At 39.1% G+C, this 72,089-nt stretch overlaps 1 protein-coding gene across 1 annotated transcript; it reads right to left on the bottom strand.

Annotated features, from left to right (window-relative positions):
* Window positions 1-19,784: 19,784 nt before the first annotated feature.
* On the bottom strand, window positions 19,785-50,918 carry LOC149063625 (lysosomal acid glucosylceramidase-like). Its single transcript, XM_089255800.1, has 10 exons — window positions 50,682-50,918; window positions 43,817-44,011; window positions 43,567-43,716; window positions 39,696-39,829; window positions 38,683-38,855; window positions 35,891-36,134; window positions 34,954-35,178; window positions 28,476-28,639; window positions 26,039-26,170; window positions 19,785-20,480 (listed from the first exon to the last, which is right to left on the bottom strand). The coding sequence occupies exons 1-10, from the start codon at window positions 50,797-50,799 to the stop codon at window positions 20,378-20,380; spliced, it is 1,638 nt and encodes a 545-aa protein (XP_089111926.1). The 5' UTR covers window positions 50,800-50,918; the 3' UTR covers window positions 19,785-20,377.
* Between the last annotated feature and the right edge of the window lie 21,171 nt (window positions 50,919-72,089).

Below are 72,089 nucleotides of genomic sequence, written 5' to 3'. Positions count from 1 at the left end.
AAAAACCTGTCTGTTATGGGGTGTCTGAAATAAGTGTTTCAATTAAATCAGCAAAACAATTTCACATCAAATCTTACATGTTCTAGATACTCTTAAACTTCTAGCAAGCAAAGCTCATACTTGAGCTTCCCATTATATAGTTTTCCCATGGTATTTTTAATAAAAATTAAGAACATAAACAAAAAAGGTTTTAGTAAAAAATCCATGACTCCATTAAAACTGCTTATTATCTTCTGAATATCACAACTGAAATCTGCATAGGTCATCTATTTATATTTGCTTCATTAAAACTGTAAATTATGAACAACTATGTCTGACTAAAAGTAATGTTTCAAAACTTTTTTGGCTGAACTTAAATTACAATATTGTCTAAACCAGGGGTTGTTAACCTATGGGTTGCCACCTAAATTTGGGTAGTAGAGACTGCTGAGATATGTACGACATATCTCACGGCAGTTGTGCAATCTGGTTAAAAATCCATTTGGTTTTGCATCACTGGCTTCAAGTGTATCTTAATGACTTCGGTGGATGAGACCGGAACCCAGACATTTTTAGGAATCTCTTTAGCCATGATTTCATATATATTTTTGGGGAAGTCTGTATTCAAAAATTCATAACATTATTACAGAATGCTGAAAAATTGAAATTACTGAAAGAAATACATAGTTCCAGAATAAGTAAAAACATTTTCTTAGGAAAAGATAATGCAAGAATGAATGAAAAACTATTGCAAGAATCAAAAAAATAATTACGAAAGCTAAAAATTAATGAGAGAATTCTAGAATAAAAATTCAGAATTTGTGAAAAAAGTAATTCTCTTGGAATTTGAAGAAAGAAAATTGCTTCCTGTTCTATTCAAGGGCCCTGGCTCAAGCTCCCCTTCATCCACCTGTTAAGACATCACTGACTGATTTTAAAAAATGATAAAACCAAAAATTTTTTATTATTTAGGAATATTTAATAGCTATATATATTTTTTTTTAATTCCAAATAGACCCACAGGTCGTGAAGTTGATCCTGTTGTTTATTTTGGATCACAACTGAAAAAAGGTTAACCTCTGATCTAAACCTATCCATTAAAAAAGAACATTTTTGTTACTAGCACATACATATACAGGGTTCCTAGTAATGTCCTTATATATCCAGATATAATTTTGAAATAAGCATTTCTGAATAAGATATGAAATTACACATTAATTATATTTAATATTGCCATTGCTTTTATATAAGATAAAACTTCAACAAAGCGGATATACAAGTATATTTAAATATAATTTAATATAGAAAATAAGATATATTTATACTTCTGTACCATAAATAGTTCACAATAAAGACTGTGTTTATATATCAGGGTGAATACTAGGACTAGCCAACTTAAACACTGTTGATTTTTAGTTAAGTAAATAAAATGAAAAGCTTTGGCATGTGCTTCAATACCCAACTAGCCAATTCTTAATGCCTTTCCAAAAGGAGTTATTTTTGTGAATTTCAGTAATCGATAATGGAAAACATACATTTCGTTCAGTCTTCAAATAATATTTTCTAAAAACTTCAAAAATTTTGCTACGAGTTGTAGTATTCATCTGATGATAGTGACCGTTTTGAAAGGAATGGCTGAAATTTTCTCTAATTGATAGTATACAAGTGTAGAGTGATTCTTACAAATATGACTTAGACTTAAGCAGTTGATAATTTAGTGCTAATTTTTTTGTTTCATATTTAGCATTGCTATTTGAAAACATTGAAGTTCCTATAGTTTTATTTTAAACTTTTTGGTGCAACAAACTTTTTGACTAAAGTGATATAAATCAGAGCTTTATAAATTGGGGAAAAAATCTAGGTGCCAGTCATATTTTAGGGGGCCAAGCATATCTTTTTTCCAGAAAAATAGTCGAAAATAAAGTTTACATTTTTCCTGAACATAGTGATTCTCTTTCATGTTGCGAGATAGCTGTTAATAAATTTTGAAATTTTTCTGTTGTCCTTGTAATGTAATTTAGAATTGCACAGAAAGTTTCAGGCACTAATATAAATTTTTTAATCACCTTGGCGACCTTTTCTTCCTTTTCACTGCACACCAATTCCAGTCATATTGCCATACAGTAAATTGCTACAAATTAAGTCAAAAATCTTTCATTCTATAGAAATTCAGGTTATACTTTCCATACTATTATTGAGCATGTAGGGAATTTTTGGCAAAGACTTATTGATCAAGCTTTATCTATTGGGGTTCGCATCTGGTTTGATGGGGTGGTCTTTCATGGTTAAGTAGGCAGGCATCTTACCATTGCACCCTCTGCCATGGGGACTTGGTACCTGGGATTTGTCAAGCAGTGGTGTACATGAACATCAGCCTATTCCCAACTTAATCCTATAGGTACTTACTAATGGGGCGACCACTCAAGGAGGGGTGCTAAAATGTGAGTTGAAATGGCAAAAAAAAGACCAGAAAATTGTGGTCAGGATGCCAAAAATATATTTAGAAATGGTAGAGATTTATTCTCGAGCTGCCTCTGCCTATTAACTGTGCACAGACCGGTCCATTACCAAATGGACAATTTATTACCATTTTACCTGGAAAGCGGTGGCTGTGTTTTTTTTGTGGAAAATTGTTTTCTGTGGAACTTGAAATCCCCGAAGCAGAATTTTTGCATTGTCATCTCAGCTGACTGGGAACTTTCTGCAGTAAAAATTCCATAATAGTGTTTCTACTTTTCTTAGAATTCTTCCAGATTGTTCTGAGAAGTATGCCAGTTTTCAACATATTCTGCTTTGGGGCTTAAAAGTGTATAAATTTTGGATGTTCAGTTTCCCCAAAGCAGAATGTTTTGCATTGTTCTGCAACAAGCCCTCAACTTACTGAAAATGGTTTCAGACTCTGCCACAAAGCTGGGCTGGAAGAGATCTTGGTAACTGAATAAGTTCGGTGGCAGAGTTCTGCCATTCATTCAGTTTACTGAAAATGTTCTACGGTAAAAATTTCTTTGTAGTCTTTTTCTACGCAGAAGAATTTTTTCTTAAAATTTTTCCTGGGATTAATGTGTGAAATATGCTGCATTATACAGATTCAGGTACTGCCATTTATTTTCTAAAGAAGAAACTGACAAGGAATTTATACTCCTATGCATGTATTTGAATCCCAATAGGTGAGGCACACATTGACTGACTTTTTTTTTCTCCCTCTTATAGCTTTAGCCTGATAGGCCCTCTAAGTTAATGTAATAGTTTTTTTAAATTTTAATAACATGATTATCATGTATTCCCAAGAGTTCTTTACAATCTGTCTAGGGAATTTGTTTGCGTTAGTAAAGCACATCCATGCCCAAACCAAGATTTGAACCCAGACCTGCACAGTCAGAAGATAACTCCCTAATCACTCGACTGCCAGACTGCAAGTTTTGAGGAAAGATCTTGGTGAAACATTCTTTTCATTCCCCCCTCTAATATTTCTTTACTGAATTGTTAGTTTCAAAATAAAAAGACATCTAAATCTGGAGTGTCTGGCACTTTTTACTTGTACTATTCTTCCTTCTCGTACAATATGCAGTCATCATTCATGCTGATAAATTGTTTAAAAAATATAACGTGGGAAAATGAAAGTCCCAATCTCTGCGACTTTTTACTCTCAGCTAATTTGAATATTGGCGCTTGGGTATACTCAATCTTAGATGCCCAAAAAGTTAAATAAGGTGGAAATATTTGAATTACAGACTTCTCCTATTTACCTCTTGGTTATAATCATTGTATAAAAGTGAATGACTGTTTCAATTTTTCTCCATTCTACAAAATGATTATGAGATTGCCAGTCACTTTTCAAATAAATAATCATTTGGTAATCCAGAAATGACTAGAGAAGTCTATACTTAAGTTTTACATGCCTAACACTGATAAGGTATACTCTAAATAACAATACTGCATTAAAATTAATTACTATTACTAACTAATGTTAAAGTAAGTTTCTCAAGTGTTTTGAATGTAGCTCACAAGCTAATCCATTTTATCAAATATCTTCTGTGAGCTACTTCAATCACTTGTAAGTTGAGTGAGGTAGAGCTGTATGACATTTCATATAATGAACTGAACAAAAGTCTTTTTTTTTTCTTCTCTGTAATGTTGAACATGTTTTTATTCCATGGATGGGTCCACTGTATCACTTGATGATAGTAGTTTGCTTCAAATTAATGTAAATCATTTATATATTTTTTTCAAATTGCTTGAATACATAGCTATGTTTTATTTTAACAGAATCATATAAAAAAAATGAAGCCGATACATTTTGAGTTCATATACAAAAATTTAAAGATATAAGCAAGATGTATTTTTGATATTATGATTCTATTTGGTGCTTAGTATATCATTTCATAATTGTTCATTAAAAAAACATTTCCCTCTTATTTCAAGATGTTAATTATGCACAGGACTGAGTTTAAATGGGTAAGTCATGTTCATGATGATCATGGAAGTTTGAAGCAAGTTTCATATGGGTTGTTCAATTGAAACATGGATCTGGTATTAACAGTAATTAGTGACTGCAAGCCAAAACGAGCAGCAGTACTTTGCATTTCATTCGGTGTAACTTAGAGTCTCATATTTTTCTTTTACTTAACTTTTCATACTGATTTTCGACTAGATTGAATTCTTAATCTTGGGAGTGAATGTCTTTGCTTTGTATACATATGTGGCACCTTTCAAGAAACTTGAATCTCATTGGGTAAGAAAGGTTGAGTTATATAGTTTCTATCGACATCCCTAACTGAATTGAAGTGATTATCTGAGGAAAAATGCAGGGATTTGAAGCGGTAATATTCTGAAAGAACTAGGTTGAAAGAATACATTCAGTGCAATGAAATTTCTCAGCCTAAACTGGAGTTTTCCAGTGCAGGCATGAATGTGAGCTGGTCTCTCATTTGAAAAAGACACTCAGCAGAGAGCAGTCAGCAACTTCCACATGATATTTAAATAACAAACATTTCGGCATCTGACATTGCCATGTCAAAATGTGGAAGACGTGGCACCACCACCACTAGAATACGAAACACAACTCTGACAGCATGAATACATTAAGGCTCAGAGGCATCAGAAGGTTTTTAGACCTGTGGATTCTTGACTCAGTCTTTATATAGGAGATTTTGATTTCTGAATTAATTCTGGGGTTGCTCAGACTGGTGCTATAGAATACTGTAGGTGTTTAATAATCACTGTTAGGTTACATATAACTTGGAACATACTTTCAGGCATGTGCAAATTTGTTAAGAATTTCGCTGAGGAATGCACACAATGTGCATGTATGATTGAGTAGTAGCATTACCAAAGGTGTCATGAGTTAAATACCCAATTCATCCTTGTCAGAATCTTGCTTGATACGGATGTACAACAGATGTTGTGACAATAAGATGACCGCAGAATACACTGCTGCTGCAGGAAGTCCCCCACTGACTTTATCGACTGATACATGGAAAAATAAATGTTGAATGCTACCTTCTGGATTCAGTATTACACTGTAGGCTCTGACCTAATTAGCCCTCCCGTGCAGAAAATGAACATGATGCGATAAAAATGATCCATATTAGGCTTTCAATGAAGCTAGTGGCTCACTAGCTTCATTGAAATTTCAAATGTGACTGATGCTATATGAAAGGTTTAAGAGATGCCTAGAATAGAAAAACTTTTTCAAAGCTGGAACAGCTGCTTGAATGTGAAGATAGATTATCTTTACTCTCTCTCTCAAACTCATCAGCATAATCTGTTTCTTACACATAAAATTTATTTCCAAACACCAGACTTAATTTCAATTGAACAACCCTTGTATAATTGTTTGGGACTAAATCAAACTCTCATTACAATATTCTCTAAATTTTCCAGCGAATGAAATTTTATTGAAGACAAAGCATTGCATAGTTTTTTTTTCAGTATGTGTGGGCGATATAGTATATTTGTCATTGCCAGATTGTCTTTTCTCACACACGAATTCAGTTTTTGCATAAAGTATGAATATTGTATGTATGTATCATGATTTTTTCCCCAGTAACTGTATACGTTCCTCTAATGTGTGCCATGATTTAAAAAAATGACACAAGTTCTAGCTGTTGGAAGGAAGTTTGGTGAAATTAAGTTTTTCTGTCATGAATCTGCGTATTTAAAACATGGAATATTGAAACAAGTATGCATATATATATGTCTCTTGGTGTCTACTGTACAGTTTTTTGTGGCTTTTTTATTTCTGAGATGAGGGAACAAATGATGTTCTCAATTTATGGATGCTACAGAACGTATAGAGCATTGAAATTGGGTAGTAAAACATATATAGAAAATATGCACCTCATCATGCATGAAAAGCAAATGCTAAAAGACAATGGGGTAGGCCATTCTGAGTGCAGGGAAAGACAGACTTCAGTTCATGGACATTCATTCGAGAAATTTTTAGAAAGGTTCTGAAATCAAATCAGACAGGGCTTTATCCATATAACTGCAGCAAATATCATCATCTTGTTTATAGTCAGCATTGCAAGGCTTTTATATATGTGTATAAGTTCTACAACACCCAGATTTGACACACTAGGAAAGAAGATATATTTTTTTTTATGGGATGATAAGAGAATTCTTTGTGGTTGCTAATACGCTGTCTTGGTGCAAATCAGATTTAAGATGTTATAAGATAGCAAAACAACACCCACACAAGACTCAAAGCGAGGAATACTTGATGTACAGCCATTGAATTCGTTCTTGTAACTGCTTTACCTGAAGAAGAAAAAAAAACAAACCAGTAATACCCAACTTAAAATGCCACCCTACATTTACTTGCATGTCTCTCGTCCTGATAAAAGGGACTTTTCAAAGTTAGATGCACTTTGAGCAAATCTTGAAAGTATTTGACGTCATGTTCTCAGAATGGAAATATTTCCCAGTGAAAAAATGAATGGATGACAAAGAATAAAAATTTCTGCACATTTACCTCTCTTCTGATTTACAACAGGGAAAATTTCCCTTGACTTCTGTATTTTTTTGTGTTATGTCATCAGTCTTGAAACAAATTATTGACATAAGTCTGAGTATCACTGCACGAGGCACAATTCCACTTTGGTCCATTTTCATCTTGGAAGGATTATATATATATATACACACACACACATAAACAATTTAATATTGGATAACATTAAGGTGTTAGTATATGGGTTAGTTTTTGTCGAAACCACTTTTCTTGGAAGTTTCTGTGCACAATAAGAAGCCTATTTTGTTGGAATATGTTAAAAAAAAATACATAGTCACTTCGCGGCAAAGTGAAACATGCAGAGTTCATATAAACTGCGAATCGAAATGAGCCGATTTAATACGAAAGATACCATGAAGGATTCAATAAGAATGTGCAATATTGTTCAAAGGAAAAAACTTGGCGAAAAACTTCACACTGGCTTTAAATTCAGGGCAACGTTTTATTTACATTGGTGGATGATATCTAGCATAGAAGCTATGTAAGAGATTGCATTATGCAATTCAAAAAATTTTTCTCTTATCAGAAGTAATAATGATAGATGGTGAAAAATTTTGTCTTACTTCGTGAAAATCCTGTATCGTCTTCATCAAACTCTTTCCACAGCTCAAAATTTGGTGTCAATCATATCTCAATGCTATTCTCATTAGTATTATTCAGTATTCAATTTAATATTGAATTATTAAAACTGTGATTTCTAGTCATGCGAAAAGAGATTGATATGTAAATATTATTAAATGTTTGTGTGATTGCATTGCAGAAAGGCAAAAAAATGAAACTAACTCAACTGCCGTTAGCATGGAATTATTATTAGACAGGGGAAAAGTTGTCTTCCACAAGGGAAAAAAATGTATAGAAAAAAAGAGTGCAACGTTTTTGTTTCGTGTTATTTTCTTATGCGTTGTCATAATGGTTTTTGTAGAATTCACATCAAAGAAAACCCAGAATGAATGAAGCACAGAATGAATCTTTTTTTGGAAAATAAAATGAGTTCACAGAGAATGTTTCATATTTTGTTGTATCTTAACACTTTGACATTGGTACACTTATTGGACTGAAGGTCTATACACACACACGTTATGGCTCGCCTCATGTCAGTTCAAAAAAAAGTTTTTTTCCCTTCACTGCTAATAAGTATAGTAGAGGAACAATATGTTTTTAAACTGGGATGGAAGATGAAGACGAGCCATAACAGATGTGTGTGGGAATAGACCTTTAAAATTATATTTTTGTGATATGGAGTTAAATGCAGTACATGAATTTTTGTATTGGGGGGGGGGGGACAATATTTTTGTAAAATTTTGGCTGTTTGTAATGTAACAAAAGAGAAATTTTTTTCGTGGGTTTTTTTATGGACATAAAAAAAAATTGTAACTACACTGCTCGAAACAATTAGGGGAGCAAGCAAAAAAGTGAAGAAAACCGTGCGAGACAGCCACGTATTGGCATACAATGGATAGTACACGCGTATCAATGCGCAAAACAGAAAAAAGACGTAAAAAAATTTGGAATTAAGCTTTAATTCTTTGAAAATATGGAAAAAAGATGATTTAGGGCAACAATTTGATTACATGTAAACGATAAAAAAAAGTACTGTTTAGACATTATTCATGAGTTTTAATAGGGCGTGTGGTCTCCTCGAACAGCTAAGACTGCTGCACACCTGTTTGACATGGATGCGATGAGGTTATCGATCAGACTTTGGGTCGTACTGTTCCACTCCTCAAGAAGTGCAATCTGCAAGTCTCAGACAGTAACAGGCGGCCTTGGTCATGCAACAATGCGTCGTCCGAGCATGTCCCAAACATGATCGATTGGATTCAGGTCAGGAGAGCACGCTGGCCATTCCATACGCTGTATTGTTTCAGCTTCAAGCATGTTCTCCACCAGACGAGCTCTATGCGGTCGGGCATTATCATCCTGGAAAACAAAGGAATCTCCAATGGCTCCAGCATAAGGGATGACATGAGGTCGCAGTATCTCGTCTGCATACCTTCGGGCCGTCAAAGTGCCATTCCGAATGATATGCAGGTCCATACGTCCGCTTATGCTGATTCCAACCCATACCATCCAACCAGCTCGTCTGTATTGTGACCTTTCACGAACGAATGCGGGGTTATTTCGAGTGCCCCTGTCCCTCCATACCAGAACACGTCGGGTGTCACACTCCAGACTGAATCGGGACTCGTCTGTAAACAGCACTTGGCTCCAATCATGTTGCTCCCAATCTCGATGTTCAGCAGCCCATCTTCTTCGGGCCGCATGGTGACGTGGGGTCAACGGAATGCAGACCATTAGCCCTCCATCATGAAGCCGATTACGTACTGTTTGACTGGACACCCTTCGTTTTGTTGCCAAGAGCAACCGTCTTTGCAGCTGCGTAGCATTCTCTGTTCTGTTTCGAATATACCGGTTCGAATATAAGGGCTGTTAACCGTACATACCGGTCATCAGTTGCTGTAGTGGCGCGTGGCCGACCTTGCCCTGGTCGACGTCTAAACATTTCCTGTTTCTTGGAATCGATTCCACAGCCTTGCAACAACACTTCTGGTGACTCCAACAGCGTCTGCGACACTACGTTGCGTTTGCCCGGATTCCAGTCTGCCTATAACACGTCATGCCATGGATTCCGGTAAATCATGTTGTTGAGACATCCTCAAGTCACCTTGTCTCAAAAAAAAAAAAACTGCGCAATAGAATTTCACAGTTACGGCAGTAAAACAGACGTTTCTGCAACATCCCGATTTCTGCCCTTATCTCCTTTTTCTGGTTTTTGACGTCATGAACTTTGATTTGCATATGAAGTTTTCTTCTTCCGTTTCCTGCTAGGCTTTAAATTATGGATCATTCATTTTATGTTACTTATCGGTATACATCTTTGCGTAATTTTGTTAAAACCATGTGCTCCCCTAATTGTTTTGAGCAGTGTATATGGGGGAGGGGGGGGGGCAGAATTTTTTTGTTCAGTTCTTGATGGTGTGCGGGACACCCATAAATATATTTTTTTGTGTGGATTTTTCATTAAATGTAGGACTTGGAAACTACTTTTTTTAGTTTTGTGCATGACCTCCCAAAAATATATTTTTTTAGTGGATTTTTATTTACATATGAAAAAAAATTTTTTTTTTGGTTTTGTGCGGGTCACCCAAAGAAATAAATATACAGGATGGTGACTGTTGACCGTCCAATAATTACACATTTCTTGAGAAAAACTAATATAGAAAAATGTTTGTTTTAAGATCAGACTAATATCGAATGAGTGGTTTTGAATTTTTGTGACGTGTCAAACAACCAATGAATGCAAATTTCTTCCTCAGCAGAGGGTTGCAGGCTTTTTGAAAATGAATTGAAACATTCAAAACCGTTAGAAGCTAAGATCAGTTATTTTGTTTCACAACTGGTGATTTTCCCTCTTCGTATAGAGTGATTTTAACGGTTCCTTTGCCCTACTATATTGGCAAATTTATCAACTGATTTGTAAAGCGTTAGCTTAACGAGATCTATTGGGAAAAATTATTTTCCCAAAATCAACATTTTTTTTGCCAAAATGTTGCAGTTTCTTTAGGGAAAGGGCATACAGTGCATAGTGTTTATACTGCACAATAGTTTTTCTATGCTGTCATTTCAATCAGGCTACATGTTGATCAATAAAGCAGGTCAATATTGTTTGAGTTATTTCAAAAATTCATTGAAACAGTTACGCGTTTTAAAAACTAATAGCCATCTTAACATGCGTTAAGATTGCACTGCATGAATGCAATATGTAAATCTTCAGAAACTTCTAAGTTGGAACTGGAGAAAAAAAAATCATCTCAAAGTTGTTAGTGATACTTAATTTAAACGAGACAAATAAAAAAGGACACAGACATTGATTAAAGCAAAAAATATTAATTTTGGGTATAACGATCACGCAAAAATTAAAAAGTGCACACACACACAAGAGAAGGAAAAAAAATTGCTTTGCTTTTTCTAGATTTATCTTTAGGGTTGCACCATTGTTATCCAGTTTAAAGTTGTACGTCTGGTGCACAATCTGTGAATTTGGAAATGATGTCATCAACTTTTTAAAGCGTTATAACTCAATTATGGGTGAAATAAAAAACTGAAAACACTTTTCCGTATTAATTTTTTTACAAAGAATCGTGTGTAATTATTGGGCAATCAATAGTCACCACCTTGTATAATGGAATCTGTTGGATAACTCTACATTAATTATTCCCCTTGGTTGGCACAAAACTAATTTCAATGGAGGGGAAACTAACTCTACACATGTTTGACTTAACTCCGCTTAAGTTGACTACGATTTTTACAATTGCCCGTGTGTTACCAGTTATAAGGATTTTCTGACATTGTTCATGGGCATTTTGACAATCCTTTGTTTCTTTGTTTGCTATGATGGGTCCCTTTTATGCGTTGAGTGGGGAGGAGGCATGCATGTGAAGAATAAATATTTGAAACCTCTTGGCTGGCTTATCATTTTAGTGGCATTTCCCTGAAAGGTCTTTCATTCTTTTCATGGTCCAAAAAAGTGTGGATATTGTCAACATCCAATAGGGATAAAAATCTCATCTATTGGGAGTTTTGATGTTGTCTGTTGTGGTTAATGCTTTTGGCCAAACTCAGTTTTACGATTTCTTGGAAAAAGAGTAAAAGAAAAAGCTAAAGCCTGAGGTTGGATGCTGAATATGTCATTTGGTTTTCATCGTGAGTATCAACGACCATGAATGTAATGGCTTCATGTGAACTTCATACTTTAACTTTAAAATCAAAGGTTGAAATTTTGAAAAAACTAGAATCAGGTGAAAACTAGGAGTGAGAGAGAGAGAAACTCGACAAAGAATGTGGAGTTACACAGAACACCATTTCAACATTTGTTAAAAATAAGGAAAACATTCTGTCAGCATTTGAATCTTATGAACCAAGCAGAATACGAATAAGAAATCATATTTCAGTGATGTAGAAGAAGCAACTCGTTTGTGGTTCAAATGCACTCAATCCCATTATCAAGACCAATAATTCAAGAGGAAGCAAAAGATTTTGCAAAAAGTCTCAATCAAGATGATTTCACTGAAAGCAGTGGATGGGTGACCTGATTCAAGGAGCACCATGGCATTGTTTTTAGGAAAGTATGTGGAAACAGCGCATCTGCATCTCAAGAAACTTGAAAATTTTAAGAATGAAATTCTCAAACCAATGATAGAGGGGTGTAAAGATGCAGATGTGGTTAATTGTAATGAGACAGGCTTGTTTTTTCGTTTTCGCCTAACCAAACTTGCCTTCAAAACAGAAAAGTGTGAAGGATGTAAAAAACACAAAAGATTGTTTGACAGTTCTTTTGGCAGCAAACTCAGACAGGTCTGAAAAATTGAAACCATTGCTTATCGGAAAATCAAAAATTTGCAGTGCTTTTAAAAATGTTGAAACTCTTCCTGTGGACTATTATGGCAACAAAAAGACATGGATAACATCAGAGATTTTTGAACAATGGCAAAAGCAGCTAGATAGAAAATTTGCAAGTGAGAAAAGTTTTATTTATTTTGCATAACTGCACCGCTCATATCCAAAAATATACTTAATTATTTTTCATGAGGTAAATTTTTTATATGTTTCGATTCTATTATGATACAACCATGAATTAAAATTAATGAGAACTAGCATTTTATTTAATGGAATTGTTCGAATGTGTATAATTACCCCTACATAAAACTGAACAAAAATTTAGAGTGAAACCCACAAACTTTACATCTGCTCAAGTTGACATGTTTGTCGATAATTTTGGGGCATTAAATTACAGAGTCTACTATATATATCTTTATGCTGGAGGTGAAGGGCACCATGCCACAAAAATTAAGTTTTATAGAAGAGTTAAAAGATTTCTTTTAGTATCAGCTTTCCATGGAGCTCACTTGTCTCATTGAGTAAATATCACTGTTATTTAAAGAAAAGGGACCTGGTGTCCTATACCTATAAGTAGTGTAATAAAAGTACTGAAAATTAATAGGGTTTGTGTATAAAACCCTATGTTATGTCTCAATGTTGATGAAAAGTGACATAATGTCCTTCACCTCCGGCATGAAGATATATATATTTAGAGGGCTCAGGTCAATCAGTGCAAGTCAATAAACATTAAAAAATAGATGAAACTACTGTATCTTTTAAAGGATCTTTTTATTCTGTGGTCAGTATAAGTAGTGCTATCTGCTATTACATTATAAAGATAGCGATTCGAATGCTTTGGCGACTGAAAGTTTTAGCAAAGTGTAAAGTTTTTTTTAAAATTGCAAACGTATGCAAATAGAATACACACTTGAAATTGAGTGTACACACAAAAATGGCATCTATGTGGCTCTAAGGGACAACTATCTTTCCAGGGAGCCTACATGGTTGATATCTTCTGTGTTTATACAAGTGAGGGGAAAAAAGTGATCTGTACATATAAAATTGATTGTCTGACTGTCTGTGTGTATGTTCTCTTATACAAATCTACAACTTTAGACAGATTGTTGCCAAATTTTGCATATATAGCAAACAGGACTGAGATTGAATGATATAGGCTACTTTAAAAGTTCATCAGAGCTGGGCCAATGCTCGAAATGGGGAAAAAAGTGTCTGGAAATTGGTTTCCAAGCCCCAACAATTACTTTCAGAATGTTCACTTTGGCTCTCTACTGTGGTTCCCTAGCAATGTGTTTCACACATGCATATGCCTTTACAATGGTTTGTTACTTCTTTAATCCTGCCAGTATTATGTGTAATAGTTTATTTTTTTATAATGGTTTGTCACTTTTTTTCAATCCTCTCAGTAAATGAAGAAAACCCCAGGCAGTGCCGGGTGTTATATAGCTAGTATATATATATATATTTTTTTCTTTTGAATATTTCCATGAAGACATAAAATAATGAGATAAAATTGATTTAAAAAAATGAAACAGACAATTGTAATTTTATAATTAAAAAAAAATTTTGCAAAAAAAAGTTTAAAATTTTATATATTGTAGGTGATTCAGTGTGTAAGATATAATTTTTGTGTTAATGTGTCTAGGTATAAGATTACTCGAAAGATTGGCTATATTCTTGGAGATGATGATTACAAGGAAGAAAATTTATTTCTGCCCCCACGGGGACTCGAACCCCGGTCTCACATTTCCATAGCTTAGTTGGTAGAGCACTAGTCAGACAGATGAGAGACCAGGGTTCGAGTCCCCCATGGAGGCAGAGATGAATTTTCTTCCTTGTAATCATCACCTTCAAAAATATAACCAGTCTTTCGAGGAATCTTGTATTAACAAGTGGAGAAGACATTTCCACATACATGTATGTCTAGGCAATTAACAAGACAATAAAATGAAATAAAACAAACTTGCAACATGGAAGTCATTTTCAGAAAATTTACTTACACTGACAAAACTGACTTGAAATACTACACTGAAAACTCAAATTTAAACCCATCCTTGCATATTGCACATTGTTTGAAATTTAGTTTCTTTCCTTGAACAATAACCGATTGGAACAACCTCCCATCAAACATTATTGATTGCACTACAGTTTCAGATTTTATTTGCAGCATATACCGTCACTTCACCTTTGCCAAATTTCACCACCCCATTCTCCGGAATAAGTCTCAACCAAGCAATATTGAATAAATAAATAGTGCTCTGTATTTGTTACATGTGACAATTTTTTTAGACACAAATGTAATGTGAATATCACCTTAATGTTTTCAAACATTTTCACTCGGCCAAGTATCAGTGTTAATCTGTGTGTGTGTGTGAGAGAGATCAGATTTAATTTATATTTCAACAAGAAACAATCATTGAATAACATGTAACTAAAAACTTTATACAGGGTGATTATAAAAAAACTATCCCAACATATGGGCCCCTAACTATCATACCATTCACAGAAACTGAATGAAATTTTGGCATAAGGTATTTTGAGGTATGCGCTCAAGAATGATATGGAAAACAACAGTGTCACTCTAACAGTTACGGTTACAGTGAGAAAATTTCAAAAATATCAAATGGCAACACCAAGTTTTTTGTATTGGAATGCGATCTCCATACTGAAAAACACTAAATAGCGTTGGAATGGCACCTGTAGCATGAAAATCACCGGCGGTAGATAAGCTAACAGTGAGGACAACCAATAAGGACAGAGAAGCAGCATAAAATAAAGCATTTTATTGTGTTTCACAAATTTTCCACATGACCTTGTGGAGGACTAATCAGGCTGGGATCTCAGCCGAAGAAACGGTGTGACGAATGAAACGAACATTAATGCTCTGGTGCACTTTTTACTTTTTCCTTGCCTAGCTCCGGGGATTTTCGTGCTACAGGTGCCATTCCAACGCTATTTAGTGTTTTTCAGTATGGAGATCGCATTCCAATACAAAAAACTTGGTGTTGCCATTTGATATTTTCGAAATTTTCTCACTGTAACCGTAACTGTTAGAGTGACACTGTTGTTTTCCATATCATTCTTGAGCGCATACCTCAAAATACCTTATGCCAAAATTTCATTCAGTTACTGTGAATGGTATGATAGTTAGGGGCCCATATGTCGGGATAGTTTTTTTGTAATCACCCCGTTTATATACTACCGCATTCAAAAAGTTCTGAGATTTATTTTATTACAGAAAAATGAATACATATAGACCCTATTGTATTCATGTTTTGGTGTTTTCTTCGAAGTAACTATCCTGTGCAATTGAGAAATTTTTGCCATTGTCCATACAAGATGCAGATTGCAAGCTCTTTTTTTGCCAGTGCCTTCGTCATTGCTCGCTGCAGTTTTCAGAACCTGAGAATCAGTCCCCAAAGCTAGTTCTTTATCTGAATGTGCCCGAGTGGCATGGTAGTAAGATGCTCATCTACCATCGTGAAGGGTGTTGTCAGGGTCCCGGGTTCGAACCCAAGGGAGGATATAGATAAGATATTTTCCCTAACGAACTCGAGGCGACCACCGATAGACAGCGCCTTCACTTCCAACCCATCTCACTAATGGCAGTAAATTGCAATATAGCGATATGGCCAGAGTTGGTGTTTGGTGAAGTAGTAGTTCTTTATCTGAGGAGAAAGTCACGTAGGGCAAGATTAAAGGAATAAGCCCGTTGTGGAAGTATCGAAGCATGATGACAGGTAATCTAATACTAGGAGGGACCTGTGAGCTGGTGCATTGTCGTGATGGAGCAAACACGACTTGGCCTTCCAAAGATCTGGTCGTTGACATCTCACCGAATCATGCAGACATTTAAGGTACCAGACTACCTTTCTTGTCACTTTTCTGTAAAATATGGTACTGGATTGAATTTTAATATTTTTTTATATAAAGTGTCCCAAAATGGTGAAAGCAACAATAAATTTTGGACTACCTATACCATTTTCTATGAAAAAGTCATTTTTATGCCAAACTTTAAGCCAAATTCACGTAATATTCGAAACACAATTACAAAAAATCTGTGAATGGAATGTTTTGTCATCTTCACAGTACATTTAGCTGGTAATGGTGCAGGTTACGAACTAAAAGTTGGTGGATAGGATTGCATGATATTCTCATAAGTTGCACTCAAATCTGTTAACGTGTGTGCGAATGTTTTGAAATTTCATTCCACATATTGTCTATAAAACACTGTAATTAGACAAATATATGTGCTAGACCTTAGATTTTGTTTCATAACTTCATCAATGTATAGCAAAATATCGTAGTAAAATTTTGTAATGATACAATGAAACAATTTTTAGAAATAATTTTCCAAATTCAAGTGAAATGTCAAAAATAATGTTCTTCATTAACCGTTTAAAGCCCAAATTATGAACAGTCACTTATTGTTTTGAAATTTGGAATTCGAGGTCCTTTTACAAGCCTACACATAGATAACTCTGAAATTTGGAGAAAAAAAATTTCTTTGTTCTTCATGATGTTCCATAAATGGAACATTGGCACTTGGGGAGAGGTGAAAGTGAAAACTGGTATCGTCTATATTCTGATGGCTATTTCAGGATTACATTTATCATACAAAATTTTATATTTTCTACTACAAATTCATACCTGCTTTTTTTAACACAAAAAAATGTGTGCAGAAAATTCAAAATCTTTTTTTCTAATGTCCATGATAAGAAGGAAAACATCTTTGATGCACCCGTTTGTCACATTGTTAGCATTTATAGTGTTTTTTTGACAAACCGCACACCCTCTGTGTGTGTTGCAGACACAATATAATGGCCATCAGATAAACAGGCTTCTTTTTTCAGATGACAATGTCGACCTCGATGAATGGTTAACCTCTCCTTCATTCATAGAAGGTTCATTGTCATTTCTCGTCGGAATTCCAAATGTGAAATACGATCTGCTTCTCGCAAATCTGAGTGAATTATCCAACATGCTAAAATGGTCATATTCAAGGCATTGATAAATAAGTTCCACCAGTTTTTGCTTCTTAGATGTGGTCTGTAACTACCGAGAAGTTTGTCCATCACATCCACACCACCCATACCTTCATTATATTTTTTTACTGTGTTACGTCGATCTTGCTTTCGTAAGCATATGAGTACCTTTTCACGGATCCCAGCGGTTCATGGGTGTAGCAGTTCGATGCAACAGTTACCACAGCATTGACATTCCAGCTGCATATATATATGGATAGATCAAACTGAAAATCAAATGCTACCCTAGGTTGTTTCGAGAGTTCTTTTTGGGTTTTAAAGAGCAATGACCTGTATGTTGTTCTCGGATTGTCCCAGTGGCACAAATTCCCACATGTGAGAGAGTTCTGAAATCAAATCATATGACGTAAAAAAAGTTATCCAAATACATTTCGTGCTGTGAATTAGCTTGAATAACTCATGGATGACCCTGGATTCCAACTTTAAAAAAGGCTAGAGTTATTTTACCAGAATATATTTCCATAGCGTAGGGGTATCAGTTTTATGAACATAACATCCATATTTTGAATCCGAACCGTATCGGTTTCCCTCTGATGAACATTTTGCAAGAGTGCCCACCAAAACAAGAAACCATAGATTCATCAATGCTCAATCATTCATGCCATATTCCAAACCACCGTAGATTTTCAGAAATTTCTTCATAGATGGGTTTCCAAGTTTGCCATCATTATCAACCAAGTGAAAATACCTCTTATTTTTTCTGAGTCGGTTGCAGGACATGACACTTGGAACAATGGAGGCAGATGTATCCTCTGCTGTGCTGAAGTAAGAGTCCAAAAAATTGCAAGATGTCATTGAATTAAACATCAATTTTCTCTTTCTGCATTGCATAAAGTTGAGTCATACTTGCCAAATGTTCAATGTAGGAGAGAGGTATATATATATAATCTTAAGAAATAATTGTATGGGTGACAGGTGTACTAGATTGGTACATATTTTTCCCAGGAAATCCGGAGCTGATGATTTGATCAGATTCTTGAAAAAACTTTTTTTTATCCCATGAAATATTTTTTTTGAATTGCTCAAAGCCTTCTTGCCTTTAATTTTTCGCATGAGCGTTACACTCAAGTTCTACTCCTGTTTTCTGCCCCAAATCTTTTGAAGAACATGCTTCGAGAGTTTCAAACACTTCATCCTCGTTCTTGCAAAAAATATATATCTACTATTCCACATACATCAGCTGTTGTCACTAGATGATTCTCAACAATATCCTTTTCATCTGTGATGTTCCCAGGTTCATCAGCAGGTAATTGGCAGCTGCTGTGGTGGTCGAGTGGTCATAATGACGGACTCAAATTGCGAGGATCCGGGTTCGAACCCCACTGTCACCATAGTGGTGGTCGGCTGAAGTTGGTTTCCTGTGGTTCCCAACTTCGAGGCGCAAATGCGAGCCGATCTCCCCATTAAAAAGTCTCGCCACAGAGAGCAACAGGCCTACAACGATTAAATATTCAATCATTACACTTCACTCATAGTTGGAAAAACTGGTGGCAGATGGCAGCACTACACATAACAAGCATTACACAGAAACAAACTTCATGTCTGGTTTCACTACACGTACACACACATTCCCGCATGTACCAATTCGTTAGAGGTTCCGCAGGGGAATATGGACGAGGTACATGTGTGGTGTTGTAGTAGTAGTAATACGTAATTGGCATATATCTATGTCTTCTAATTCAGAATCTGAAAGAGTTTCTAAATATCCCACAGCTTTTTCTAATGTGAGATATCTTTTTGACATGATTACACACAGCTGAACATAGCAAGACTATCTAAGATTGCAGATCGTGGTTTGATAAGTCTGCGGTTCGCAAAAACATGCATTTCTAAGAAAGCAAGGATAAAAAAGTAGTCACCCAATATAAACAACACCCCCCCCGCCCCCCCATAGAAAGCACATTCCTCTGTGTCATACTACCCAGAATTCGCCTCCTATAAACATGTCGAATGATGACAACACCCGTGATTCGAATGGGGAAATCGAAGCAGTGCACTGAGTATTGGAAATCACTAGAATCCCGCTCTCCTGAAAGGCCAATGTTCCATAATTGGAACATGCATTTTTGAAAGCATGTAACTTGTTGACATGTAACAGGAAAAAAAAACTAATTGATTTATTTACCTTGATTAATATATTAAGTGGTAGAAACACAAAATAATTTTCAGTTAAAAATTTGCCAAAATTTTAATTTTGAACTAATCGAAATGGGGGGGGGGGGGAAGCCCAAAAATGCCAAATTTTGAAATTCTGTCAAAAACGTTTATATTACCCTGAAGTTTCTGAATTTATTTCAAAAAATATCTTGCTCTTCTTTATATACGATAAAAAACCAGAAATGTGTGAATCAATTTTTATCTGACATTTTTGCAAATAAATATTATGTTCCATGTATGGGACATTGGCCTTTAAACGTTAAGTATGTTTAAAGTTTTTATTCATGTATTAATTGTATGTAAAAACGCAACACTAAAGTGGAAACTTCGATTCTAAGCATCATATGAACAAAATAAGGGCTATTTTAATATAAAAAAAGAATAGGCCTTTTATATATTAAAAAAAAATAAATTGAAATCAATATTTTATTCCAAAATGATGTTTTCAACGTATCGGATGCCTCACAGGTCCCACCTCATGCACAGATTACCTGTCAAAATATATTCCGATGCTTTCAAAACCAACCTATTCCTCCGATCTTGCCCCATGCGACATTTTCCTTTTTAATCGGATAAAGAATTTGCTTAAGGGGCACAGATTCCGAATTTACATCTTTGTATGAACAATGACAAAAATGCACAATTGCAAGGGGTAGTTACTTCGAAATAAACAGGTTCTATCTGTGTTCATTCTTCCGTAATAAAATAAGTCTTAGAACTTTTTGAATCTAACAACATATATTTTAACGAGTATTATAATAAACAAAAATGTTCCAGTATTCCACCACACTTATTTATGCCAAATGTAACTCTGGATCGTATGGGATGGAGAAGTAATGTTCAAATACCCCAATGGTAAATCTTGCAAAGCGAAATGAATATCTTTATTTTCCCTGAAACATAAAAATTGAACATTGAAAAAGACGAAGTGTTTGGTTTTTTTTTGTAGCATGAAAGAAAAAAATATAGCTCATATAATAATGTTTCGTAACTAACAACTTTGTATATCTTCTTGTATTGCTAATTTAAAATGTTCAATGTGTATGGGCTAAATCATAGTTTCCCAACCTTTTGGTTATATAAATACAAGGCCACAACAGGCAAAATGCCCAAAGAGGTTGACTGAGAAAAAAAAGATGCCCATATACCAAATATGGATGTCATATATTTTAATAACTTTGAATTCCATCGCCCCCTCCTTCAGAAATGTTTTCCCTCTCATCGGCCCCCAACTCAAGCATATACATAGGATCTTATGTTATATCAGTAGCTTCTATCACCCCCCCCTAAACAATTCCATCGCCCGCCAGGGGACGATATTACCCACTTTTGGGATATATGTAAATTCAAAAATTATTCTATGCATGCCCATAAGATTTTGACTGCAAAATATCCTGATGCAACCCTGAGTGTGTGTGCAACAGACTCACTCTTTCTCTCACCCAATCACCCACACCACAAGACTCATTGCTTAGACCAGCGGTTCCCAACCGGGGGATAAGCGAAAAGAAAATGGTAATGGCGGCCACCCATCTAAAAAAAAGAGCAAAATAATTAAAAACATTAAAAAGAATTTTTAAAAGTAGGTAGAGGTTTTTACTAATATTGTCAATTTTAATACATTGACTTTTTCCCTATCAATAAAATCTTCTATAACAGAGGGGTTGTGTCCGCTGGAAGGGGTTCAGCCTTCCCTCCTCTCGCCTGCGCCCAACCTATGAATCAGATTCACGCACGATTTGATTGTTGACAAATGCCGAACTCTGCATAAAAACAAAAAAATTAATTTGTGTTGTGTTTAGCCTTTGTTGTGGGTGTGTGTATTGAGGCGTGTGCGTGTTAATCTCACAATTTTCTATGTCAACTTGTCTACCAAGCACCTACTACTCACATGATTTGCGCTATGTTTCAGTTGCTAAAAACTAGATCTGTGCAGAAGCAGACTGAAACACTAAAATGAAATACCATGCACTTGTAAACGTGAAAACATATTTTGAATCTTCCAAAAGTGATTCTGTCAAAGCTACCGAAACCTCTTACTGTATTAGCTATGGTATTGCGAGACGAGGAAAAAATCACACTATTGGTGAAAATATGCTGTCAGATGCATGTTTGCAGAGAAAAGTGCTCTTATAAAGAGTTTAATATCTCTGTCAAATAATACACGGTGTCTTGAAGAATACAGGGCATGTCAGATGATCTGTTGAGAGCACAGTGATAAGCCACATCAAAGGTTGTGAATTTTTTTTTCTACCCAACTCAATGAAAGTACAGACGTTGCGCAATATTCTGTGCTACTTGTAATTGCCAAGTACTTGAAAGACTTAGAATTCAAAGAAAATCTTTTCATTTGTTACCCATTGAAAGGGTCGTATGACTGTTAAAGACTTTTTTAAAGCAATTAATTATTTCCTTGAAAAAAGAATTCAATGGTTAAAATGCATTCGGCTCACTACAGATGGAGGAAGATCCACAAAAGGTTGCTACGCAGGCCGTCGTGCAAGTGTGGCAGAAGTCGCTCACAAAATGAAATGGACTCACTGCTATATTCACGGCCCTGCATCGAAACCGTTGCCTCCGAATTTGCGAAAAGATCTTGATGAAGCGGTCAAGGTTGCTAACTTTGTCAAGGTGAATTCTACCAACTACAGGTTGTTTAAATTGTTGTGTGAAGAATAGGCATGATTCATAATGGTTTGCTTTTGCACACCGAAGTTAGGTAGTTGTCCAGGGGTTAAGTCCTGACGTTGCTGTTCGAACTTCGGCATGAGGTAGCCCTTTTTTTTAAGGAAGTGTTTGAAACACTTCACGATTTCTTGCCACAAGCTGAGCTAAATTTAACAGTCGGCCACTTTGAAGGATTAGAATCCTTGTTTGAAAAATATTTTTCAGAGCCAGAAATGGGTGATCGGTGTCGATTCCAGAAAAGAAGAAATTGCTAGATACCACTTCAGATACCACTCTGAAGATTCTCTTCGATGGTGGAATGGTGAACCTAGACAGTTTTTTGGCTCGTCGCGGTGACGAATACAGTGAACTTTCTAGAAAAGCCATAATGTTTTTGTTGCTGTTTGTTAGCATGGAGCTTGTTGAACGGGCGTTTTCTTCGTTACATAGAAAATAAATATAGAAGCAAATTGAACGCAGCTCCGGACTTGAGTTTGCATTTATCCTCTTTTGAGCTTAATTTTTCAAAACTTTGTAATTCAATACAGTCCCAAACATCACATTAATTTCTTTCACAAGCTTTGTGTTAATTTGTTCGCTTTACTTGAAAAATAAAATAGCTAAGTAATGAAAAAAAATAGGCCATTTAATTTAATTCAACATGTACATTTTTGGAAGTTTTTTGAAAACTGTAATATGGGTGAAACTGATTGGAGGGGGGGGGGGGAGGAGAGTCTGGAGGATTTGGGTTTGGGGGTAGGCGGAAAGGAACCGAGCCAGCTGAGGGTACGCGGACTGAAAAAAGTTTTTTTTATCTTAGACCAATAAAATTAGAATGAATGACCACCTATATTATGTTATCTGAGTGAGGCTTAGGGCCCCATTCAATATTACAACCAATAATCATTTGCATATAGAGGTTCTGGAATAAAAGATCAATTCTTCAAAGCAGCATTGGCTAAATCTGGGTCCAGACTTACTGAATTACACAGTGCCAAAGCCAGAGAGAATGCAGTTTCAAAGAGAGGCTCAAAATAGTGTGAGCGATTCTGATGGCCCACTGTGCAACATCATGGCTAATCATGCATACCAGATCCACTCAGTGTCGGTAGAACAAAATAAATTGGCTCTCATTTGTGCACACTGCAAGGCCAATCAGGACTCAGCTAAGTACTAACATGCTTGAAAAAGCCATCTGGCAACTGAGAGGTTGGCACAAAAGCTTTTAGCTATACAGGTGTGGAGCTGACTTCTTCAGAAGCACTTTGGTTGTCATAATAAAAACATGTTAGTTGGAAATCACTACTCTATCAATATTTTTGATGTAATCCATTTCAGTCCTAAAATATCTTGCACTACTCCAACTGATCTCATTGCCATAAGACACTACTGTTTCAGTATATTAGTTGCTGTGTGGCCATCGTGCTGGACTTTCATTGTGAGAATCCAGGTTCAAACCTTGTTTGCAGCTCAGTGGAGGTTTGTTTTCTGCAGTTTTCCGACTTTGAGGCACAGCTGCAAGCAGGTCCCCCATTTCAAAAAGTTCCCCCGCAGAAAGTAGGCAGACCTTCAACATGATACTTACATAACATGAAAATTCAAGCATTGACCATCCTCACTTGACTGATGGCAGCACCAGCAAGAATACAAAACAAGCACACAACTCTGACAACATAAATACCTTAGGGCCAAGCGAAAACTCTCATAACATGTTCCAACTTCATGAGGAAATTTCCTACAAGTGGAAACATAAGCGGATTGCCATGCTAGGGAATATCCAGGTATCGATTGGGAGAACCTTTTAGCTAGAGATCAATATGAAAAAGACATTCTTAAGTTGGTGGTTGATAATTTTTTGTATCAGCAAGTATCAGAAGCCACTAGGAGTACTGCTATTTTGGATTTAATTCTCACTAGTTCTGAGGATCTTATTGAACATGTGTCAGTGATGGATGAGTTTTCTTCCAGAGAGTGTGCGTGCACACACACACACACACACACGTGTGCAGTTAGCGGGAGTTTTTAAAGAACGGTTGGAATTAGTTGGGGTGGTAAGTCAATGGGAAGAATATAGTACGAAGCTGTCCCCCTGTTCTGCGCGACATCATCCCTTTGTCCGTAAAAAGCGTGTTTGTATTGCCCCCTATTTTTCACAGATATTGCGCATAATCTCAATCTTGAAAACCTTTTTTCCAGAAGGCATTAAATCAAGTCAAGTAAACTCTTGAAGCATTTACATGAGATTGGGATTAGGGGCAACTTGCCGAATTAGATAGAATCATGGTTGAGAAATAGGTCACAACGGGATATGGTGAATTATCTGATTGGACAGGCATCACTAGTAGAGTCTCTCAAGGAAGTGTCCTTAGCCCTATACTTTTTATTGATAAACTTGATCAGGGTATGAATGGGATTGTTCGCAAATTTGCAGATCATGCGAAGCGAATGGAAGTAGTCGGGAATCAAAGTGAAAGGTTCTGGATGAAGTTAAACAGGATTGCAGTGTGGGAAAATGAATGGAACATGCCTTTTAGCATTGACGAATGCATGGTCTCTCATTTTGGTTCGAACAACTCACGTTTCACTTACGAGTTGAATGATGTTATTATTCCAGATGCAACTAGGATCTGGGCATTTTTATTCATGAGCGGTTTAGGTTTTCTGAACATTGTTCAGAGGTGGTCAAAAAATCAAATAGAATGCTTGGTTTCATTCTCAAAAAGGTCTTTTCGCATTCTCCTAAGGTTGTTCTCCTACTATTCGGAGCTTAGTTAGTCCTGGCTTGGAGTATGCCACAAGGTTTTGGAGACCATACCTACAGAGAGACATAGATTTGGTTGAAGGAGTGCAGAGAAGAGCTATGTGTACTCTTGTTGGCACACAATGCCTGAGCTATAAAGAAAGATGTCTTGAATATGTTTGCATTGGAGGAATTCAGGTGTCAGGGATATGATAGAAGTGTTTATAAAGTTTTCAATGGGATGGATAGGATGAACCATGAACTTTTAGTACACCGTCAGACAACTGCTTTGATAAGGGGACACCAGTATCGATTGGTAAGGGATAAATCTAGGTTGTTGTATCACAGGGAAGTTTTCTCTAATAAGGTTGTTCATAAATGGAATAGCTTACCCCCCGGGGGTAGTAAATTCTAACACAATTGACACATTTAAAAAGAAATACAATAAACATCTCGTGGTAAATCGAGAAGCTATGAATACTTTGATAATACAACAATAAAATTTTTTATGGGCAGTGTATTATATTTTATCATTTATATACAGTTTTCGATCAAATTTTTAATCAAGTTGTTGTATTTTAGAAATATACGTCATGCATATTTGTTATGGGCATCTTTTGCGTATATATTGATTGCAATTTTTGTTAATTGCATTTTTAATTGGGTTGCTATATTTTTGAAATATATGACATCATATTTTTATGGGCATCTTTTTCTCAACCACCTCGTTGGGCATTTTGCCTGTTGCTCGTTGTATTTGTATTTTCTCAGCTACCTTGTTGGGAGTTTCGCCTGTCATGGCCTTATATTTGTATTTTGGGTACTTTGGTGATATTTGACATCCATAGTTTTAATGAGCATAATTTTTCAGCCACCTCGTTGGCAATTTGCCTGGTGTGTGGCCTTTGTATTTGTATAACATGTACCAATTCGTAATAATTCCACAGAAGAATGCATACGAGGTGCATATACGATTTAGTAGTAGTATTTTGCAAATTATTGCCTTGAAACATTATCATAATCAGAGAAAAGTCATGTTCTTACCTATTTACTACGATGAGTATTATGGCATTAGATGGAGTCTGGAATGCTGCCAAGTCCAGAGATGATACTCCACTTGAAGTTGTACTAGATACATTCAAACCTATACGCATTGTACCTCGAGGTAGGAACTTACTACAGGGAACCAAAAACAATTCTATAAACCTACTAATATTAGTTATAATTAGGTAAACAATTTTGTTTCATTAGAATCATGTGTGTCATATTTTTAACATTGTAGAACACAACAGGAAGGAATTGGCAAGAAAAAAATTTGGACCATAATGGTGTACCAGCAACCCCAAAATAGTTATTTACTCCTGCCCATGATCAATTAAACCAGTGATTCCCAACGTGGGCGTTAACGCCCCCTAGGGCAGTTGGAATGTTCCAGGGGAGACGGGGCAGTAGAAGCTGCGGCAGCGGTTCTCAACCTTTTTTGACTCACAGAGCCCTTTTCAGTATATAATTTCTAAGGCGGAGCCCTGTTTGACAAGAGGAGCTCTTTTTGTACATAATTTTTAGGGCGGACCACCTGCAGACTTCTTTTTTTTTATTTATCTGTCAAATTTACTGATTTATTTTATTTTCCTTGAGTCGCTACGGAGCCCCTGGGAAGTGCACACGGAGCATCAATTGAGAACCACTGAGCTATGGGTATAGCATAGGATTCTATGGGTTAGATTGCATTGGGGGGCGCTGGGAGAAAAAAAGTTTCTGAAGGGGGCAATGGGACAAAAAAGGTTGGAAACTATGAACTAGACCATTCATGCTCAATCCATGACAAGCAGGCCAAATGCGACCCTCCAAGTCATCTGATGTGGCCATGATCTTAAACCTAATTTTGTAAGAATGAACTAAGTGGCACATTCTCAGATTACATCAGCAATTATTGGGGTACATGGGGGGGGGGGGGGTTGCTCGTGCCCCTGACGATCAAAAATTTATTTTTTTATGCAAATTTTCTTTCTTAAATTGAAATTTCATAAGAAAATCTCTTTATATGTTATAATCAATTTCTGTTAATTTCAATGCTATTTGAAGGCTATGAACTCAAAATTTATCTTTAATAAATTCATTGTGACCCACCCTCTAAGCCATATAATGATAAATTGCATAAAGGCCCTTTGTCCGCGGACCCAATATGGCCCTGGGGGTTATTTAATACAGCCTGCCCTCCTCAAACCTAATTTTGTAAAAATGAAATAAGCGGCACATTTACAGATCGCTTAAGTGTCCCATGGTATATGTGTTGCATGGTATATGTATGCTGTATGCAAATCGGCAGCGGCATGCTCCCACCCTCACAGGAGCATGGATATATAGACTGGTTTTTTCTCTATAGTTGAGATGTCTGTTTTTTTTCAGCATGTATGTATGTCGGAATGCAATTTGTCTATCATTTTGATTGCCGGCAGTATTTTTGATGAACGTAAATGATCTTGTTTTTTTTGCAACTTTTATGGAATAAAAGTTAGAGTTCAAAATGAACTTCCGATCATTGTTTTTATTTCTTCAGCTCAGTCCGCATGCTCTGCCCCCAACAGTACAATTCCAGAGCATTTAAGGGGCTTCTGGCACATTTTCAGATCACTTAAATGACCCGGGACACAGTTCCAGAACACTTAAGTGATCTGCGACACATTTAGAGATCCCTTGAATGACATGTGGCATAGTTTTATAGCACATAAGCGGCCCCCACTTCGGTTCTACATCACTCAAGTTACCCGCAGCACATTCACAGATTATTTAAGTGATCTGCGGCATATAATTACGGATCACTTGAGTGATGCGTGGCACAGTTCTAGAGCACTTAAGGGGCCTGGACACATTTCCAGATCACTTGGATCCACGAAACATTTAGATATCATTAAAGTGGCTCTGCAGGGCACTTATCAACGGGGGGAATGTTATTTCAAGAGTTCTCACAAACTATCGAAAGGTTTTTATCGTTTTTTGGTGCACCGAGTAAGGTGCCATTAAGAATATTTCATATTTTCATTAAGGGTGGTTGATGATGTAAACATTATCCACCCCCCCCCCTCCATCGATGCTGATGTAATACTCGAATGACCCTTACCATGTTCTATGGCGAAATTTTTTTTCTCTTGATTCCTAATATCACTCTTCTGAGTTTGTTGCCAGTTCAAGGCAACACTCTGCGTACCAGTTTCCTTTTTAAATTGTCAGTTCTTGGAGTATTACCTACAAATTGGTATAGACAAGGTTTCTATAAAATATAGACCGAAATTCCCAAAATCAAAACCAGTGTCAAAATAAGTATCTATGACAAGAAAAAGGGGGTAAAAAAAAAGAAGGAATTTTCTATTCTCCCCCAGTTGCAGTTACATGCCGTCCGATTTTCATAATAACCTCAATTTCATGAGTCGGTTGTATATAGCAAAAAAAAAAAAAAAAATTGAATCAGTAACGATATTACCTGAAGTGAGCGAGGACATAGTACATAGGCTGTTTGTAAAATTCATTGGCAGTAGCATTCACTATGATTGGAGCATCCACAAAATTTTTCACCCAGTTGGGACCACCTTGCTGATCAAGTGCTAGATTCCAATCTATCCATCCTACCGACCAATGAAGCAAATCCTGGTGGAAAGCCAGCAAAAAATAGAGAGGGAGAAAAAGAAATATATTATGTATTGCTCATGAGTTTTATTTGTAACAAGTTGAACAAATAAATATTTATCCACACAGAGTTTATACACGGTAGATGCTATCGACCGCCAATAATTATGCAGTTGATTCTTTCTGAAACACTAATATGGAAAAGTGTTTTCCGCTTTTTGATTTGGTCAATAAATAATTAAGGAGTTATATTTCAAATTCTTGTTCTGCACCAGTTTTGTAACGATCAATTGCACCTCAAACACCTGACAAAAGTAACTTTTTACAAATGCTAGTGGATTGCAGATTTTTTTAAAAATGAACTGAAATATATTCAATCCTGTTAGAAGCCCAGTTCGATCGCCATGTTTCACAACTGGTGCTTTTTCTTGCCGTGAAGTGTAATGTTGTAACCTTGTTATTATTACATAATAAATTTGCCCACTATATTGGCAAATTTATCACTATATTTGTAAAGTACTAGCCAAATGAGATCTATTTGAAAAATTGTTTTCCTAAAATCAACACTTTTTTGCAAAATGTGGTAATTTGCTCTCCTTCACTGTTAAGCCAAATTTTTTCAGGGAAGGTGGTGCTCACAGTGTTCATTGTGCGATTGTTTTTTTTTTAAGCTTTCGTTTTAATCAGTTTGCATGTACATCAATAAAACAGAGCAATACTTTTGAGTTATTTTAAAATAACATCGAAACTGTTATGGGTATAACACTAGAAAGATGGACAGGGTCTGTGTGTGCTCTCTGTTCCTATATCTCAAGAAAGAGGAAACCAAAAGCTTAAAAAATTTCTTGACTTTTCCTGAATTATCATGCTTTTATTGCACACCAAAGTTTTTTCATTATCTTTCTCAGCAACGAAGATATGAACGGATATACCTAGAAAGATGTAAGGGGTCAAAGCGACCCTCCTATATTTTTCAGAACCTATTCGCCATATAATTCTACCTACATTGTCACAAATGATTTTGTAAGGTCCAAAGTCTCCTGATAGCCTCTTTGTGCATCTAATATTTGGTGTAATCCCCATTCATTAGATTTTTTTTTACCTTCATTCTTATCTGCATATGTCGGTCAGCAGGTGTCTCAGCTTTTTGTTGTCAAGTATTTTTGTCATTTTGTCAGATAACTTTTTTGTTCCGCAAAGTAGAAATATCCACATCTTTCACGTTTGCTTAGGAAATGATAAGACGACGCAGATTCACTGAAGAGAAAATTTCTCAGAATAGGCAAAGACTGCGTGAGACAAACTCAGCAGGAGTGGTGCTGATGATGAGAATTCAGAGGAAAAATGAAAACTACCAAAGCCAAAATATTTCTGAAATAAGCAACAATATTGATGATGGAAGTGTGGATCAGAATGCAATTATACAACCAGCGGTGCCTCAGCTGATGAAAAATGAAATGCTACTAGAAACAATAAATGCAAACCACATTGAAGCCACCAATGAAAACCTTGTCCTACACCAAATGTCAAATTTCATAAATATCCGAGATTTTAATAATATGATTCTGTCTAGTGGTTCAAGAAACTGTTGCAGATTGAAGGGTATAGAATGTTGTGGGACCTTCCTTGTCAATAGGATGCAAAGGATTCTAAAATATTTTATAAGAAACCTATCACTAACAGATAGTCATTTCACATTACTGGAATTATGTGAATTTTATTTCAAATCTAAATCGACAAGCTTGGTTAAAACCCTTCGGGAAAAAAATCATCAGGTGCTTCCAACTGTGGAAAAAAAATCAATCCTATTTAAAACTTAGAAGCGATATAACACTGAAATCCTATCAGGAATATAGAAAATACAAATCCCCATGTCTCGAGTTTTCTCTACACTTACGCATATCAAGAGAGATCATTTGCACAGAATGCTTTATAAAATAAATAATAAAAATATATAATAATATAATAAAAAATAAATAATATAATAAAAATAAACAGATCAATGGTTTCCCCCACTAATTATTTTTTATAACTTTATTCTGTAATAACAATATTACACCATGATCTAAAATATTAAAATGGTCAAAAATTGCCGGAAAAAGCTATGAGGCTATACAGACCATGCCCGTCTTTCTAAGTATAGTCCTTCCACCCATCTTTCTAGTGTTAAGGCAGTGCCCCGGTTGCCCCAGCCTAGTTACGGCCTAGAGTCCCACCCATGTGAGGGCCATCGACACAGCATGTAAATCTTCAGAACCTTTTAAATTGGCAATGGATAAAAAAAAATCTCCTCAAAGTTGTCAGTGATATTTTATTCATTTAAACAAGACAAATAAAATGAGCACAGACGTTAAGCGACTTGATCAAAGCAAAAACAAATTTCATTTTTGGGTTTCACGATCACCTAAAAATTTGAAAAGGGGAAAAAACTGGTTTGTACGTCTTTAGATTTCTTGATTTTTGTGAGGGTTATAGGATATTTATCCCTTTGATAAATGCTAAGTTGTACGTTTGGTGTGCGATCGATGAATCTGGCAGGATTATGAAGTAACGTAATCAATTTTTAAAGTGTTATAACTCCTTTTATTTGTCAAATCAAAAACTGCTAACACTTTTCTGTATTCATTTTTCACAAAAAATCATGTGTGTAACTATTGGGCAGTGTACAGTATCCACCCTTTATATATTCATGACCAGTCAAATTAGAGGTACCCGAATAGTAACAGGTATTGCTCCCTTCATCCATCTGGGATGATGGCAGGTAGCATGAAGGGATGTCAAGTATTCAAGGAGACATAATGATACACCAATAACTGACCCACAGTCTCAAAATTAACTGACACTCACACCAAAGAACATGCTCAGTAAAAAAATTAAAAAAAAAAAAAAGGATTGCATTGACCACTATATTCTTTCGTTGTTGATTTAAACATTTTTAATCCTAAAGCAGGGGTTCTTAAACTTTTTCACCCGTGTGGAGCCCCTTCCCCTAATCAATGCTTATTTGTGGCTCCTGAGAGCAGTTCAACAAAGAATCCCTTCTAAAAACCTTTGTCAAGGCTGCATGTCCCTAAAGTGCACTTTTGTGCTATTAAATTACCACCAAACTACAACTTCAGTTTAATCACAAAGGGGACTTGCTTATTACATGCGCCTCAGCACTTCCAAAAAAAAAACTTCTCTGGTTGTTTTGGTATGATTAAAACTTCCTTCGATTCGCTGATTAAAAACCTGTGATCAAATTGGGTAATAGGATAAGCTGCGATATATCAAGAAAAAAATATGATCAACAAAATCATTTTTTGAATCTAATGGCAAGAATCTTTTCGTTATTGATTCCAGTTTATAACCTATTATAACGTTTCTTACTTATTTTCAAAATTTTTTTAAAAGAACGCCTATTTTTAATTTTTATGCCATTATATATATAAATGCCTTTCTAACATTGTTCAGAGTTTATTCGTGAATTTCAGAGGCGACACATTCTGCAAAACTTGGATGTTGTGAGCATTGAGAACTTCAAAGGAATATTGCTCTTTTTAGATTATCTAACTCGTAGAATTAATTATTATGAGTCTGCATCGCCCCATTTAAAAACCAATAAGTGCCTGAGAGATAGAAAATTTGGTGTTGGTATGCATTAGTTTTGCTTTAGCCAGATGGATCTAGACATACATGTTCTTGTTTCAAATAAACGCAGCCCACGTACAAGAAAAATTAGAAGTTTGTTTCTTCACATACTTTACATAACATGTCTTGCTTATGTATAACTGGCAAATGACTGTCCCAAGATGCCATCAGTCATGGCTCACATAGGGCAGGGTAAGAGCTGACAGGGCTCTAGCCCTAGAACCCATATTGTTTTGATTTTATTTTTTTTACACCATAAATGCACTACAAACAACTATGAAAAGTTGTTTTAGATACATATTTAGTATTCAATTAAAGTCACCAGAGCCGCTCTCAGGGGTGTGGACAAGAATGGCCATACTAATCCCGCATATAAGGTAATATATATGGGGAAAAAAAAGCTAATTTTTTTTACAACAATAAAACAAGGTAGCCGTATTTCAACTATAAAAATGATGATGAATTTTCAAATAACATAACCATCAAGCTTATATTACTGGAGAGAGTATGATGTCAGCAGTCTCCACCTTGGCAGTGCTGAGAACAGTGTCCCCCAACATCATTCGTCGGAAGATCACGTAACTCAGTAAAAACACACAATCCCCATTATTTTCTTATGACATCCACAGGAATTTAAAACAATTAATGAAAGAGATAATTTCGGAATTAATGGGACATAATTCCAGCATTAATAAAAGAAATAATTTCAGCATTAATAAAAGAAATAATTTCAGCATTAATAAAAGAAATAATTTCAGCATTAATAAAAGAAATAATTTCAGCATTAATAAAAGAAATAATTTCAGCATTAATAAAAGAAATAATTTCAGCATTAATAAAAGAAATAATTTCAGCATTAATAAAAGAAATAATTTCAGCATTAATAAAAGAAACAAATCCAGAATTGAAGAAAAAACTATTCCAGAAGTAATGAAAGAAATAATAATTAATAAAGGAAATAATTCCAGAATTAATGAAGGAAAATTCAAGAATTGATGAAGGAAAATTCAAGAATTGATGAAGGAAAATTCAAGAATTGATGAAGGAAAATTCAAGAATTGATGAAGGAAAATTCAAGAATTGATGAAGGAAAATTCAAGAATTGATGAAGGAAAATTCAAGAATTGATGAAGGAAAATTCAAGAATTGATGAAAGAAATTTTTCATAGAGGAAAAATTTAATTCTCTATTTCTCTTCTAAGAAAATTTTCAGCATTAACAAAAGAAATGATTCCAGTATTAATGAAACAAATAACTTAATCTTTTTTCATCTTTAGATGAGTTCTCAATCCTTTTTTTTAATCTTTAAAACACAATATTTAGAGACTGAACTGTACATTTCTATAGGCAAATTGCCAGGCATGAACCGTGTTTACACCGAGTCATATGATTTCGTACAAGAAAAATTTGTTGCATTAGATGTCGCTGCAGTCATGGTGGCTGGATGCTCCCTTCAGTATTATGAGCTCAATGAACACCACAAACAAACCAAAGTAATTAGCAATATGAAGGAGTCTCCCTCAATCATTTTCCCTATGGTTCCTGCGTATGGTAATGGTGCCCGTGGAATCAACCTAATCTGAAGTGGACCACAAACATTTTATTTTTTTTGCACAAAATCAACTTAAAGATTACAACAATGCAGTTATTATAAGCTATAATTGAAACAGACATAGTAAGTGCAACCAATTTTTTAGCTACTTATTGGACCTTTAATATCTTGGCTATTATTTATTTCTCCTTTTCTTCATTAATTATAAATGAATTCTTATAGTGCCTATTTTAAGCATTTTTATTGGGTTTTTTGACCGCTTATTTCGATCATTTCTAGCTCCTAAACATGGAGGCTCTAGTCATAATAATCTATATCATTACACTTCACTCATAGTTAGAAAAATTTGTGGTAGATGACAGCACCAACATAAGTTTTACACAGAAAGAAACTTTATGTTCGGTTCACAACACAGACACGCACATTCTAACATGTACTAATTCGTTAAAAGTTCCACAGAGGAATAGGGATGAGAAGCAAGTGTGGTTTAGTAGTAGTCATAATACTTGTGCCGTGTGATACTATTCTATTTGGTATTATTCCAGCATTTGATTTCCCTTGAAAGTAGGGTTATCAGATTCGAAAACTGAGAAAGGAGGACACCTGTGCATGCACCCTTAATGACGTCACTTATCCCAATTTTACCAATAGATGCTGTCCTATTCTGACCAATAAGACTACCCACAACAATAATTTTTCCCAACTCTAAAACACAACCAATAAAAAAAGCAGAAACAGAAAAAATTCTGGAAATTTTGATAACTATTGATGGATGTGTGTGTGTGTGTGTGTGTGTGTGTGTGTGTGTGTGTGGGGGGGGGGGGGAACCCCCCCACAAAAACATTCATATCAATGAAGAAATATATGTTTCAAAGTGGAGAAAAAAATTTTCCACAAAAAAAAATGAAAAATAATTCTGGAAACTTGAAAAGGAGGAAAAAAAGGGCAAATTTTCTGAAATGTAGGAGGACGCTTGAAATGACATAAAAAAGAAAGATGGTTGGTAACCCTACCTGAAAGGAGCTATGGGTGTAAACTAAACTACTACTCACATGAAAAAAATCAACCACCACAAGTTATGAAAAAACACTTTTTTTCCTACGTATCATTTTCGAGGAAATATGAAGAAAGAGGTGAATATGTACGTAGTTACCTCCATTATATCATGAGCATAATCTTCTGCTCTTTCCCAGCTTCCCAAAGCGACTTTAGGCAGCTGCCAGGGCAACCAGGCATTACAAGCTTCTGTTGCCAGCAAGAAGAAATCTGGATACTCCTGATGAACGATGTCCAACAACCTAGCAGGCGCAACATTGTTCAAATACCAGTGATAACCGATTCCTGAAACATATTGTGCTGCGGTTCTGTCGGCCAAGACCTAATGAAAAATGAACAGAATTTTTTTAACATGACGAATTGAAACATTGAAAAAATAATCAAATTGAGTACATTCTAATGAAAAATCGCCGAATTCCTACACAGGTGTTGAACTATACATAAAACATACAGGGTGGTAATAATTAAAGTGACACATAACTGACACAATTTTCAATTATTAGTTCAACTCAGATCCAATCAGTCCACAGCCTGATATGAGTGAAAAGCAGCTTAAACCCACCATTTCTTCAAATATAAGCATATTTCCAAAACATCATCTCCAGGGCGAGAGTGTTGCAGTGCTCGTTTCCACCATCAGGTCTGTGGTTGGATCCTGGGGAAAGACGTAGGCAGCTGTGGTGGTTGAGTGGGTATAGTGATGAACTCGCATCACAAAGATCTAAATTCAAACCCCCCAACCAGCCTACAATGGTGATCAGCTGAAGTTTGTTTTCTGTGGTTCCTAACTTTGAGGAGCATATGCGAGCCAATCTCCCTGTTAAAAAGTCTCGCCACAGAGAGCAACAGGCCTACAACAGTGAAAATACTCAATCATTATACTTCACTTTAAAATTTTGTGAGTTGGGCAACTCCGGCAATCAACCACTCATTTGGAGAGAATTTTTTTTAGCTCGGAATATTCGAACTTTGCACCAAGATTTCAAAACCACCCCATAGAATTACTTATGTGTAACACTGGAGAGCTTACTCACCACATCAGCCCATTTGGGAAGCATGAGACGGTTGTCGTCCAGTATCATAAGTTTCATATTCCCTTTACCATAGCCTGCTTTCTGCAATGTAGGACCAAGATTTAGCTTGATGAAATCCCGCTGCAACTCTGGGGTGAAACCCATCGACTGGAACTGAAACTCCTTTTGTAGTCCATCCGTTGGCTCATTCTGGGCAGTGAGGCCCCAAAATGTTATGTTTTCTTTTCTGTACACTTCGAGGAATCTAAAAAATAGTTTTTTTTTAATCATAAAATTGCATTCTATTATGTGTCTCTTAATAGGAAAAAACAAGGAGAGATTGACTGGCCAAGAATTGACGGAAAAAAAAATTTACACATGTTTGAATTGGCATCTTATAGTTGACTTTTGAGCTTTTGAACTTGTTAACTTGATTGTAAGGACCATTTTAAACGGGAATACAGATGCTGTCTAGATAAAACTGCTACTACTTAACCATACATATAGGCTACCTAGTAAACATTATTCTTGACAATTACTAATGAATTGGTATATGCCGAAATATGTGTTCTGTGGCTGTAATGTATTTATGTTGTCAAGAGCTATGCACGTTTTGTGCTCTAGTTGTGCTGCCATCTGTCTTCCATATTTTGGAGTGAAAACCAAAGAAGCCCAAATTTTTGTGTTGTGTAAGTATCGTGCTATAAGCCTGCGACTAGGTGATTAGATTCTTGCAACCTCACAAATAAAAAGTCAGTGAAGTATTTTGTTATTCAACCAACAATGTTTGGAAGGATACTACATATACCTTTCTGATGGCCTAACATTCAAGAGGAAAGTGTGAAGTTCTATCATTGCCTTCACCTCTCAAGTAGTTTTATCGTCTGTGAAAATTTTTTTCTCATTTACTTTATACAGGGTGGGCAAAAAGTCCTTAGAAACCGGAAAAATAACAGAAATAAAAAACGGTTTACAGGGTTAGCATCACTTTGCCACAGGAATTTTTTTGACAGGAGAAAAAGAAAAAAAAACCAGCCGATAGGTGGCGTTGACATACACAAGTCAAAGAGATAAAAAAATAAAGAACAGAATGCTTCCAAATCATTTATTACAGCAGTATGTGTTCAACATGAACACCACCACAGGGTATAACACATTGCAGGCGAGCCACAAATCCAGTAATGACAAGAGTGCAGTAGGGCCACATACATGGCTTACAACAGTGAACTGGTTGTGAATTAGAAGTGAAAGTTCTTATAACTGTCTCATTTGCATACTTCCACCAAAGTCGTTTGCAGCAGCGCCACCTATCGGCTGTTTTTTTCCCTGTCTTAAAAAAATTTCCATGACCTAGCAATGCTAACCCTGCAAACCATTTTTATTTCGGTTTATATGAATTTTTAAAGTTTCTACGGACTTTTTGCCCATCCTGTATAATGCTCATATAAGTTTTACATTGGGGGGAAGGGTCATTATTACATAGTGAGTTTTCCTCACACCAAAGCTGTTAATCACATTCGTATACCAATAATAATACAATATTTGAGCTTTATATGATTCAAATGAATTTTCCCCTCATTTATACTTTTTATAAAAATTAATTTTTAAACAACTTAACACACACACCGTACCATGCAATACAAAATACAAATGAAAGACAACAAAACAATACATACACTATGCAGCTCTTAGGGTCCCGCTTGGTCCGTCCTAGAGCGTAATTTTTTTTGCATACAATAAATAGCACGTGCTTGATTTGATTTGCTTTTTTAGAGGTATTTTAAATTTTGCCCTGTGTGGTTACCTATTCATATTTTTGATAAACATTTAAAAATTTATTATAGGATTTGAAAATATAAAAATTTCTTTCATGAGATGTTAATTTATTGTGAGGTCTGATAATTTTTTTCCGAATTTGTTACAAATGGTTGGTCTTAGATAATTTATACTTTTATGCACAAGGCATTTATTTGTTTTTGGAGTTGAATACAAGAAATTGTATCTATTTGAGGTTCTATCGTTGTTATCTGTGAGTAAAAAATTTAGTAAAAAAATTTTTAATAATAAATAATATTATACATTTTTCAGCCATTAAAATTTTTATTTTATACACATAAATTTGCCTTAGGTCAAGTATTAAAAATTTTGATTTTAGTAATTTGGATTATTAAATGTTATTATCTTATGTTTTGTAATTAAGTTCTTGATGTAATCATAGTAGGCATCTCCCCATACTGTAATAGCATAAGTCACTCTTAATTGGATCCAAGCATGGAAAAATGTTTTAAGGTGTTCCTGACTCATGTTTCTTAATCTATTTAAAGCTGCAATTTGTTTTCTTACATTATTACAGATATTGTTAGAACGGCTATTCTATTCCAGATCATCTTGTAAAACTACACCTAAACAGGACTATTCTCATACTCTTTCTATATGACTTCAAGAACAGCTTTGAAAGTGGTATTTACAAATGTGCAGTTTCAGGTTTTATATCCCTAGTTATTAGACATATAAATCTGATGCTGCTGGTTTGCAAGAAAACTGGGGAAATGACCAAGTATGAAATATGTGAATACCAAGGGCCAATTGTGCATAATCCCTGTTGTATGATACATTAGTGGATGCAATGAATTAAGATATTTTAGCTATTTGTTAATATAGAAGCTTTATCCAAAATCCACTCAAATTCATGATGAACGGCAAAAATATTGAACTACAAATAATATCCTCAACACTGAAGTACCAACTCTGGAAAATTTATTTGAAGATTCTAATATTTATGCTAAAAAACTGAATCAAGAGGAAAAAGTTACTTGACAAAGTAATCCGCCCATGTTTGGTAATATTTACCACCAGGCTGGCCTTTCAGAGAGCCTTTGCCCACCATCTCATTGTTGGTTTTCATCCATGCAGGGGCACTCCATGGACTAGCAAACAAAAACACCTTTTTGGAACTCACAGACTGAGCCATGCGAATGTAAGGTATCTGTAAAATTACATAAAAGTATTAAGTTTGTACAAATGAACAGACAATTAATTAATAAAATCATAAAAAGAATTGAAAGAAAAAAAAGATTTTATATTATCATAATACAAAATATATGATGTGATATGCAATAGAGCCTCTGTATAATTGAGTTCCAAATTTTTACTGGAATGCTCACATTTGCATCTACATCAAAAAGTACAGGGCGGTTTAAATTAAACTGACGGTACTCAGAGGCTGGTAGCTCCCATTCTGATGGAGGTATTTTGATGAAACTTGGTATATAGGATATAGGGACCATGGGAGAAAATAAAGATTCAATAAAAAAAAGTAGCTCAATTTTCGACCACAAGGTGAAAAATTATGTTTTTTTTATTGCAGTTATCTTTTTTCCCCCATGGTCAAAATAACGTATACATCAAGTTTCAATGAAATACGTCCACCACAATGGGTGCTACACAGGTTGGAGTTAGTGACAGTATGATTCAACTGACACTACTCCAACCTATGTAGCGCCGGTTGTGGTGGATGTATTTCATTGAAACTTGGTATATACTTTATTTGGACCATGGGAGAAAGACAACTGTGATGAAAAAGCACCACTTTTTTATCTGGTGGTCAAAAGTTGAACTACTTTTTTTTATTGAATCTTTATTTTCCCCCATTGGTTCATATATCTTATATACTACGTCTTATCAAAATACCTCTGTCAGAATGGGTGCTACGTACATTTGAGTAGTGTCAGTTTATTTATAACCATATGCATATCTCTCTAATGAGTTTTTTCGATAGATGGAAGCAACTTCATTACGCTGAGACTCTACTGCATTCTTTCAAAACCTTGTAAATGAGGTCCTCCTTGGTCAGCTTGAAATGAGTCAGATTGAAATCTCCTGCCACATCATCGTAAGAGTATTGATGAGTAGAAAAATCACAGCTAGCCATCGGAACTCTGCCCATGTTATATTCCAAGCCTGTAAGAGATGTTTCTTTAATTTAATGTTTAACTATAAGAGAAAATTTGAATAGCTCTGACACACATACAGCTATATCTTCCAAACTTGGAGAATGAGACAGAGATTTTCGTGCGGATTCCAATTACATATGTTAAGGCCAAAATCCGAAATTGGCCAGTTGACCTGGCTGGTTTATGAAAATTCTCCACTACGACAATTCACCTACCAACAATTGATCAACGGAAAATTCACAGATAACAGTTCAACACGAGTCAGTGAACGAGGAATGACCGAGTGAGTCAGTAAATGATGCAGCAGTGAGTGAGTGATAAAGTGGTTAGTGTTGGTGAGTGAGAGAGTAACCTAGGGATAGAGTAAGTGACCTAGTGAGTGAATGGGTGATCTAGTGCCATAGTGAGCAACCCAGTGGTAGATTGAGTGATCTAGTGAGTGACAAAATGACTGACCTAGTGAGTAATTTCATGATTGGTGATTGAGTATGCGACAGAGTGACTGACGTAGTCAGTAAGTGAACCACCTGGTGATTAAGTGTGTGTGAGCAAGTGAATGACCCAATGAGTAAGAGAGTGACCTAGGGCATAGGTGAGTAACCTAGAGATCAAGTGAGTGACCTACTTACTGAGTAATCGAGTGACATAATGAGCAAAATTGTGAGTGCATGACTTATGAGGTAATTGAATGACCAGGTGAGCAAGTGAGTGAGTGATATAATGAGCAACTCACTAGCTCATTTGTTCACTCACTGACTAATCAGCTATCACTGGCTCAGTAGCTCACTTTGTGACTCATTTTTTTTCATCCGTGAACCATTCATTCACTCATACCGAACTGTTGTCTGTGCATTTTTTGCCTATGATTTTTGCATTTGGTGAATTGTTATCAGTGAATTTTCCAGACGTGGACCTCCAAATTTCAGATTTTGATCCGACCGACTTTAATCGGCCACTTTCACTATGGTACATGCCTATCAATATTTCAAAAACAGTTTTCATGAGTTAAGGTATCCGACTACCTTTCTTGTCACTTTTCTTTAAAATGGTTCTGGAGTGAACTTTAATTACATTTTTAAATAGAAAAGTGTCTTGAAATGGTGAAAACAGTGACAAATTTTGGTCTACCTATTATATTTACTATGAAAAAGTCGTTTTTATGTCAAATTTTAGGCAAAATTCGTGTGATATTCAAAACACGATTGCAAAAAATTTTATTAATGAAATGCTTTGCGACTTTCACAGTGCATTTAGCTAGTAATGTTGCAGGTTATAAACCAAAATTTAAAGGATTACATGATATGCTCATAAGTTACACCAAAATATGTTTAAGTACATGTGAATTTTTTGAAATTTCATCCTACATTTTGCCTATAAAACACTGTAATTCACAAAATATATGTGATAGACCTTAGATTTTGGTTCATAGCCTCAACAATATATAGAAAAATATCACATTAAAATTTCGTAAAGATGCAATGCATCAATTTTTACAAATCATATCACAAATTCAAGTAAAATGTAAAAAATAGCATTCTTTGTAAAACACGTTTAAAGTCTTTGTTTGTGTATTACACTTGTATGTAAAAATGCAACACTAAAGTGAACGTAACTTTGATTCTCAGCATCATATAAACAAAACAAGGCCCGTTTTGGAATCACAACAAATAGGGTTTTCATAAAAAATAAAAAAATGAAAATCTATATTTTCTTCCAAAATGATGTTTTCAACGTAGTCAAAATGCCTTAACCGTAAATTACTTCCTCTTGAAAACTTTTATTCAATCAATAATTTAACCATATGCCAAGTTTCTGAAATTAAATACCTCAGTGTCATGACCTCAGCTGACTTACGCTGGAACAAACATGTTGATTATGTCTTCCAGAAAGGTCTTGCCGTAACCTCAAACATTCCACTCGGAATATCAGACTGCTTTGCTACCAAACTTGCATCTCCCCTGTACTCTCCTATGCCGCTGAAATCTGGGACCCCTACACCTCCACTAAAATAGAAAAACTTGAATCAATCCAAAATAAATCCACCCACTGTTCATTCATGATTGCTGATCATCCTTTGTCTTCGTTTTGCCCGAACTTAACTTAACTTAATCTCCTCCCCCTCCTTGCCACTCTTCGTCTTATTTCTCAATTAACCCTGTTTTATAAGATCTATCATGGCCATCTTAATCGATACTTTTGGTATTCTAGCCAAACCATCCTACATCTCTCAAAGACTCTGCCATTCCCTTAAAATAAAACCTATTTTTGCTTCCACTGACTGTTTTAAATAGCTTCTTTCCTCATACCATTGGTGAATGGAACAAATTCCCCAGTTCTATTGTTGACTCCCTCCACTATCACTACTTTTTTGCAATCATTTATCACTACTTTTAATATCAAACAATATCTATGTCTCATTCAACCACATTCTCTTGTATAGGCCTAGGGCCAACAATATTTTATAAATAAATAAATAGCAATTATCTCAGCTGAATGAAGGCACTCTTTAGTTTTGACATATTTTAAAATAAAAATGAATTTCTTATTTAGAAGTTTTTATTTTGGAGAATCTCTCGCGATTCTGCCCTCCCGGGAGGTTGCGACCCACGGTTTGCGTACCACTGGTCTATGGTGCTCATGTGGCGAGAGGTCATGGGTTCAATTCCTTGAAAGGCCAGTTGAATTTTCTTTTCTGGATTTATCTTTGCATCAAAACCTTCATAGGTGGCAACTTGCCTTTGACAATTTTTTTACTGTAACTGACAACTTTACCAGCCTTTCATGGTTTTTCGCAGCTGTTAATTCGTTACTTTACTTGTCTTAAGTTTAATTTTAGGTTTGAATTTTACTAGCCACAACTTTTTTAGCTTCGTCCCATAATTTTTATGAATGAAATATGGTAAGCACAGGTATTTATTCTGTTGTGTGTGTATAGATACTTTTCTACCAGAACTTTCCCAGGCCGGATGGATCTTGATGGCTGCATTTGGCCTCCAGGCTGGAGGATGTGCACCGTTGTTCTAGAGCAGCGGTCTTTAACTTTTCTCGAGTTGTAAGCACTGCCTATACTCATCATCACAAAAGGAGCACCCGTTACGGAAACTTTGACACTTAAGCTTGAAATCTGTATTAAATGTAATTCACGAATGCAATTTTTATAGGGTGTTAATTGAAACGTTGATCAAGTGCTTGTGAGCACGAAATCTGACACAAGCTTCGAGCACTCTTGATGCATCGAGAGCACCATGGAGCTCATGAGCAACAGGTTGAAGACGGCTGGTGTAAAGTCTATATACTCAGCCGCTGTGATGGTAGAGTCATCATAGTGACGGACTCGCATCGCGAGGATCTGGGTTCGAACCCCACCGTTGCCAAAGTGGTGGTCAGCTGAAGTTGGTTTCCTGTGGTTCCCATCTTTGAGGCGCAAATGCGAGCCGATCTCCCCATTGAAAAGTCTCGCCACAGAGAGCAACAGGCCTACAATGATACAATTATTTAATCATTATACTTCATTCATAGTTAGAAAAAACTGGCGGCACATGGCAGCACTACACATATAACAAACATTACACAGAAACAACCTTCACGTCAGGTCTCACTACACATACACTCCAATATGTACCAATTAGTTAGGGGTTCTGCAGAGGAATATGGACGAGGTACATGTATGGTTTAGTAGTAGTCTATATACTCAACAGAAAGGTAGATAATGCTGAGTAGAAAAATCGCAAAATATTTTTTTACCGTCTTTAGAATAGTAGCTTCTGATGAGCATGTCTTGCACTGGTTTTGATAATAAAGCCACGTTTATGCCAGACGCATCAGTAAAAGCACCACCAAATCCAAGAATAGTCTGATAAGACTGTGTCCTGTCAATTTGTATAGTATCGACAACTATTGTATGAACGGAGAAAAGAATTATTAAAACATAACTTAAATATCTCATGAATAAAAGAAACATATTTTCATACATACAAGTATAACAAATACAAACCAGGAGAATGTGTTGCAGAAAACTTCAGAATAGACTTCGAAAATCTTTCTCCAGTTTTGCTTGATTCGTACAGATCCGCTTCACCATTCGGTGGAACTTCAATAACATCTAATGTATCACAGTACGATGCACCACACACACAGACAAATGATCCAAAACCGTAATCTTTGGATGCACAGGAATAGCAAGCCGAATCTGTAAGAATACAAAGGAAAAGTTAAAGCCAACAACACTATGCGATGCAAAAGACATGTCTTGGCATCCCGACAGTCGATTTTTCTGAGTGTTCTCTGGTGAATGTAATAAAATCGGACACACCTTTCAAAGACAGTTTAATATAATGCTTAAATTTAGGAGAGAGCAGGCCACCTCATTGGTTTGAGATCTTGCAGGTAATTTAAGTGATTCAGAACAACTTGACAGTGTTGAGTCAATGATTTATAAATGTTCCGCATAGCACTTGAGTAATTTGGAACTGCACTGTGGGCCACTTTAGTGCTCTGGAACTGTGTCGCAGACTACTCTAATGATCCCTAAATTTTCAGCGTGCCGCTTTTGTGACACTGCATTGTGAGTAACCCAAGTGATCTGGGAATGTGCTTCAGGTCAGTTGAGAGATTTAAAACTGCACAGTGAATCCCTTTAGTGAGTGAATTTATAGATATGCTACAGGATGCTTGAGTGATCTGGGACTATGCTACGGGATGCTTGAGTGATCTGGGACTATGCTACGGGATGCTCGAGCGATCTGGGACTATGCCTGGTACACTTGAACGATCTGTATGTATACCACAGGCCACTCAAGTTGGGTACACTTACATAACAGGAAAATGAAGGCATTAACCATTTTCACTTCAATATATGGATGGACACATGACAACACCAACAAGAACATGAAATAAGCATGACCCAGACAACATAAATACGTTGGATACGCACAAACACATGTACCAATTCATTATAAATTCTGCAGAGCAAAGTGCACGAAGTGTATGTATGGTTAAGTAGTAGTAGCACTGACAGCTTCTCCTATATGGAGAGAGTAGGAGTCTGCAGCTTCATCTATATCAGGCATGGAACCAAGACAATGAGTTGAGTGGGGCATATTGTGTGGAAGTTCTTTGAATCATTTCTTATTTTATTGGACAAATTTTCCCACATTTACTGCACTCTTGAAAAAAGCAATTATTCCCACCCCCACACCACTGGCTCTGTGCCTGAGCAGAGGAAGACATTTTCAGCTGTTGAATGGAACAGAAGCAGATATCTTACGCTACAAATGCAGCAGAGGCAGACATCTTCAGCTGTGAATGCAGCAGAGGCAGACATCTTCAGCTGTGAATGTAACAGATGCAGACATCTTCAGCTGTGAATGTAACAGATGCAGACATCTTCAGCTGTGAATGTAACAGATACAGACATCTTCAGCTGTGAATGTAACAGATGCAGACATCTTCAGCTGTGAATGTAACAGATGCAGACATCTTCAGCTGTGAATGTAACAGATGCAGACATCTTCAGCTATTGAAAGGAATGGGAGCAGATATGTTCAGCTATTGAAAGGAATGGGAGCAGATATGTTCAGCTACAAATGAATGCAGACATCTTCAGTTGTGAATGCAGCTGAGGCATATATCTTCATATTCGAATGAAACCAAGGCAGATATTTTCAGCAGTAAATGAAGAGGAGGCAGACATCTTGAGATTTCAATGGAGTGAAGGTAGTTATCAGCTGTCATAGGTGCCAATTCACAGACTTACAATCTGTAGTTTATTATAGAGATGTAAAATTCTCGAGAATAATCTTTCGGAGGAGGACAAATCTAATTGTCCAGGAGAATATTCGAGAATATTCTCTGCTAGGACTACTATTATAAATAACTTCAGAATATTATAAGTTCTTGATTAGAATATTCTCCTGTTATTTATAATATATAGTTATAAACATATAAACATATAATATCCTTGAGAATATTCTCTGGAAGGACTACTTTCATAAATCACTGGGAAAAATATTCTTATAGAAAATAATAAGAATTATTCTGAAGTTATTAATAATAGTCCTTCCAGAGAATATTATTATAATATATTCTTCAGAGAATATTCTTGAATATTCTCTTCGATGAGAATATTCTTTAGTTCCCGAAATCTTTCCAGAGAGTATTATCAAGAGTATATGCAATAACATGTGTTATAATAAATAATCTTGATAAATAACTTGAGAATAATGATATATATAATTATTTTTGTATAATAATTAATATTTTTGATAAGAATATTCTCTAGTAACTTCTAATAGTAGTCCTTTGAGAGGATATTCTCAGGAATATTCTATGTCCCCGTCAAGAAGATGGGAATATTGAAGTTTGTAGATCACAATATTTAAGTTTGAAAGCAAGAAAATTAAACCAACAGAGCTGAATTGCACAACTTTTAAAGAAATGTGAGTGCTACAGAACTTAAGTGTATGTGCATTGAAGAAAACAACAGTTCTGTATCTTCTTAGAATGAAGGTGATTAGATAAATTTTCAGAAATAAGTTCACAACAAAAGAAATTAAATCAAAGTTGACTGATAAAGGAAGCAATTATTATACAATTTTAAAATAATTTTTTAAGGTTTTAATCTAAAGGTTTCTAAAATCTTTAAAACCAAACTTTTGAAACCTCTCATCATGACCTGTGAATATTTTTGAACTAAAAGTTGTCATTCGGGGTGATTACACCAAAAATTATTTTGTTGTAAATGTTTCAGGCTATGAAAACTGATTTATATTTCACCATATAAACAAAATTAGTAAAAAAATTTAAATTATTTAAAAGAAAAATGAATATTCTCGTTCTCCAAGAATATTCTCACCTCACATCTCTAGTTTATTATGTGATGGCACATTCCGCATCAAAGAAAACACATTACACAAATAAAAGGGAAAACCCAAGGACTTTTTTTCTTAAAATTTCAACTGGTCACCATATAGCCCTACAAATCCTGTTTTTCCAGGATGAATTTTTTGCTGTCCTGATCGTTTTAGCAATAATTGGCCACTTTGCATGCTTTTGGCATCATATTTGGCACCAATTACCAATTTTTTGTACTTGAAATCCTCATTTCCCATATTTTTCCTGAGAAACCGGGGTCAGCCTGAAATTGTAAGAACTGGAAGAGTATTTTCTTTCAGGATTTTCTATTCAAACAAAGCACAGTTTGAGGATTTTTAGGGATTTTTCTATGAAGATACGAGAAATCGGAAGAATCTGATTTCTGACCAGAAGATTTTAATAAGGCTGAAAAATCGGAAGCATTAGCACCTATGAGCTGTGAATGAAGTTGAGATATATATCTTTAGCTGGGAATGGAGCAAAGTCATACATCTCCAGCTGTTGCATGGAATGGAAGTACAGTCAAACCTCGTTAATGAGTCACTCTTGGGAGAGCAAAAATATGACTTGGTAAGCGGAGTGACTCGTTAAGCGGAGTAAGCCATAGCTGTGCCAATTCCAATTGGGAGTTCCAAAAAGTGACCCGGTAAGCGGAGTGACGTGTTAACCGGGTGACGCACTAACAAGGTTTGACTGTATATCTTCAACTATGAATGCAGCAGATGCAGAATTCTTCAGCTGTGAATGAAGTAGAGGCATATATCTTCAGCTTGGAATGGAGCAAAGGCAGACATTTTCAGCTGTTGAATGGAATGGAAGCAGATATCTGCAGCTGCAAATGCAGTGGAGGCAGAATTTTTCAGCTGTGAATGAAGTCGAGGCAGATATCTTCAGATTTGAATGAAGCTGAGGCATATCTTCAGCTGGGAATGGAGCAAAAGGCAGACGTCTTCAGCTGTTGAATGGAACAGAAGCAGATACCTTCAGCTGTTGAATGGAACAGAAGCAGATACCTTCAGCTGCTAATCCAGTGGAGACATATATCTACAGCTGCCAATGCAGCAGAGGCAGAATTATTTTGCTGTGAATGAAATCGAGGCAGAATTATTTAGCTGTGAATGAAATCGAGGCAGAATTATTTAGCTGTGAATGAAGTCAAGGCAGAATTATTTAGCTATGAATGAAGTCGAGACAGATATTTCAGCTGTGAATGAAGCCGGGGCAGACATCTTCAGCTGTGAAGAGAGTGGAGGGAGATATTTTCAGCCTTTGAATGGAACAGGGGCAGACATCATCAGCTGCAAATGAAGCTGAGGCATATATCTTTGGATTTGAATGAAGCTGAGGGAGATATCTTCAGCTGCAAATGAAAGGCAGACGTGTCACGGAGAAAGGTTGTAGGACTTTTCCTTGTTTGAATGCACTCAAAACTGTATTTCATGTACAGACAGTCATAATCATAACACAGACATAATCCAGACATATCCAGGGCCATGTCAGAGAAGAGGTTTATTGAAAAAGGATGGCATCAATCTCCACTACCACATGAAGGTTTTTAACTAATGGCTGTTATGATGAATTTTCGGAAAGAGAGGAAATTCAACTGCCTTTGCTTTGAATCAAACCCACGTCCTTTTACTTCCTGGGTGAATGTCCTAGACCAGAGTTTCTCAACTGTCGGGCCATGATACAATTCATACCGGGCTGCAAATGATTAGCCGTTTTCCTCATTCATTTCCGTTGGTCGTGTGTTTGACCGGGCTTTCGAATCACAAAAATTAATGAAACCGGGCCGCAGGCTTGGAAAGGTTGGGAACCGCTGTCCTAGACTACAAAGGAAACAAATCTTTGGGCCGTTCAAGTATTACGTAAGCAAATTTTTAGCCATTTTTGACCCCCTTCCCCCCTTGTCAGCAAAAATCAGCAAAACGCTGACCCCCTCTTGTCAGCAAAATTTCTTCATCAGCTCTGCCCCTCTGAATCCTAACTCATATTTTCATAATGAGTGGTTGACGACGTAAGCATTATCCTAACCCCCCTCCCCCCCTTGTCATCAAAAGTCAGCAAATCGAAAACCCCCTCCCCCATCGATGATGACTTAATACTTGAAAGACCCCTTTCTACACTTGCTCGTGTGCACTGAAAGGGACCGTACATGGATGGCTGGACCTAACTCAGACTAAGCTCCAACTGCTGATGCTGCCACTAGATAGCGACTTATGAAAGGATGATGTCATTCTCCACTATCATACGTAGGTTTTAACTGGCTGTTGCGAATATGAATTTCTGGAAAGATAGAAAATTGAGATTTGTTGCCTTTGTAGTCTAGTGCAGTGTTTCTTAACCTTTTTCAGCTCATGGTCTCCCATGGATCACATTTTTTCTTGTGGCCCCCCTGTATAGGCCAGGGCCCCCCTCATCCAAGATTGAGATGCTTGTATTTTTGTTATTATGAATGAAATTTGAATAAATCAGATCTATATCTGGAATCCTGGTTAGGCATGGATTCAAATGGTGGATTATCATCCCTCCCAGGAGTCAAATTATATGGTAAAAAACGGTCTGTGTAAAATACGTGACGATCCAACAAACCTGCACGATAAATCGACAACCTTCCCAACACATTAACCGTTGCTCTGGCGGCGCTTTATACTTAGCTGGAAATAACAGTTTACATATGAAAATCATAGTACCAGATCCTATATAGTGCAGAGTCGTCTCCCTCCATTATAGACATGAAGACCCGGGTCATGTCCACATAGACCCAAGGGTTAAGATGCCCCTGGTTCTATGGACGGATCTGATAGATTCTGAAAGTAGCAATATTTGTCAACCATGTTTCCCTTTTAAAGCTTGGAACAGATGCGGTATGGTCCGCCACAACTTTGGCGACTTTTTTCTCGCGATAAGTCGCCAAGACCGTCATAATGCTTCTCTGGGTTGCCGTATTTTTTAACACTTTTTCCGGTTTCGTTGGGTGATACTAGATGGCGCTGGCTTCCCCAAACAGGATTTTTCTTCAGTTCACCGTGTTTTTTCAAAAATTCTAAGCAGCCGTTGTTCCATTTCAAGCGCGTCTCTCTCTCTCTCTCTCATTATTATTCCTCCCTTCTGTAGCTCTAGTTATTTGGATTATTATCTGGTCAGGTTGTATCATACCATTTTATTATTTCGTTGTATTAGTTATTCATCCACTGCCATGCCTTCTGTTTTATCGGTTTATTATTTAAAATGAACCTACAGAATTTTTCATGCCCGGATCCGTTTATTTAAAAAAAAGGGTCCGGGTTTTAGTTTTAATACATAGAATATTTATGCCCGGAATTCCTTATGCCCCAATCTTTTTATTAAAAAAATGGGCCAGGTGTAATTTTTTTTAACTGATATTTTTATGCTTGGTGGTTTCTATTATGTTTTGCACGCTGTTTTTTTTTCGGCGTCCGTTGTGTGATGTCCTTGGCGACTCTTCGCCGGGCCATCAGACGTGTGGCGCCAAATAATCGCCAAGTGGCGGACCATTCGACAGCTGTTCCATGTTCCAGGGCATTCACCAAGAAAGTGAAAGGACGTGAGTTCGATTTCCCACACGGGCAGTTGAAAACGTTCTCTTTCCAAATATTCATCTTTGCAACCGCCTAAAACCTTCGTAAGCCACCTTGTTGGGCATTTTGCCTGTTGTGGTGTTGTATTTGTAAGAGGCTTATTGTGTAGATGCATTGTATCAGCGATACATTATTTATGGGACAGATACCCCCCCCCCATGTTATTCGGCTTAAGTGACGGCGACTGCCCCCATCAGCCTCATGTGGATCCGCTATTGTTCTATTTATGGGGAACTTTTCTTAAAATTCCAACTAAAATTTAATTTTAATAATTACCTATATCCCCGTAATTTGATTTGAGAGGAAACGAAGAACATTATAATAGAAACAAATGATTGAAATATTATAGATTCATTTTTCGTGCGCGAGCGACATTCAACAAACCTTTGAAGACAACCAGCATCAAGAAAAACAATAAAGAAAATCTCTGATTGTAGTGGAGCTTCATGTTTATGGTCAATTTCGATCCATTAGCGATGTTATAAAAAGTCTCCCATGCCATATTGAAAGAATGCGCAAACGAAATTTAGCGATGAAATGAGGCAACAACATTGTCACCGTCAATATAATCACCATTCATATCAACAAGATTATCTTCATTTCCCGCCCACCGTTTGTTTACGAACTTGAAATTGACTTCATTATTCAGGGTTTTTAGCATCTAAAGCTATTCCCTGGAAAAAATCACTTGTTTCCGCAGCTGAGCTCAATGAAGGTAAAATGACCATACGTCCCGTATTTCCCGAGAGAGTCCCGATTTTCTTCTTCTTTATTTTAGCTGTCCCGACTTCATTGAAAAAATGTCCCGGTTTTTCACGTATTTTCCACGAAGCCAACTTAACTTTTTATTCTTTAAATCAACGATTAAAATTATCTTTCCAACACAGAAATTACATTACGATTAAGGTGACCATACGTCCCGTATTTTCCGGGACAGTCCCGGTATTTCCTGTTTTTTTGGCCGTCCCGACTTTTTGGTAAAAGTGTCCCGGTTTTTCACGTATTTTACACGAAGCCTACTTGAATTTTTATTCTTTATTGAAGTCAAAGATTGACATTATTTTTGAACTCATAAATTATATTGTGACAATTACAACTATAAATAAGAATATTAATCTCCCACATTTGTCTTGGAGAACGTTTTGTTTTTCGTGGAATTCATTTTAATCCACTGCAATTTGCAGTAATGCTTCATTTCCCGCCATTGTTATTTGTCGGTAATTTCAACAATATTTGGCAACTTTGATTTTGGCGTCGTGTTTGGCGATAATTAGCGATGTCCCGTATTTGGAATCCCAATGTCCCGTATTTCTCTCGAGGAAATATGGTCAGCCTAATTACGATAATTCCAGCTACAAACAAGAATATGCATCTCACACATTTTTGTCTTTTTTCTTTTCTTTTTAAATTCCTGGCAATTTGAAGTTGTACTTCATTTCCCGCGATTGGCGACTTTTCTCTGATTTTAGCATGAGTTACCTCTCAAAATTTCCCATAAACGCCAAGAAATTTCCCATGTGGACCAATTTTGGCCAAATTTTCCCACAAATATGGAAAATTTTCCACGCGTTACCATCATTGGCTGAGCTATTTGGGGTCATTCAAGTATTACGTCATCATCGATGGAGGGGAGGGGTTTCCAATTTGCTGACTTTTGAGGGGAGGGGGGGGGGGGGTTTGGATAATGCTTACGTCATCAACCACCCTTTATGAAAATACGAGTTAGGATTCAGAGGGGCATAGCTGATGACGAAATTTTGCTGACAAGGGGAGGGGGTAAAAAATGGCTAAATATTTGCTTACGTAATACTTGAACGGCCCCTAAGCACTGAAGTTCAGTGATCATAACCGCTTCCAGCAAAATTTCCCTCAAAAACTTCCCTTTTTACTGAATTTTTCCCCCTCTTATTTCGAAAATGTGCTTTCATCTAGCGTGGAAAATACGAAACCAAATATTTTACAGTAGAAAAGTATTTTTCAGTCTGCATTAACTTCTTTATTTTTTCAAAAAATTATTTTATTTTATGAACTCTCAAAATTTACCACAAATACTAAGAAATTTCCCACTTGTACAAATTTTGGCCAATTTTTCCCACGAGTTACCATCACTGACTATATAAGTAAACTCGAGTGAAGACAATGGCACAGACGTGCGCGAGCCGGCATGGAGGAATGCAAAGGTGGCGTGACGGGCAAAACATTGCTTATTTCAGCATGTAAATAATGTGGGGGACACTTTCGTCTTCAGTATTTTTTTCCGTTGTTTTAATATTATTTCATTATTATAGTTGTTCATCTAAACATATAGAAATGGTGATGTCGTGTTCTGCCTATAATTACACCAACCGATGGAGAAAATTGAAGGAAGATGGAAATGAACTTCGGTTTCATAAGTAAGTGCACGTGGTTTTATATTAAAATATGCATTCATTTTTATACTAAAATTGTAAAACTAAATGCATGCAATTTCTGTTTGATGAGCATAATTCCAAATTCCAAATTAATTTCACATGAATTTTAAACCTCATAAATATTTTTTTAAATCATGTAGAAATTACTATTACTTATTACTATTTGGGTTAGAATTTTTATGACAGAACAACTGACGAAATATGCTTCATTAAAGGGACAGGTGCTGTATAATCCAGAGATTGGCAATTTTTGGCGACTTTTTTTTCCGGCGCCAAACCGACGACCCGACCAAAAGTCGCTAAGGTCGTTAGACACTACGGACGCCGAAAAAAAAAATCGCCAGCATAGAAAACAATAATAAAAACCCATTCAAATATGAAATATATCATGAAATATAAGAGAAATATAATATAAGGGGTGATCAAATGAAAAGGTACGAAACGACACGGTGGGTACAAATGTAGACTTTATTCAAAATATACACCATAGGCCTGAGCACAACGATCCCACTGATGAACAAGCCGCCGGATTGTATTGTAGTATAGACATAAATAAGATCTGGATTATAAATATGATTTCGGGTAAAATGATACGAGGCTGTAGGACGCTATTGACGCCCGAGCAAACATGAGAATGCTAAAACCAACAAGCAAAACAATAAAAAAAATATCACTATCTAAGACTAAACATCAAAACAACATAAGGTATCCACTCCAGTTAAGCTACTATTGCGAACAATGATTGATTGCTTCTATTGCTTTCTTGAAGCCTGGCAATAAATACATTTTTAAAAAAAATAAAGGTTTCCTCTTCGAAACCCAGAAGTTCTTAAACAATTCATGGAAGCTGTGGCCAAAGTTTGGTATCCAACTAAAGCATCTGTTCTTTGTGCTGAGCATTTCGCAGCTGACATCTACAAGTCCTCAACGCTATTTGAAAGATGATGCTGTTCCTACTATATTCGATTTCCCACATCACCCACAACCTTTGCAGAAGCTACGCCGATCACTTATTAAACACCTTCCACTGGTAAGATATTAAGTTAGTATTTTTTCCTTGTTTAAGTGGTTTTCAAATTTTAAATACAATAGACCCCAATTAAATGGTTATAAACAGCTCTGGCACATAATATTTGATTATCCAGCGCATTCAGTTATGCGGTAAACAATCTAATTGTAGTTGTGCACCGTAGTACACAGCTTTTGTATTGAAAAATATATGTATAATAATTATATATTACATAGTTATAAAGAAATGGAGGGACACAAGAGCCAAGCTTTGTCTAACAACTTGGCTCAAAGAAGTCGTATCCAAAAACTTCCATGCACTGCATTTTTTAGTTTTTGTTGATCTGTTTTTTCACGCTGCATCTTATGCTCCTCTTAGTCAACAAGAGAAGAACAGTGCAGTTCGCGATCCCACAACTGTCGCGATTTCGCGTCTGTAGGCCAATGAGTTAATCCAAGATTAACTCCTCCTCTGAGTCGGTGTACTCACTCTCCGTCTCCCAACTGTTTCCGGAGTCGAGATCAGAGAGCTCGCTCTCTGTCTCCCAACTTCCGGAATCGGACTCGGTGTGAGCACTCTCCGTTACCCAGATAACTCCGGAACCATGATCCGACTCAGAAGAAGTTTTCCAGTTAGGAGTCGTGCTACATCCGACCATAAACTCAGCAAGGTCGACTGAGCTCTCCTCCTGCAAATAATCATCAAGGAAACTCTCCTCGACTCCATCCATGAACGTGCTGTTGAGCACGTCTTCTCTGGTCCAAGGAACGGGAGAGTGATCTAGGTGATTATTCGAAAGGCCGTCGAAGTCCTCTGCATTACCGATCAAGACAGTGTCCATGGTCGAAAAGGCAGAGCACTGAGCGATGGTCCTCTCCAGGGAAGGCTCGATAGCACTCTCGCCCTCCAATGTATCTTGCCCACTAACGTAACCATCTCCGAAGTAGAACGGGGTGTCCATGCGTTGGTAGGTATACGAAGCATCAAGGTCAAGTGGAGGCTCGATCTCTTTGAAGGGACTTGAACCAATGCCTGGCACGAATGCGAGAGGCACTGGCTTCTCCCATTGACAGCGGCGGCGAGGCTTAGGGACGGTCACAGACACAGCGTCTGAATTGGCCCTTCGCCATAGCCCCCAGAAGCACAAGGCAGCGACGAAAGCGACAAAACCAACGACGAACATCATTAAAACGAGTGCACCGAAAAAACGTGATACACAAATTAAAATAGTCGGATAAACCGAGAACGCGAAACATGTCAGAACGCCCTTATATACCCTCCGGAGAGGAAAACTGCGAAAAAATTCGCAAAATAATTCAAAGAATTCTCGGAATAATACAAATTATTCGCAGAATAATTCAAAGAATTCTCGGAAAAATTCGAAACTATTCGCAGAATAGTTCAAAAAATTCTCGGAACAGTTCCGAAAAATTTAATTCCCCTTGATTTACGCCATGTTGTTGATTGGTGTTTGCGTATCGTTACCTTGAATGTAATTAACAACTAATTCGTCTCTGATTACAAACAGCTAGCCACGACGTCATAGACTCGTCTCAAGGACGTGGCAAAAGCCACACTATTGCTTAAATAAAGAAAGACAAGCGATTCCAACTGCAATTCTTACTTTCCAACTACGGAGTTACACCGCAGTTATTTGACCGCACGACGAACATCCCGAAAGTCTGCGAGTGAGAGACTGAACGAACCTGCGACGAATGAGGTGCAAATTGGCGCCGACTCGCAGAATAGTAAACCAGCCGGCACCTTTTGATCCGTACCCTTATCGAGGTCCGTAACCCAGTCAGGGGATGGGTGCGTTCGTGTTTTAAATGTAGAGCCTCTTGCTTGTCTACTTAGTCTTGTGTCTCGAGGAGTCACCTATCCGGCAAGGGTGGCCCTGCTGGTAGCTCATTGCTACCGCCGGCTCAGCTGGCTCCGTCATCGACACTCGCAAGCCTCCTCGCCACGACAAGGCGGACAAGCGGAGAAGGAAAAATGAGGGGTAGGATGAGGCTTTGTCCTACCCCTCGGTTGAGCCAAGCTTTGTCTAACAACTTGGCTCAAAGAAGTCGTATCCAAAAACTTCCATGCACTGCATTTTTTAGTTTTTGTTGATCTGTTTTTTCACGCTGCATCTTATGCTCCTCTTAGTCAACAAGAGAAGAACAGTGCAGTTCGCGATCCCACAACTGTCGCGATTTCGCGTCTGTAGGCCAATGAGTTAATCCAAGATTAACTCCTCCTCTGAGTCGGTGTACTCACTCTCCGTCTCCCAACTGTTTCCGGAGTCGAGATCAGAGAGCTCGCTCTCTGTCTCCCAACTTCCGGAATCGGACTCGGTGTGAGCACTCTCCGTTACCCAGATAACTCCGGAACCATGATCCGACTCAGAAGAAGTTTCCCAGTTAGGAGTCGTGCTACATCCGACCATAAACTCAGCAAGGTCGACTGAGCTCTCCTCCTGCAAATAATCATCAAGGAAACTCTCCTCGACTCCATCCATGAACGTGCTGTTGAACACGTCTTCTCTGGTCCAAGGAACGGGAGAGTGATCTAGGTGATTATTCGAAAGGCCGTCGAAGTCCTCTGCATTACCGATCAAGACAGTGTCCATGGTCGAAAAGGCAGAGCACTGAGCGATGGTCCTCTCCAGGGAAGGCTCGATAGCACTCTCGCCCTCCACTGTACCTTGCCCACTAACGTAACCATCTCCGAAGTAGAACGGGGTGTCCATGCGTTGATAGATATACGAAGCATCAAGGTCAAGTGGAGGCTCGATCTCCTTGAAGGGACTTGCACCAATGCCTGGCACGACTGCGAGAGGCACTGGCTTCTCCCATTGACGGCGGCGGCGAGGCTTAGGGACCGTCAGAGACACAGCGTCTGAATTGGCCCTTCGCCATAGCCCCCAGAAGCACAAGGCAGCGACGAAAGCGACAAAACCAACGACGAACATCATTAGAACGAATGCACCGGAAAAACGTGATACACAAATTAAAATAGCCGGATAAACCGAGAACGCGAAACATGTCAGAACGCCCTTATATACCCCCCGGAGAGGAAAACTGCGAAAAAATTCGCAGAATAATTCAAAGAATTCTCGGAATAATTCCAAATTATTCGCAGAATAATTCCAAATTATTCGCAGAATAATTCCAAATTATTCGCAGAATAGTTCAAAAAATTCTCGGAATAATTCAAAAAATTCTCGGAACAGTTCCGAAAAATTTAATTCCCCTTGATTTACGCCATGTTGTTGATTCGTGTTTGCGTATCGTTACCTTGAATGTAATTAACAACTAATTCGTCTCTGATTACAAACAACTCGCCACGACGTCATAGACTCGTCTCAAGGACGTGGCAAAAACCACACTATTGCTTAAATAAAGAAAGACAAGCGATTCCAACTGCAATTCTTACTTTCCAACTACGGAGTTACACCGCAGTTATTTGACCGCACGACGAACATCCCGAAAGTCTGCGAGTGAGAGACTGAACGAACCTGCGACGAATGAGGTGCAAATTGGCGCCGACTCGCAGAATAGTAAACCAGCCGGCACCTTTTGATCCGTACCCTTATCGAGGTCCGTAACCCAGTCAGGGGATGGGTGCGTTCGTGTATTAAATGTAGAGCCTCTTGCTTGTCTACTTAGTCTGGTGTCTCGAGGAGTCACCTATCCGGCAAGGGTGGCCCTGCTGGTAGCTCATTGCTACAGCCGGCTCAGCTGGCTCCGTCATCGACACTCGCAAGCCTCCTCGCCACGACAAGGCGGACAAGCGGAGAAGGAAAAATGAGGGGTAGGATGAGGCTTTGTCCTACCCCTCGGTTGAGCCAAGCTTTGTCTAACAACTTGGCTCAAAGAAGTCGTATCCAAAAACTTCCATGCACTGCATTTTTTAGTTTTTGTTGATCTGTTTTTTCACGCTGCATCTTATGCTCCTCTTAGTCAACAAGAGAAGAACAGTGCAGTTCGCGATCCCACAACTGTCGCGATTTCGCGTCTGTAGGCCAATGAGTTAATCCGTCTCCCAACTGTTTCCGGAGTCGAGATCAGAGAGCTCGCTCTCTGTCTCCCAACTTCCGGAATCGGACTCGGTGTGAGCACTCTCCGTTACCCAGATAACTCCGGAACCATGATCCGACTCAGAAGAAGTTTCCCAGTTAGGAGTCGTGCTACATCCGACCATAAACTCAGCAAGGTCGACTGAGCTCTCCTCTTGCAAATAATCATCAAGGAAACTCTCCTCGACTCCATCCATGAACGTGCTGTTGAACACGTCTTCTCTGGTCCAAGGAACGGGAGAGTGATCTAGGTGATTATTCGAAAGGCCGTCGAAGTCCTCTGCATTACCGATCAAGACAGTGTCCATGGTCGAAAAGGCAGAGCACTGAGCGATGGTCCTTTCCAGGGAAGGCTCGATAGCACTCTCGCCCTCCACTGTACCTTGCCCACTAACGTAACCATCTCCGAAGTAGAACGGGGTGTCCATGCGTTGATAGATATACGAAGCATCAAGGTCAAGTGGAGGCTCGATCTCCTTGAAGGGACTTGCACCAATGCCTGGCACGACTGCGAGAGGCACTGGCTTCTCCCATTGACGGCGGCGGCGAGGCTTAGGGACCGTCAGAGACACAGCGTCTGAATTGGCCCTTCGCCATAGCCCCCAGAAGCACAAGGCAGCGACGAAAGCGACAAAACCAACGACGAACATCATTAAAACGAATGCACCGGAAAAACGTGATACACAAATTAAAATAGCCGGATAAACCGAGAACGCGAAACATGTCAGAACGCCCTTATATACCCCCCGGAGAGGAAAACTGCGAAAAAATTCGCAGAATAATTCAAAGAATTCTCGGAATAATTCCAAATTATTCGCAGAATAATTCAAAGAATTCTCGGAATAATTCCAAATTATTCGCAGAATAGTTCAAAAAATTCTCGGAATAATTCAAAAAATTCTCGGAACAGTTCCGAAAAATTTAATTCCCCTTGATTTACGCCATGTTGTTGATTCGTGTTTGCGTATCGTTACCTTGAATGTAATTAACAACTAATTCGTCTCTGATTACAAACAACTCGCCACGACGTCATAGACTCGTCTCAAGGACGTGGCAAAAGCCACACTATTGCTTAAATAAAGAAAGACAAGCGATTCCAACTGCAATTCTTACTTTCCAACTACGGAGTTACACCGCAGTTATTTGACCGCACGACGAACATCCCGAAAGTCTGCGAGTGAGAGACTGAACGAACCTGCGACGAATGAGGTGCAAATTGGCGCCGACTCGCAGAATAGTAAACCAGCCGGCACCTTTTGATCCGTACCCTTATCGAGGTCCGTAACCCAGTCAGGGGATGGGTGCGTTCGTGTATTAAATGTAGAGCCTCTTGCTTGTCTACTTAGTCTGGTGTCTCGAGGAGTCACCTATCCGGCAAGGGTGGCCCTGCTGGTAGCTCATTGCTACAGCCGGCTCAGCTGGCTCCGTCATCGACACTCGCAAGCCTCCTCGCCACGACAAGGCGGACAAGCGGAGAAGGAAAAATGAGGGGTAGGATGAGGCTTTGTCCTACCCCTCGGTTGAGCCAAGCTTTGTCTAACAACTTGGCTCAAAGAAGTCGTATCCAAAAACTTCCATGCACTGCATTTTTTAGTTTTTGTTGATCTGTTTTTTCACGCTGCATCTTATGCTCCTCTTAGTCAACAAGAGAAGAACAGTGCAGTTCGCGATCCCACAACTGTCGCGATTTCGCGTCTGTAGGCCAATGAGTTAATCCGTCTCCCAACTGTTTCCGGAGTCGAGATCAGAGAGCTCGCTCTCTGTCTCCCAACTTCCGGAATCGGACTCGGTGTGAGCACTCTCCGTTACCCAGATAACTCCGGAACCATGATCCGACTCAGAAGAAGTTTCCCAGTTAGGAGTCGTGCTACATCCGACCATAAACTCAGCAAGGTCGACTGAGCTCTCCTCTTGCAAATAATCATCAAGGAAACTCTCCTCGACTCCATCCATGAACGTGCTGTTGAACACGTCTTCTCTGGTCCAAGGAACGGGAGAGTGATCTAGGTGATTATTCGAAAGGCCGTCGAAGTCCTCTGCATTACCGATCAAGACAGTGTCCATGGTCGAAAAGGCAGAGCACTGAGCGATGGTCCTTTCCAGGGAAGGCTCGATAGCACTCTCGCCCTCCACTGTACCTTGCCCACTAACGTAACCATCTCCGAAGTAGAACGGGGTGTCCATGCGTTGATAGATATACGAAGCATCAAGGTCAAGTGGAGGCTCGATCTCCTTGAAGGGACTTGCACCAATGCCTGGCACGACTGCGAGAGGCACTGGCTTCTCCCATTGACGGCGGCGGCGAGGCTTAGGGACCGTCAGAGACACAGCGTCTGAATTGGCCCTTCGCCATAGCCCCCAGAAGCACAAGGCAGCGACGAAAGCGACAAAACCAACGACGAACATCATTAAAACGAATGCACCGGAAAAACGTGATACACAAATTAAAATAGCCGGATAAACCGAGAACGCGAAACATGTCAGAACGCCCTTATATACCCCCCGGAGAGGAAAACTGCGAAAAAATTCGCAGAATAATTCAAAGAATTCTCGGAATAATTCCAAATTATTCGCAGAATAATTCAAAGAATTCTCGGAATAATTCCAAATTATTCGCAGAATAGTTCAAAAAATTCTCGGAATAATTCAAAAAATTCTCGGAACAGTTCCGAAAAATTTAATTCCCCTTGATTTACGCCATGTTGTTGATTCGTGTTTGCGTATCGTTACCTTGAATGTAATTAACAACTAATTCGTCTCTGATTACAAACAACTCGCCACGACGTCATAGACTCGTCTCAAGGACGTGGCAAAAGCCACACTATTGCTTAAATAAAGAAAGACAAGCGATTCCAACTGCAATTCTTACTTTCCAACTACGGAGTTACACCGCAGTTATTTGACCGCACGACGAACATCCCGAAAGTCTGCGAGTGAGAGACTGAACGAACCTGCGACGAATGAGGTGCAAATTGGCGCCGACTCGCAGAATAGTAAACCAGCCGGCACCTTTTGATCCGTACCCTTATCGAGGTCCATAACCCAGTCAGGGAATGGGTGCGTTCGTGTTTTACATGTAGAGCCTCTTGCTTGTCTACTTAGTCTGGTGTCTCGAGGAGTCACCTATCCGGCAAGGGTGGCCCTGCTGGTAGCTCATTGCTACCGCCGGCTCAGCTGGCTCCGTCATCGACACTCGCAAGCCTCCTCGCCACGACAAGGCGGACAAGCGGAGAAGGAAAAATGAGGGGTAGGATGAGGCTTTGTCCTACCCCTCGGTTGAGCCAAGCTTTGTCTAACAACTTGGCTCAAAGAAGTCGTATCCAAAAACTTCCATGCACTGCATTTTTTAGTTTTTGTTGATCTGTTTTTTCACGCTGCATCTTATGCTCCTCTTAGTCAACAAGAGAAGAACAGTGCAGTTCGCGATCCCACAACTGTCGCGATTTCGCGTCTGTAGGCCAATGAGTTAATCCGTCTCCCAACTGTTTCCGGAGTCGAGATCAGAGAGCTCGCTCTCTGTCTCCCAACTTCCGGAATCGGACTCGGTGTGAGCACTCTCCGTTACCCAGATAACTCCGGAACCATGATCCGACTCAGAAGAAGTTTTCCAGTTAGGAGTCGTGCTACATCCGACCATAAACTCAGCAAGGTCGACTGAGATCTCCTCCTGCAAATAATCATCAAGGAAACTCTCCTCGACTCCATCCATGAACGTGCTGTTGAGCACGTCTTCTCTGGTCCAAGGAACGGGAGAGTGATCTAGGTGATTATTCGAAAGGCCGTCGAAGTCCTCTGCATTACCGATCAAGACAGTGTCCATGGTCGAAAAGGCAGAGCACTGAGCGATGGTCCTTTCCAGGGAAGGCTCGATAGCACTCTCGCCCTCCACTGTACCTTGCCCACTAACGTAACCATCTCCGAAGTAGAACGGGGTGTCCATGCGTTGATAGATATACGAAGCATCAAGGTCAAGTGGAGGCTCGATCTCCTTGAAGGGACTTGCACCAATGCCTGGCACGACTGCGAGAGGCACTGGCTTCTCCCATTGACGGCGGCGGCGAGGCTTAGGGACCGTCAGAGACACAGCGTCTGAATTGGCCCTTCGCCATAGCCCCCAGAAGCACAAGGCAGCGACGAAAGCGACAAAACCAACGACGAACATCATTAAAACGAATGCACCGGAAAAACGTGATACACAAATTAAAATAGCCGGATAAACCGAGAACGCGAAACATGTCAGAACGCCCTTATATACCCCCCGGAGAGGAAAACTGCGAAAAAATTCGCAGAATAATTCAAAGAATTCTCGGAATAATTCCAAATTATTCGCAGAATAATTCAAAGAATTCTCGGAATAATTCCAAATTATTCGCAGAATAGTTCAAAAAATTCTCGGAATAATTCAAAAAATTCTCGGAACAGTTCCGAAAAATTTAATTCCCCTTGATTTACGCCATGTTGTTGATTCGTGTTTGCGTATCGTTACCTTGAATGTAATTAACAACTAATTCGTCTCTGATTACAAACAACTCGCCACGACGTCATAGACTCGTCTCAAGGACGTGGCAAAAGCCACACTATTGCTTAAATAAAGAAAGACAAGCGATTCCAACTGCAATTCTTACTTTCCAACTACGGAGTTACACCGCAGTTATTTGACCGCACGACGAACATCCCGAAAGTCTGCGAGTGAGAGACTGAACGAACCTGCGACGAATGAGGTGCAAATTGGCGCCGACTCGCAGAATAGTAAACCAGCCGGCACCTTTTGATCCGTACCCTTATCGAGGTCCGTAACCCAGTCAGGGGATGGGTGCGTTCGTGTTTTAAATGTAGAGCCTCTTGCTTGTCTACTTAGTCTGGTGTCGCGAGGAGTCACCTATCCGGCAAGGGTGGCCCTGCTGGTAGCTCATTGCTACCGCCGGCTCAGCTGGCTCCGTCATCGAAACTCGCAAGCCTTCTCGCCACGACAAGGCGGACAAGCGGAGAAGGAAAAATGAGGGGTAGGATGAGGCTTTGTCCTACCCCTCGGTTGAGCCAAGCTTTGTCTATCAACTTGGCTCAAAGAAGTCGTATCCAAAAACTTCCATGCACTGCATTTTTTAGTTTTTGTTGATCTGTTTTTTCACGCTGCATCTTATGCTCCTCTTAGTCAACAAGAGAAGAACAGTGCAGTTCGCGATCCCACAACTGTCGCGATTTCGCGTCTGTAGGCCAATGAGTTAATCCAAGATTAACTCCTCCTCTGAGTCGGTGTACTCACTCTCCGTCTCCCAACTGTTTCCGGAGTCGAGATCAGAGAGCTCGCTCTCTGTCTCCCAACTTCCGGAATCGGACTCGGTGTGAGCACTCTCCGTTACCCAGATAACTCCGGAACCATGATCCGACTCAGAAGAAGTTTCCCAGTTAGGAGTCGTGCTACATCCGACCATAAACTCAGCAAGGTCGACTGAGCTCTCCTCCTGCAAATAATCATCAAGGAAACTCACCTCGACTCCATCCATGAACGTGCTGTTGAACACGTCTTCTCTGGTCCAAGGAATGGGAGAGTGATCTAGGTGATTATTCGAAAGGCCGTCGAAGTCCTCTGCATTACCGATCAAGACAGTGTCCATGGTCGAAAAGGCAGAGCACTGAGCGATGGTCCTCTCCAGGGAAGGCTCGATAGCACTCTCGCCCTCCACTGTACCTTGCCCACTAACGTAACCATCTCCGAAGTAGAACGGGGTGTCCATGCGTTGATAGATATACGAAGCATCAAGGTCAAGTGGAGGCTCGATCTCCTTGAAGGGACTTGCACCAATGCCTGGCACGACTGCGAGAGGCACTGGCTTCTCCCATTGACGGCGGCGGCGAGGCTTAGGGACCGTCAGAGACACAGCGTCTGAATTGGCCCTTCGCCATAGCCCCCAGAAGCACAAGGCAGCGACGAAAGCGACAAAACCAACGACGAACATCATTAGAACGAATGCACCGGAAAAACGTGATACACAAATTAAAATAGCCGGATAAACCGAGAACGCGAAACATGTCAGAACGCCCTTATATACCCCCCGGAGAGGAAAACTGCGAAAAAATTCGCAGAATAATTCAAAGAATTCTCGGAATAATTCCAAATTATTCGCAGAATAATTCCAAATTATTCGCAGAATAGTTCAAAAAATTCTCGGAATAATTCAAAAAATTCTCGGAACAGTTCCGAAAAATTTAATTCCCCTTGATTTACGCCATGTTGTTGATTCGTGTTTGCGTATCGTTACCTTGAATGTAATTAACAACTAATTCGTCTCTGATTACAAACAACTCGCCACGACGTCATAGACTCGTCTCAAGGACGTGGCAAAAGCCACACTATTGCTTAAATAAAGAAAGACAAGCGATTCCAACTGCAATTCTTACTTTCCAACTACGGAGTTACACCGCAGTTATTTGACCGCACGACGAACATCCCGAAAGTCTGCGAGTGAGAGACTGAACGAACCTGCGACGAATGAGGTGCAAATTGGCGCCGACTCGCAGAATAGTAAACCAGCCGGCACCTTTTGATCCGTACCCTTATCGAGGTCCGTAACCCAGTCAGGGGATGGGTGCGTTCGTGTTTTAAATGTAGAGCCTCTTGCTTGTCTACTTAGTCTGGTGTCGCGAGGAGTCACCTATCCGGCAAGGGTGGCCCTGCTGGTAGCTCATTGCTACCGCCGGCTCAGCTGGCTCCGTCATCGAAACTCGCAAGCCTTCTCGCCACGACAAGGCGGACAAGCGGAGAAGGAAAAATGAGGGGTAGGATGAGGCTTTGTCCTACCCCTCGGTTGAGCCAAGCTTTGTCTATCAACTTGGCTCAAAGAAGTCGTATCCAAAAACTTCCATGCACTGCATTTTTTAGTTTTTGTTGATCTGTTTTTTCACGCTGCATCTTATGCTCCTCTTAGTCAACAAGAGAAGAACAGTGCAGTTCGCGATCCCACAACTGTCGCGATTTCGCGTCTGTAGGCCAATGAGTTAATCCAAGATTAACTCCTCCTCTGAGTCGGTGTACTCACTCTCCGTCTCCCAACTGTTTCCGGAGTCGAGATCAGAGAGCTCGCTCTCTGTCTCCCAACTTCCGGAATCGGACTCGGTGTGAGCACTCTCCGTTACCCAGATAACTCCGGAACCATGATCCGACTCAGAAGAAGTTTCCCAGTTAGGAGTCGTGCTACATCCGACCATAAACTCAGCAAGGTCGACTGAGCTCTCCTCCTGCAAATAATCATCAAGGAAACTCACCTCGACTCCATCCATGAACGTGCTGTTGAACACGTCTTCTCTGGTCCAAGGAATGGGAGAGTGATCTAGGTGATTATTCGAAAGGCCGTCGAAGTCCTCTGCATTACCGATCAAGACAGTGTCCATGGTCGAAAAGGCAGAGCACTGAGCGATGGTCCTCTCCAGGGAAGGCTCGATAGCACTCTCGCCCTCCACTGTACCTTGCCCACTAACGTAACCATCTCCGAAGTAGAACGGGGTGTCCATGCGTTGATAGATATACGAAGCATCAAGGTCAAGTGGAGGCTCGATCTCCTTGAAGGGACTTGCACCAATGCCTGGCACGACTGCGAGAGGCACTGGCTTCTCCCATTGACGGCGGCGGCGAGGCTTAGGGACCGTCAGAGACACAGCGTCTGAATTGGCCCTTCGCCATAGCCCCCAGAAGCACAAGGCAGCGACGAAAGCGACAAAACCAACGACGAACATCATTAGAACGAATGCACCGGAAAAACGTGATACACAAATTAAAATAGCCGGATAAACCGAGAACGCGAAACATGTCAGAACGCCCTTATATACCCCCCGGAGAGGAAAACTGCGAAAAAATTCGCAGAATAATTCAAAGAATTCTCGGAATAATTCCAAATTATTCGCAGAATAATTCCAAATTATTCGCAGAATAGTTCAAAAAATTCTCGGAATAATTCAAAAAATTCTCGGAACAGTTCCGAAAAATTTAATTCCCCTTGATTTACGCCATGTTGTTGATTCGTGTTTGCGTATCGTTACCTTGAATGTAATTAACAACTAATTCGTCTCTGATTACAAACAACTCGCCACGACGTCATAGACTCGTCTCAAGGACGTGGCAAAAGCCACACTATTGCTTAAATAAAGAAAGACAAGCGATTCCAACTGCAATTCTTACTTTCCAACTACGGAGTTACACCGCAGTTATTTGACCGCACGACGAACATCCCGAAAGTCTGCGAGTGAGAGACTGAACGAACCTGCGACGAATGAGGTGCAAATTGGCGCCGACTCGCAGAATAGTAAACCAGCCGGCACCTTTTGATCCGTACCCTTATCGAGGTCCGTAACCCAGTCAGGGGATGGGTGCGTTCGTGTATTAAATGTAGAGCCTCTTGCTTGTCTACTTAGTCTGGTGTCTCGAGGAGTCACCTATCCGGCAAGGGTGGCCCTGCTGGTAGCTCATTGCTACCGCCGGCTCAGCTGGCTCCGTCATCGACACTCGCAAGCCTCCTCGCCACGACAAGGCGGACAAGCGGAGAAGGAAAAATGAGGGGTAGGATGAGGCTTTGTCCTACCCCTCGGTTGAGCCAAGCTTTGTCTAACAACTTGGCTCAAAGAAGTCGTATCCAAAAACTTCCATGCACTGCATTTTTTAGTTTTTGTTGATCTGTTTTTTCACGCTGCATCTTATGCTCCTCTTAGTCAACAAGAGAAGAACAGTGCAGTTCGCGATCCCACAACTGTCGCGATTTCGCGTCTGTAGGCCAATGAGTTAATCCGTCTCCCAACTGTTTCCGGAGTCGAGATCAGAGAGCTCGCTCTCTGTCTCCCAACTTCCGGAATCGGACTCGGTGTGAGCACTCTCCGTTACCCAGATAACTTCGGAACCATGATCCGACTCAGAAGAAGTTTCCCAGTTAGGAGTCGTGCTACATCCGACCATAAACTCAGCAAGGTCGACTGAGCTCTCCTCTTGCAAATAATCATCAAGGAAACTCTCCTCGACTCCATCCATGAACGTGCTGTTGAACACGTCTTCTCTGGTCCAAGGAACGGGAGAGTGATCTAGGTGATTATTCGAAAGGCCGTCGAAGTCCTCTGCATTACCGATCAAGACAGTGTCCATGGTCGAAAAGGCAGAGCACTGAGCGATGGTCCTCTCCAGGGAAGGCTCGATAGCACTCTCGCCCTCCACTGTACCTTGCCCACTAACGTAACCATCTCCGAAGTAGAACGGGGTGTCCATGCGTTGATAGGTATACGAAGCATCAAGGTCAAGTGGAGGCTCGATCTCCTTGAAGGGACTTGCACCAATGCCTGGCACGACTGCGAGAGGCACTGGCTTCTCCCATTGACGGCGGCGGCGAGGCTTAGGGACGGTCACAGATACAGCGTCTGAATTGGCCCTTCGCCATAGCCCCCAGAAGCACAAGGGAGCGACGAAAGCGACAAAACCAACGACGAACATCATTAAAACGAATGCACCGGAAAAACGTGATACACAAATTAAAATAGCCGGATAAACCGAGAACGCGAAACATGTCAGAACGCCCTTATATACACCCCGGAGAGGAAAACTGCGAAAAAATTCGCAGAATAATTCAAAGAATTCTCGGAATAATTCCAAATTATTCGCAGAATAATTCAAAGAATTCTCGGAATAATACCAAATTATTCGCAGAATAATTCAAAGAATTCTCGGAATAATTCAAAAAATTCTCGGAACAGTTCCGAAAAATTTAATTCCCCTTGATTTACGCCATGTTGTTGATTCGTGTTTGCGTATCGTTACCTTGAATGTAATTAATAACTAATTCGTCTCTGATTACAAACAGCTCGCCACGACGTCATAGACTCGTCTCAAGGACGTGGCAAAAGCCACACTATTGCTTAAATAAAGAAAGACAAGCGATTCCAACTGCAATTCTTACTTTCCAACTACGGAGTTACACCGCAGTTATTTGACCGCACGACGAACATCCCGAAAGTCTGCGAGTGAGAGACTGAACGAACCTGCGACGAATGAGGCGCAAATTGGCGCCGACTCGCAGAATAGTAAACCAGCCGGCACCTTTTGTTCCGTACCCTTATCGAGGTCCATAACCCAGTCAGGGAATGGGTGCGTTCGTGTTTTACATGTAGAGCCTCCTGCTTGTCTACTTAGTCTGGTGTCTCGAGGAGTCACCTATCCGGCAAGGGTGGCCCTGCTGGTAGCTCATTGCTACCGCCGGCTCAGCTGGCTCCGTCATCGACACTCGCAAGCCTTCTCGCCACGACAAGGCGGACAAGCGGAGAAGGAAAAATGAGGGGTAGGATGAGGCTTTGTCCTACCCCTCGGTTGAGCCAAGCTTTGTCTAACAACTTGGCTCAAAGAAGTCGTTCCAAAAACTTCCATGCACTGCATTTTTTAGTTTTTGTTGATCTGTTTTTTCACGCTGCATCTTATGCTCCTCTTAGTCAACAAGAGAAGAACAGTGCAGTTCGCGATCCCACAACTGTCGCGATTTCGCGTCTGTAGGCCAATGAGTTAATCCGTCTCCCAACTGTTTCCGGAGTCGAGATCAGAGAGCTCGGTCTCTGTCTCCCAACTTCCGGAATCGGACTCGGTGTGAGCACTCTCCGTTACCCAGATAACTCCGGAACCATGATCCGACTCAGAAGAAGTTTCCCAGTTAGGAGTCGTGCTACATCCGACCATAAACTCAGCAAGGTCGACTGAGCTCTCCTCCTGCAAATAATCATCAAGGAAACTCTCCTCGACTCCATCCATGAACGTGCTGTTGAGCACGTCTTCTCTGGTCCAAGGAACGGGAGAGTGATCTAGGTGATTATTCGAAAGGCCGTCGAAGTCCTCTGCATTACCGATCAAGACAGTGTCCATGGTCGAAAAGGCAGAGCACTGAGCGATGGTCCTCTCCAGGGAAGGCTCGATAGCACTCTCGCCCTCCACTGTACCTTGCCCACTAACGTAACCATCTCCGAAGTAGAACGGGGTGTCCATGCGTTGATAGGTATACGAAGCATCAAGGTCAAGTGGAGGCTCGATCTCCTTGAAGGGACTTGCACCAATGCCTGGCACGACTGCGAGAGGCACTGGCTTCTCCCATTGACGGCGGCGGCGAGGCTTAGGGACGGTCACAGACACAGCGTCTGAATTGGCCCTTCGCCATAGCCCCCAGAAGCACAAGGCAGCGACGAAAGCGACAAAACCAACGACGAACATCATTAAAACGAATGCACCGGAAAAACGTGATACACAAATTAAAATAGCCGGATAAACCGAGAACGCGAAACATGTCAGAACGCCCTTATATACCCTCCGGAAAGGAAAACTGCGAAAAAATTCGCAGAATAATTCAAAGAATTCTCGGAATAATTCCAAATTATTCGCAGAATAATTCAAAGAATTCTCGGAATAATTCCAAATTATTCGCAGAATAGTTCAAAAAATTCTCGGAATAATTCAAAAAATTCTCGGAACAGTTCCGAAAAATTTAATTCCCCTTGATTTACGCCATGTTGTTGATTCGTGTTTGCGTATCGTTACCTTGAATGTAATTAACAACTAATTCGTCTCTGATTAGAAACAACTCGCCACGACGTCATAGACTCGTCTCAAGGACGTGGCAAAAGCCACACTATTGCTTAAATAAAGAAAGACAAGCGATTCCAACTGCAATTCTTACTTTCCAACTACGGAGTTACACCGCAGTTATTTGACCGCACGACGAACATCCCGAAAGTCTGCGAGTGAGAGACTGAACGAACCTGCGACGAATGAGGTGCAAATTGGCGCCGACTCGCAGAATAGTAAACCAGCCGGCACCTTTTGATCCGTACCCTTATCGAGGTCCATAACCCAGTCAGGGAATGGGTGCGTTCGTGTTTTACATGTAGAGCCTCTTGCTTGTCTACTTAGTCTGGTGTCTCGAGGAGTCACCTATCCGGCAAGGGTGGCCCTGCTGGTAGCTCATTGCTACCGCCGGCTCAGCTGGCTCCGTCATCGACAATCGCAAGCCTTCTCGCCACGACAAGGCGGACAAGCGGAGAAGGAAAAATGAGGGGTAGGATGAGGCTTTGTCCTACCCCTCGGTTGAGCCCCAAGCTTTGTCTAACAACTTGGCTCAAAGAAGTCGTATCCAAAAACTTCCATGCACTGCATTTTTTAGTTTTTGTTGATCTGTTTTTTCACGCTGCATCTTATGCTCCTCTTAGTCAACAAGAGAAGAACAATGCAGTTCGCGATCCCACAACTGTCGTGATTTCGCGTCTGTAGGCCAATGAGTTAATCATAAATTAACTCCTCCTCTGAGTCGGTGTACTCACTCTCCGTCTCCCAACTGTTTCCGGAGTCGAGATCAGAGAGCTCGCTCTCTGTCTCCCAACTTCCGGAATCGGACTCGGTGTGAGCACTCTCCGTTACCCAGATAACTCCGGAACCATGATCCGACTCAGAAGAAGTTTCCCAGTTAGGAGTCGTGCTACATCCGACCATAAACTCAGCAAGGTCGACTGAGCTCTCCTCCTGCAAATAATCATCAAGGAAACTCTCCTCGACTCCATCCACGAACGTGCTGTTGAACACGTCTTCTCTGGTCCAAGGAACGGGAGAGTGATCTAGGTGATTATTCGAAAGGCCGTCGAAGTCCTCTGCATTACCGATCAAGACAGTGTCCATGGTCGAAAAGGCAGAGCACTGAGCGATGGTCCTCTCCAGGGAAGGCTCGATAGCACTCTCGCCCTCCACTGTACCTTGCCCACTAACGTAACCATCTCCGAAGTAGAACGGGGTGTCCATGCGTTGATAGGTATACGAAGCATCAAGGTCAAGTGGAGGCTCGATCTCCTTGAAGGGACTTGCACCAATGCCTGGCACGACTGCGAGAGGCACTGGCTTCTCCCATTGACGGCGGCGGCGAGGCTTAGGGACGGTCACAGTCACAGCGTCTGAATTGGCCCTTCGCCATAGCCCCCAGAAGCACAAGGCAGCGACGAAAGCGACAAAACCAACGACGAACATCATTAAAACGAATGCACCGGAAAAACGTGATACACAAATTAAAATAGCCGGAAAAACCGAGAACGCGAAACATGTCAGAACGCCCTTATATACCCTCCGGAAAGGAAAACTGCGAAAAAATTCGCAGAATAATTCAAAGAATTCTCGGAATAATTCCAAATTATTCGCAGAATAATTCAAAGAATTCTCGGAATAATTCCAAATTATTCGCAGAATAGTTCAAAAAATTCTCGGAATAATTCAAAAAATTCTCGGAACAGTTCCGAAAAATTTAATTCCCCTTGATTTACGCCATGTTGTTGATTCGTGTTTGCGTATCGTTACCTTGAATGTAATTAACAACTAATTCGTCTCTGATTACAAACAACTCGCCACGACGTCATAGACTCGTCTCAAGGACGTGGCAAAAGCCACACTATTGCTTAAATAAAGAAAGACAAGCGATTCCAACTGCAATTCTTACTTTCCAACTACGGAGTTACACCGCAGTTATTTGACCGCACGACGAACATCCCGAAAGTCTGCGAGTGAGAGACTGAACGAACCTGCGACGAATGAGGTGCAAATTGGCGCCGACTCGCAGAATAGTAAACCAGCCGGCACCTTTTGATCCGTACCCTTATCGAGGTCCATAACCCAGTCAGGGAATGGGTGCGTTCGTGTTTTACATGTAGAGCCTCTTGCTTGTCTACTTAGTCTGGTGTCTCGAGGAGTCACCTATCCGGCAAGGGTGGCCCTGCTGGTAGCTCATTGCTACCGCCGGCTCAGCTGGCTCCGTCATCGACAATCGCAAGCCTTCTCGCCACGACAAGGCGGACAAGCGTAGAAGGAAAAATGAGGGGTAGGATGAGGCTTTGTCCTACCCCTCGGTTGAGCCCCAAGCTTTGTCTAACAACTTGGCTCAAAGAAGTCGTATCCAAAAACTTCCATGCACTGCATTTTTTAGTTTTTGTTGATCTGTTTTTTCACGCTGCATCTTATGCTCCTCTTAGTCAACAAGAGAAGAACAATGCAGTTCGCGATCCCACAACTGTCGTGATTTCGCGTCTGTAGGCCAATGAGTTAATCATAAATTAACTCCTCCTCTGAGTCGGTGTACTCACTCTCCGTCTCCCAACTGTTTCCGGAGTCGAGATCAGAGAGCTCGCTCTCTGTCTCCCAACTTCCGGAATCGGACTCGGTGTGAGCACTCTCCGTTACCCAGATAACTCCGGAACCATGATCCGACTCAGAAGAAGTTTTCCAGTTAGGAGTCGTGCTACATCCGACCATAAACTCAGCAAGGTCGACT

Source organism: Pholcus phalangioides, unplaced genomic scaffold (genome assembly GCF_987345545.1).
Source record: "Pholcus phalangioides strain wild (caught in Gottingen) unplaced genomic scaffold, Ppha-v1.0 ptg000172l_1, whole genome shotgun sequence".
NCBI lineage: Eukaryota > Metazoa > Arthropoda > Arachnida > Araneae > Pholcidae > Pholcus > Pholcus phalangioides.
This window is presented reverse-complemented; position numbering and strand designations above follow the sequence as displayed.

What these genes read in the sequence shown, in the direction of transcription:
- LOC149063625 (XM_089255800.1), bottom strand. Translation starts at nt 50,799, where the DNA reads ATGGCATGGGAGACTTTTTATAACATCGCTAATGGATCGAAATTGACC. An exon ending in GATGCTGGTTGTCTTCAAAG is followed by an intron (nt 44,012 to 50,681) that starts GTTTGTTGAATG and finishes GTATTCTTACAG; the next exon opens with ATTCGGCTTGCTATTCCTGT. An exon ending in TTCTGCAACACATTCTCCTG is followed by an intron (nt 43,717 to 43,816) that starts GTTTGTATTTGT and finishes TTCATACAATAG; the next exon opens with TTGTCGATACTATACAAATT.